Source organism: Benincasa hispida, chromosome 5, assembly GCF_027475165.1.
Source record: "Benincasa hispida cultivar pf3 chromosome 5, pf3_genome.v1.1, whole genome shotgun sequence".
Taxonomy (NCBI): domain Eukaryota; kingdom Viridiplantae; phylum Streptophyta; class Magnoliopsida; order Cucurbitales; family Cucurbitaceae; genus Benincasa; species Benincasa hispida.
This window is the reverse complement of record NC_143482.1, coordinates 27,186,559-27,258,647: the sequence shown is the minus strand read 5'-3', so window position 1 is coordinate 27,258,647 and position 72,089 is coordinate 27,186,559. Positions and strand designations below refer to the sequence as shown.

The following is a 72,089-nucleotide window of genomic DNA, read 5'->3' as shown; positions in this document are numbered from 1 at the left end:
TAACAAAATTTTTTGGTCTCCATCGCATAACAATTAATGGTCGGAGTAAGGTATTTACTGTCTGCTATATGGCCTTATCTTCTTTTCTACTAAACATGTCGGTTTTCACCTCTAGTCACTCCATCTTCTTTCTGTCTTTTTCTCATCAGGTACGCTTTGTGGTCATGGGAAACATGTTCTGCACAGAATTAAGAATTCACCGTCGTTATGATCTGAAGGGCTCAACCCTCGGGAGATATACTCATGGAGATAAATCTAAAGATGGTATAACATTAAAGGATCTCGATTTGTCATATGAATTCCATATGGACAAATTGTTGCGACAATCCCTTTTCAAGTAATTTCCTTCTCTTAGAAGTAAATCTCTATAGATAGCACTTCGGTCAATGAATATTGTCTTTAAGAACTCTAGATAACCTATTAAGTAACTGAATGAATTAAATAATCTCTAATTTTTAAGAAATTAAAACTATGATGAAGTTGAGAAACTTTAACCATACAAGTCCAAAAAGAATGACAAAAAATTAAAATTTGGAACTTCTCTTTTTTTGACTGTATGATTGCAGTTGGGAATCTTTTCTGTTTTCTTTCTTGTGGTGGGAGTTTTAAGTAGAATTATTTCTCTGGAATTTTGATCCTCTTTCATCATTTCCCTCACTTGTATCATTTGTTCTTGACGAGGAACCCCTCGGTGGCAGATTTGTTGCCCTTTTCCTAGACCTTTTCTTTGGTGTTTGGGTTTGGACGTTCTTTATTCCATAGGATAGTTCATTATAATGTGAATGAAATAAAATCATTTCAAACATAAAAGGCTCAATACATAAAAGGCAAGGATTATAATGAGAATAACATAAAATCATTGATGATTTTATTGCTAATTAACTTATTTACAACCAACACCTTTAGTGAAAACGGTCAGTTATGTGGATGGTTCGCTGGTTTGATTTGCCTTAGGATCTTGGGGAGAGGAACAATAGAGTTTTTAGAGGTGGAGTGGTTAAGAGAGGAATTATGGTCCTCTTGGCAAGTTTTGCTTGGTCGTGTGAATATGTAGATAGGGTTTTGAGAAAGATGCCTTCGTCAATGGGTCCTTTTTGTTGCATCCTTTGTCAAAAGGTGGAAGAAAACCTGGATCACCTTTGGGAGTGCAAGTTTTGGAGATCTGTTTGAAACAGTTTCTTGCAGGAGTTTAAAAACACCAAGGACAAAATTGTATTCTTCCAATGGTTGATTGTGAGACAAAAGTAAAACTTTGAAAACACCGAGGACAAAATGAAATATGGACAAAATGATATTTAGCTTATTTCTCTCCAGATGGACATAATATTCACAGAGAGTGGGTTGGATGTCAATGCAACATGCCCACATATACGAAACCATTATTTAATTCTTCTTTTCATTTCTTTTTCTTTGCCAGACAAATTTCCCTCGATTGCATGTTTTTGGAGTCTCTGCACATAATTGACTATAGTCTACTGCTAGGAGTGCATTTTCGAGCTCCTGAGAAACTGAAGGCTTTGTTGGAACCTCCTGCTACAGTTCAAAATTCTGAAAATTTACTCCATGATGATGGTAAGTTTCTTCTACCTTGACATAATACTTTATGAATTTGTTCAGTTTCTATTAATTTTTTCATCATTGACGTTAATGGACACTATTGTGATCTGAATGCCGTTTTGGTTATTGTGGAACTTATTTTTTTTCTTTTTTTGAAATGGAAACAACATTTTTCATTGATGGTTGTGCTTTAAAGTTATTTCCGTTGAGTGTTGGGGGATATTAAAGTATTGATATAACTAAATTTACTGTCACACCAAAAAAAAAAAAAAAAGAAGTTTCTAAATTGATGGGTGATTTAACACTTATTATTTCTAGTAAGTTTTCATCCTTTAATCTTGGCAATGGTTCTAGAATTTCTTTTTGGCATGACAGCTGGTTCAGGTTACTAGTATCATTCGTTCTAAATTTAGTTATATCATCTTGTTGTGTCAGGTTACTAGGTTTCCCTATACATAAAAAGAATATCCTAAGGTTGACTTGCGGTCAATAGGAGATTCAACCCAATCTGCATTGGTGTAAACTTCTAGAGAACAATTTGCAGTCTTCTTTTTTAATATAAGGCCCTTTCTAGATCATGCTTCAAATATCTCAATATCCTAAACACAACTTCCATATGTCCAGTTCTTTAGAGGGTCTGTTCAAGAATTGACTTATGTCCAGTTCTTTAGAGGGTCTGTTCAAGAATTGACTTACCATTGCTAACAGCAAGGGTGATGTCAGGTTGAGTGTAAGTCAAGTATATTAACTTTCCAACTAGTCGATGATACTGTTTCATCTTCGGAATTAACTCCAAGCTTTGAGTTTGCATCCATAAACATATCAACTGGTTTGCAACCACTCAACTCTGTTTCTTTTAAGAGATTTAAAGTGTATTTCCATTGAGTGATAGAAATCCCTTTACTAGATCTTACTCCTTCCATTCCGAGGAAGTATCTTAGATGTCTCAAGTCTTTGAATTCATATCTCTTTGAGAGAAGTTGTTTCAATCGACTTATTTTGTCAAGGATTTTTTGTTGAGGGGGTCAAAACACCTATACCCTTTTTTAATCAGAGAATAATTAGATCGAGAAAAACTAGGAATATGAACATAAACAGTTCATCAAAAACTTTTAAGCGATAATAAGAGTACGAGCAGACAGTAGGAAAAAATAGCGTAGAGTGTTCAGTAGGTGTTTTAAAATCCAGAATTTTGGAAGGCATCCGATATATGAGATAGGAAGCCATGAGGACTAGATCTTCCCACAAATATTCAGGAACATGTGAGGATCTTTAGAGATATTGAGAGTTCATGTGAGGAAGTTGGGTAAGGATCTAGGTTTAATGCATCTTTGTGGACATTTGTTCTTTTTTCTTTTTCTTTTTTTTTTAATACTATTCTTTGTTGACATTTATTATTCAGGATTTTTGTAATTATTAGCTTGGTTATATTCTTTTGATTGGAAACTATTTTTGTAGTTACAGTTGTCTACTTTTGTGGGCATTTTTTTATGCCCTTGTACTTTCTTTCATTGCTCAAGGAAACCTCAGTTACCAAAAAAAATTGTTTATTCATAAATTAACGAAGGAAAATTTGTCCCCAATAGAGAATAAATTAAAAATACCTATGGCGCTATAGGAATTCTCCTTAGTCACACTGAAATAAAGGTACATAGCAGTATAGCACTATGAGGATCTTGTCTTCCATTACAGTATGTTTCAGGGATCTTTTGACTTTCTTCCTTTTAGTTACCATTTGTTCTTTTGACTTTCTTCCTTTTAGTTACCGTTTGTTTTCTTTCCTCTCGAGAAAGATGTTTTATTTTTCCTCTTCTTCTGCTATTGCTATGTTGAGGGTGGACTTTTGGTGTTAGGCAGAGTTGGATGGGGGAGTTTATTTACTTATTTTGTGTGTTTGTGTGTGTAGGGAGCTAGATATATTTCCTTTCTTTAAACGAGTTGCTCCATGTTTACATGGTTTTCGGTATTGATTCATGACTCCTGACGTTGCCTCTACTTTTGTAGTTCAAAGCTGAGAAAACTGATGCCTACCACGTTCCTTTTGGTAGTATATGGAAATGTCTTTTACAATATAGTTTAACCATTCGATACGTTTTTCCTCATGACCTCCTTCCAGCAGGTGAATCTTCAGAAAGTGAGCCAACGATTCCTCCAAAGGGCCTAATACTTGTAACACATGAACCTAGCTCTGTAACCACTGCTCCAGGTCCTCACATCAGAGGAAGACCATTGAAGACAGACACATTCGGTGACAGAGAAGTTGATGTATTACTGCCTGGCACAGCGAGGTCTGTTTTCACTTTTCACTTGGTTCTGTCCGAAAACAATTTTCTCCTTGGCTTTCTGTTTTCAAAAATCAAACATGTTCCTATATATATATGTTAGTTTCTTTAAATAGCTTCACTTTCTTTGTACTTCTCAAATTTTGCTTTTGATTTTTACCATGATTTTAAATATAGATTAGAAAATAAGAAAATATTGTACTATTAAGAGTACTATTTAAAAATAGAAAAAAGATACAAAACATTATCAAATGAGGTCTACATTTTGCCTATCTTTAGTCAAACATTACTTTTAGGTATTGGTCTTATAACACACCAGCTCAGGATTCAAAATTTGGATTCAAAATCTAATGGCCCTGACATTTCCTTGCATCCTCACGACTTGATAAAGTCATCCTTGTCTTGAACATCTTTTAAAGGTGAAGACTATTCCCATAAATCAATACAAATTTTTTTAGCATGGTTTGTCCTCACTCACAAGTTTTCTAGGAAAAATCTCGAGATATCACCTAGCATAGAATTGCTCCAAGCTAAGCATGCTTAACTTTGAAGTTCCTATAGTTGAGTTATAAAAAAGGAAGGTGTATCTTGTTGCTACAAGTAATAGCTATCTATTTTTCTAAGCGTTTCTTAACCATACTTTTATATCCTCATATCACTCTCATTCAGATGAGATCTTAGTTTATTCATATACCTATTCTAAACTCGAGCATTAGATGCCTACCAGCTTCTACCTTGGTTCGTCTCCAAACCTCATCTTATTGGGAGAGGTTTCGCTCTAATACCATTTGTAACAACCCAAGCCCAAGATTAGACAAGGATTCATAATCCAAATTCTACACCCAGTGGCTCCGAGTCTAACTTGGTCATATTTACTAATCAAGATTGACTATGCCTATGTTGGGGAATGAAATCAATCTACATTGGGGAAAGCTTTCTCATATTTCAATCTACATTGGGTATTTGGGCAGGCAATCTTTAACATCTATCAATTATTGGCCAGGCCAATTTTATCTCCGAAGGTCCAACTACTATGGTCAAATGCCGTCAAAGCCTTAATTTTAGAAATTTGGTTTGAACCAAATCAACGAGTTTCCACAAGGCTACTGATTGGTCAAATCGATTTGGTTCAGCTCGCCTGTTAGCTTCTTCTTGGTGTTCTTAGACAAAGTTTTGTTTTTTTTTTTTTTTTTTGGTAGATTACTCTATCCAGGATATTTGTCTTAACTGGAACAATTTTATATCTTAGTGTAACTATGACAAATGCTATTTGGTTTCTAGTTTGAATAGCTGAATTTTGTAACACAATATGATGAGGGTGATATGGGCGTATCAACCTAGTTGAGATGTTCAGGTGCACCCATTGATCCCTAGTCTTCAAGATTTCTATGCTTACAACGTTTCATTATATTTTGATCTTTGTATCTTGAGACTTGGTCTCTTTTCATTATATCAATGAAAAGTTCGTTTCTGTTTCAAAAAAGAAAAAAAATATTAACTAGGTTTTATCAATGGCATCCTACCACCTCAACATTTTGAACAGTATATTAGAAATGTCATGTCTTGAAAATGCCTACCACCTCCTCAACATATTGAACAATATAATAGTGTCTTGAAAATGCTTAAAAACAAATTGAGAAACCATTCATTATCAAGACTGCCTTTGATATACTTATGGCAAGAAACCAATGTAAAAAGCAAATGAAGAGATAATAGTACTCGAAATAGAAATAGATAAATTGGCAGATTAATTAAAAATAAAATTCACCAAAAGTATTCAAATTTAGTTCTGTTTATTATTATTATTTTTTTTAGAAAAAGGGTCTAATATAGATTAAGGCAACGTAAACAGTTTTGCAGGATGGGAATTTTGTTTTACTAGTTACAGCGTAGCATATAATTAACTTCGAGTTTCTTGTTATATATGCATGCAGATTTCGTGTGCAGTTGGGAGTAAATATGCCTGCTCAAGCTAGTCACAAACTTCGTGAGGCTCAGTCAGGGTCTGCTGAAGTAGAACTTTTTGAGGTTTACGACGTAGTTCTTTACATGGGGATTATAGATATACTGCAGGAGTACAATGTGAAGAAGAAGCTAGAGCATGCGTACAAGTCCTTAAGATTCGACCCTCTTTCGATATCGGTTGTAGAACCTCATTTGTATGGCACAAGATTCAAAAATTTCTTGGAGAAGGTCTTTCATGACTTACCATGAAAATGTAAGTAAACAGCTTGTATTTGTAGTTTGTTTTCAGTTGTGCTGTCTCTTTCATTTGTTTTCGTTGTGCTTATTGTTTTCTGGGTTAGATGATACACTTCAGTTAGATTTTAAATAAAGGGTACAAAGATCATTCCAGTCATTCATTGTAAAGTTACATAAATGTTTATTCAATAAATTGGATATAATTTTATGTTACTGAGAAAATACAGTATATTTTGTTTGTATGTAAGATCGTCTCATTCTTAACGTGTGTATTTGAAGTGAATCAATTTTTCAAAAAGCCTAGAGAACATCAACTACGATGTAGATCGTTGGTTGGGAGTATTGGAACAATGGCAAAAGTGCTTTTTATGATTGTTAAAGGTAGTTTTTACAGGAAAAGTTTTTGTTTGGATACAATTTAGAGGCTCTACTTAAAAGCGGCGCTCAAACCCATAGGATTTACTTGTCGAGCAGAAAATTTTTTAAAGGTCCGTTTGGATGGGTACGAATATTGAATATTTGGGATTTGTCATGTTTGTATTTATATATATATTTAATTTACCAATTTAGTATATAGAAATCAAAGTTAAATAATCACTTCCTTAAATGCAAGAGACTTATTGATGTAGTCATCAACTAAATTTAGCATGATTTAATTTATTGTTATAATAATTAATTATTTAATCAACTAAAATAAAAATAAATGAATACTTTTATATTAAATATTTGTGAATTCACATGGACACTAAACATAAATAATTACAAGATAGACAATGTAAAAGGTGACACATGGTTTTGAGACACTAAGCAATGGATATCTATTTATTATTATAATATTCATAATATTTTTTCTTAGATGTCCATGATATATACATGGAATATACCTTAGGAAAAACTCAAGTCTAAATATTATATTTATATTTAAGTTAAAATTAATAGTAATGCATAGTTGATTTTGATTTATTAATTAATTAAGTTACATTTTTACACTTCATCTAGGCATAAAAATCCTTCCATTATATAGGTATTAAAAAATCCAGGTCTATTCGATTTTAAAGTTTCCTGGACAAAAATATCATGGATTCTAAAAACTGAAATTATGTGAAACAAATAGATATATTATATGTTTGTTTGAAATCTCGTGGGAAAACCTCTTTGCCAAATTTGTATTGTTTTTTTTTTTTTTTATCTTTGATTATATTTGTAAATAAATTCCTATCTTTTGCTATATAATACAAATTTCTCAGTTATTATTTTTATACTGAATCTTATTGGATAAGCATGTAATTTACTTTATTCTAATCTCAATACAAATTTATAAGGATAAACTAAAATTTTAAACTATTTAAAATTTGAATCAAATTTATCTTTATGTAAGTAAGATCCTAATTCTATTAGGTGAGCATGTAATCTTACTTAATTTTTTAATTAATCATCTAGATTAACGAAAAATCACTACATCATGCATCTAATTTAGGAATTATTCTAATAATTTAAATATAACAGTTATATTTAAAAAATGTGCATGATATATTTAACCTATGGTGGGATTTTAATCTAAATGACATACTTTATGTAACATTCAAGTTTTAATTTAAATCATACATCACATGCCTAACTAAATTTAAAGAATAGCAAAATTGATAGACTTTTGGCATTCCTAGAAATTAAAAAAAAAATTACAATAATTTTTAAGTATCTTAAAATCTACGTCTTGATATCTTAAAGCTTGAATCTTCTTGAACTCAAAACCTAATTTTCACCATTCCTTGCCCATCAGTGTTGGAATGTTATGGTGTTGTCGAAATTTCCAGCATCTCTAGGTTCGAAGCGTCGCAGTGCTGATCACATAACACTCCCGAACTTCTATTCGATTCACTATTTCTCCTCTAATTTTTTTTTGTCCTTCACAGCAATTTTTTGCCATGAACGATACCAACTTATAGGCTCGATTTATAGTATAATGACGCCAAAAAACAATTGGTTGTACATTGATCTTATCAATAAAAACTGTAAATCTAAATGTCAAAAACCTAAATAGCCAACTTGCAATCAACAATTAAAATCTCATACATCACCTGTATTGACATTAAAAGCTACCCACCATACTTTTAAAAAAAAAAAAAATTCAAATCAAGAATAAAAAATTGACTCTGATACCAATTGAAGAGATTGAACACTTTGATCTCGCAGCGAAAGCGATAGAATTGTGTTCTTTGATTTCTTGATAGAATTAAAAACATACTAAAATAGTAAATTGTGTTAAGCGTAAGAGAAAACATATCTTTGTAGACACATAGCTATAGTAAAATGTTCTCCAAATAATAATCTTCTCCTCCACGAGATCTTCCTTACTATGACTCAGGCAAGGATAAGAAAGGAGAGTTTTAGAGAACTTTTTCTCCTAGTATTTGAGAGAGTTTATTCTGAGAATTTTCTGCAAAATAATTGTAGGGATCTGTTGTCCATGAGGACTTCCTAAGACCCTTTATATAGGACTTAAGTAGGTTAAACCTAATCTCTTTAGGATCAACCTATTTAACTATAATTATCTATTTCAATATTGAATCCCCTTGCAAAAGCGTTATATCACTTTTGTTTCGATTTTGGAGAAATGAAAAAATAAAAATAAATAAATAAATAAGAAGATATACAAACATCACATGTTGTATAGGCTAAGCATGAATTATAAAAGGGAAAGTTGAATTATCTTTGAACAAACTTCTTCAATAATTCTTCTCTTTTGAAACGAATTCCTCTTCTTTGTGGAGAACTGATAATGTGTAGAATACAAGTTATTTGTGCCTCTTTCTTAGAACATGCGATAACGAGAAGGAAGAAAATGAACCATTCATGAGTGAATTTATATGTAAAAAGAAAAATTGCGTGAAGATACTTAAAACGCACATGCTGACCGCATTTCATAGGCAAAGTATGCCAAAGCTTGAATTTTGCAGGAAAACTCAGGATTATCACGTGCACTGATCCTTTAAGAAGTATGCAGAGGACGCATGCCTCGGGATTTCTGAAGCCAAATCAACTGATACTTTGACAATTTCCTAATCATTGACCATGATGCAGCGCTGGCGTTCTCACCTACTTTAACAAATGATAACAACCAATGAGTGTGGGGATCCTAACGTAAAGCAGAGAAAGGTTCTATAAATAGAGGCTCAATGGTAGAAAAAAAAAGAAATCGACAAACCGAGAGTTGCAAAGAAGATTCCACCATTATTTCCATCCCATCTCATCAACGAAGGAGAAATATTTCGAGAGGGTCTCACCCGCTTCATCCACTACGTCAAAGCTAGCAGACTAATTATCGGGATATTGATATTAATCACGAATCCATTTCATTCTTCTGTTTTTAACGTGTTGTAATACTCACTTGACTAAGATATTAGGTAGTTTGTATTCAAACTCTTTTATTAACTTAATATCATCATCATGTTCATCTTTATCTCATCTCATAATTGTTCAACTGTCATTACCTTCCCAATGCATCACTAAAATCTCATACGGCAAGGTCGAAAGGAACTTTTACGATTTAAATCAAGTTTAAAGGTTCTATCATATTTGCTTAACATATTTTGAGGTTATATTTTTCTGTGAAAATAGAGCCAAGTGACATAGCTATCGTCTCAAGAGAGAAATGGTAGCAGAACCTATTAAGTAAAGCAAGAAGCATTTCTAGAGATAGAAACAACCGTGCATTCTTTGTACTCCCTTTATGCATCATAAAAATATGACCAGTCGAGGCAATCACCAAGAGGTGTATGCCAATTAGGGGTGTGAACCATGATAGCATCTCAAATAAGATTTATTGAGTTAAGTAGCCACTTTCCTTCAAGCCCTTTCACATCCATAAACTCTTCTCGTTGAGTCTGTGGCACTACATTTTTACTCAGTTACAACTCTTACCCGGTTTGGTTGTTTAGAATTCCTTTATCTCATTCATTTAAGCTTTCTCATAAACTCATCGTATCTTTAATCCCCATGCATGAATCACTGTTTAGCGCAATCGTTTCAAATCCCTGTGTTCGACCTTAGGTTACCCTAAGCAACTCGTGATTAGGTTACACTTGGCCAATGAACGAGAAAACTTATGACTGGTGTATGTTTATTTAAGTTGATCGCATAGACTCATTATCACATAACAATTTTAAGCTATGAAATCATCCCATATTTTATTCACAACAAGTTTTTGCCATCGTTACCAAGGATTTGAAAAAAAAAACGATTGAGTGTTGAATTTGTTTTTGTGAATTCGTGCAGGCACTTTCTCTTGGGAGTACTATAGGTTCGGCAACAAACTGTAGGCAGTACATAAATACAGAAACAGACTCGGAGCCCAATATCGACCCCGAGATAGAAAGAACTTTTCATCGCAGAGCAAGACAGAATCACAATAAGCGTAGAATAAATATGACCAATAACAACAACGATCAAAACAACCAGGCAAGAATTAATGGAGGATTTGGTCAAGAACAACAGGATCTTGTTTTCCTTGCTACAGATCGCAATATTCCAATGAGGAATTATGCAGCACCAAATCTTTATATCTTCTCTCCTGGAATTGCAAGGCCAAATGTTGATGAAAACGCAAGGTTTGAAATCAAGTCAGTAATGTTGTAGATGATCCAAAATGCTGCCCAGTTTGGAGGACTGCAGGGTGAGGACCCACATGCTCATTTCACGAGCTTTGTAGAGATGTGCAACACATTCTCAATCCCAAGAATAATGCCAGAAGGGATTCAACTATATTTATTTCCTTACACTCTCCAAGACGAGGCCAAGAAGTGGGCTCATTCTCTGGAACCCAATGAGATAGTGTCGTGGGACCAGTTGGTTGAGAGGTTCATGAAGAAATTCTTTCCCCCTATTGTTAACGCAAGACGGTGGAAAGCATTGAACTTTGAGCAAGCTGATAATGAAACCCTGAGTACTGCGTGGGTGAGATTTCGATTCTTGGTCAAGGACATAATGGTATCCTCAACTGTGTCCTTATGGAGACATTCTATAATGGACTAAATAGAGCAACTCATGCAGTTGCAAACGCATTTGCAGCAGGATGCTTCATGGTCAAAACTTATATCGAAGCAAAGGTGATACTAGACCGAATCTCAAGAAACACTGATGACTGAGTAAACAATGGCTATGGAGGCCAGAATGTCGAGAAGAGAAAGATGGAGGGTGTAATTATTCTAACAGATATCGTGAGTTTGTTAGCTATGCAGATGGCCGCAGTCACATCCCTCCTTCAAACCATGGTGATAAATCAAGGTGAATTAAATAGAAATGCCACACAAGTAAATACTTCGACGCAAGCTATTGTAGTCACTTGCATCCAATGCGGAGAACCCCATTCAGCGGACATCTACCAACAAAACCAGCAAGCTATATTTTAAATCCATAACAACCCATTCGGCAATACATATAACCCTGGTTGGAGAAATCACCCTAATTTTGGATGGGGTGGTAACACAGATCAGACAGGGATAAAGAACTCTCACCAAAATCAACAAGCACATGAAGGAAATCCTCCCAGATTCCATCTATGGCCGCAAGGCCACCAGTAACACCAAAACCGACATTTGTACAATCACAATCTAGCATCTAGTTCTAACAATTCATCATCACTAGAATCTCTCTTGAAAGAATATATCACAAAAAAATGATGCACTAATTCAGTCACAAGCTTCGTCTATCAGAAATCTAGAAGTCCAAGTCGGTCAGATGGCTAGCGACTTAAAGAGTAGGCAACTAGGATCCTTACCTAGCAACTCAGAGGCCCCTCGTAGGAATGGGAAAGAGCAATGTCAAGCGGTGACATCGTAGTGGAGGGTCAGTTGTCCCACAACCACATTGCCTACCATAACTATCAAATCAACCCACAAAAACCATAAAAACTACAGCTGGAACTACTGACACGACCAACGCTTTACCTACTCTTCTACTGATAACACCAGAACCATATTCGGAGAATGAATCGACGCATACGAAATCTACTTACCAGTTTGTATGTGCTAAGGTCGTTAGAAACAAATTCCCTTCATAACACAAAGATGTTTAAATCTGCTATAACTCAACATAAAAGACTTAAAATTTCTCCTAAGGAAAATGCCCAACTTTAGCACCTAAGACTAGGACACATCAATCTCAATAGTATTGAGAGGTTGGTAAAAAAAATGGACTTCTAGGCGAGTTAGAAGAAAATTCTTTACCTGTGTGTGAGTCATGCCTTGAAGGCAAGATGACTAAGAGACCTTTTACTGGAAAAGGTCACAGGGCCAAAGAACCTCTAGAGCTAATACATTCAGATTTTTGTGGATTAATGAATGTAAAAGCTAGGGGAGGTTATGAATACTTCATCAATTTTACTGATGATTATTCAAGATATGGGTACGTTTATTTAATGCAACATTAGTCTGAATCTTTTGAAAAGTTCAAAGAGTTCAAGGCTGAAGTTGAAAATGCATTAAATAGAACGATTAAAACATTTCGATCTAATCGAGGTGGATAATTTATGGATTTAACATTCCAGAACTATATGATAGATCATGGAATTGTATCCCAACTCTCAACATCTGGTACACGTCAGCAAAATGGTGTATCAAAAAGGAGAAATCGAACCTTGTTGGACATGGTTTGGTCTATGATGAGTTACGCTTCCTTACTTGACTCGTTTTGGGGTTATGTAGTAGAGATTGCAGCATATATCCTAAACTGTGTTCCTTCCAAGAGTTTTTCCAGAACACCTTTGGAGTTATGGAATGGTCGTAAAGTTAGTTTACATCATTTCAGAATCTGGGGTTGCCCAACATGTGTGCTTGAGGCTAATTCTAAGAAATTGGAATCCCGTTCAAGATTGTTCCTATTTGAGGCTACCCAATAGGAACAAGAGGTGGTTATTTCTTTGATCCTAAAGAAAACAAAGTATCAAAAAATGCTACTTTTCTTGAGGAAGACAACATAAGGGAGAATAAGCCCAGAAGTAAGATTGTGTTAAGTGAGATTTCCAAAGAAACTACTAAATTTTCAACAAGAGTTGTTGAAGAACGTAGTACCTCAACAAGAATTGTTGAAGTAGATTCATCTAGTAGGTCAAATCCACCTCAAGTATTGAGGGAACCTCGACATAGTGGGAGGGTTGCGAACCCACCTATTCACTATATGGATTTAACTAAAATCCTAGCTATGGTAGATGATGGCGAAGTTGAGGATCCATTGTCTCAAGAAAGCAATGGAGGATATTGACAGAGATGAATGGATCAAAGGCATGAATCTCGAAATGGAGTCTATGTACTTCAATTCCATATGGGATCTTGTTGATCAACTTAATGGAGTTAAACCTATAGGTTGTAAATGGATCTACAAGAAAAAATGAGGTACTGATGCGAAGGTGCAAACCTTCAAGGCTAGATTAGTGGCAAATGGTTATACTCAGATAAAGGGAGTTGACTATGAGGAGACTTTCTTGCTTGTTGCCATGCTTAAGTCTATCCGAATCCTCTTATCCATTACCTCATATTATGGCCATGAGATTTGGAAAATGGATGTCAAGATTGCTTTTCTGAATGGCAATCTTGAGGAAACCATTTATATGGTGTAGTCCGAGGGATTCATAATCCAAGGTCAAGAGCAAAAGGTTTGCAAGCTTAATTGGTCCATTTATGGACTGAAACGCTTCTCGATCTTGGAACATAAGATTTGATACTGCGATCAAATCTTATAGCTTTGATTAAAATGTTGACGAGCCTTGTGTATACAAGAAGATCATCAATAGTTAAGTAGTTTTTCTATTGTTGTATGTAGATGATATCCTACTCATTGGGAATAATGTAGGTCTACTAATTACTGTTAAGAACTGGCTAGCGGCGGAATTCCAAATGAAATATTTGGGAGAGGCTTAGTTTGTTCTGGGTATTCAGATCTTTAGAGATCGAAAGAAAAAAATGCTAGCACTGTCTTAGATATCGTATATTAACAAGATGCTTATCAGATATTCAATGCAAGACTCCAAGAAGGGCTTATTGCTTTTCAGGCATGAAGTTACATTGTCTAAGGAACAGTATCCTAAGACACCTCAAGAGGTTGAGAAGATGAGATGGATTCCTTATGCATCTGTTGTGGGCAGCTTGATGTATGTGATGTTATGTACTAGACCTAACATCTGCTATGCAGTGGGGATAGTCAGTAGATATCAATCTAATCTAGGATTAGATCACTAGACAACCGTTAAAAATATCCTCAAGTATCTACAGAGAACGAGGGACTACATGCTTGTGTATAGTTCTAAGGATATGATCCTTATAGAATATACAGACTCTGATTTTCAGACTAATAAGGATTCTAGAAAATTCACATCAGGATCAGTGTTCACTCTAATAGAGGGGCAGTAGTATGGCGAAGTACCAAGAAAAGGTGCATCGCTGACTCCACCATGGAGGCTGAGTATGTAGCGACTTATAAAGCTGCGAAGGAAGCCGTTTGGCTTAGGAAATTCCTGACAGATGTGGAAGTTGTTTCAAACATGTCAAAGCCCATCACACTTTATTGTGATAATAGTGGTGTTGTGGCAAATTCCCAAGAGCCTAGGAGTCATAAACGTGGCAAGCATATAGAGCGAAAGTATCATCTCATCCAAGAGATTGTGCATCGAGGGGGCACGATTGTCACGCAGATAGCTTTAGAGCACAACATTGCTGATTTGTTTACAAAGGCCCTCACAGCTACAATGTTTGAGGGTCACCTACAGAGTATGGGTCTATGGGACATGCCATGTCTGGACTAGGGCTAATGGGAGATATTGTATTGGGCGCATGTTATGCCTTAGTTTATTATTTATGTACTTTGTATTTTGATTATATTGTACACCCCACTAGCTTTAGGTCAAGTAGGAGATTGTTGGCATTGATGTCCTAAATTTCGTAGGGTCCTATAGTTTGTAAACATTGTTGAAAAAACTCATTATGTATTTAATAAGATATATGATATTTTATTCATTGTCTATAAAATATATGATATTTTAGTTGCATTAACCACAAACAATTAACTAACATCCAAGGTTATCTTTGTAACTCAAACATGTATGTAGAGACATACGGGTGGATCATGTTTAAGTGATAACCTAAATGATCTGTAATAAATGGATAAGGCTGGGTAACTTATCCTAGTGACATTACGAGTATGACCCACTTTGTAGGTATTACAATTGTTGTAAAGCGCTACAAATGATTTGATTCTGATCATTCATGTATAGATATACGAGTGGAGATATTCTATACAAAGAAGTTTGTATAAGACCGGATCACTAAATGTTTAGTCTCATTATATAACACCATTCATAATAGAGACTTATATTTCTCCAGGATGACCATAGGTAACATGACCGCATCTTGAGTGAGTTGTGAACTCCTGCCTATGAGGGCAGTCCTTTGATTTGTATGGATGAGTGTGGCCAGATCGCCAACTCAACAAGCCTACCATTTTAAGGATTCGTTTGGTTGGAGAGCTTGGAACACAGCTACATAAGATGGAATTCACTCCTTACTCAAGGCAAGGGTAAATAGATGAATTGCTCCCTTAAGGGTTGATTCCAGGTGTTGAATAATTTTGCGCCACACCCTCTCTTGGCCTAAGAGGGGTTTCATCATAGTTGGACTATGATCTATTGTTCATTAGAGGGATCAGTGGTACTTAAGAAGTTAGATGTAACTATAGTGGCAAAACGATAATTTAACCTAGCTGTACTTACAATCGATTTGTGAAAGGGTCATTGTACTGTGGTTGGTTATATCCAATGGACACAAAAACATATATGTAGTGCAAAAAGCGCAGCTACCAGTCTTTAGTAGAGTGTTCGACAGTTAAGGGATGGTGAATAATATAATTAAAGAGTTTAATTAATTATTCATGTACCGTTGGAGCTTCAAGCTACAGGTCCATGAGGTCCCCTTGGTAGCTCAATTTAGTTGAGAATCGGTTTTTGGATTAATTTGAATTGTTCAAATTAATAGAGGGATTTAATTATACATGATATAATTACGTTGTTTCAATTATATATGATATAATTGTCATAATGTATTTTATACATTATAGCTTAATGGGAGGAAATAAATATTTGAATGAGATTCAAATATATTTTCTATGAATTGGATTCATAGTTGTTAAATTTAATATCAATATGATTTATATTAAATGTCATATAAAAGAGAAAAGAAACTATAGTTTATATTGTATATGATACAATGTTAAAACTATAGGTTATATGTTATATATGATATAACATATAATTTAATATATATGTATATATCTATCTATCTATATATATAATATGATAAGTTAGTTATCATATTTATATTATTATTATTATTATTTTAATAATAAGGAAGGGAGTTACAATTCCCTTCCCATTCTTTTCTCTCCACTCACGTAAGTGGGTGGTGGTTAATTTTGGCAAGGAGAATAAAAGAAGAATGTTTTCTTCTTTTTCTACTAGGCTGTTGGTTGGATGATTGAGATAGTGTAGAAAAATACAAAAGAGTTATGTGGTTTGTCTTGAGTTGTGAAAGTTCTCAATCTTTCCTCCTACACATTAAGTTTTCCCTTTTAACCAAAATAGTCAGAGGCCACCACTCTTGGGTTCTCACCTTGAGAATACCAAGGTAACGTTTGTGGTTGTGTCTTTTTTTGTTCGAAGTTTATATTGAATAAGGTCTTCAAAGTTTTTGTGATCCGTTCGAAGGAAACGTGAAGAAAAGGTTTTCAAACTTGAGTTTTCTTGAAACCCTTATTAAAGCATACTGTAATTTAGAAACAAATGTATCTTGTTTACTATAAACTTTGTATTCAATGAAAATGGAATTTGGTCGATCCGCTTCCGCTCAAGGTTCTCTCCCTGTTAGATTTCTTTTAGAAAGCATGTAGTATATAGAGTATGCCCTAAGATACATTTCTCACTGGTTTATATTTCCCCGACTTTAGTGCAAGTGGAAGATTGTTGGGATGTATGCCCTAAAGCCTCGTAGTTATATGTTAGTTGAATCAATGGTCGATTAGTTTTATGAAACTTATGCAATAATCCATTATACTAAAATCTAGAGTTATCTTCTGTAACTTAAACATGTATGCATAGACATATAGTTGGATCATGTTTAAGTGATAACCTAAATAGTCTATAGTAGATGGATAAGACTGGGTATCGTATTCTAGTGACACTATGAATATGACCTACTTTATAGTTGTTACAATTGTTGTAAAGTAGTACAAATGATCTGATCTTGACCATTCATGTGGAGACATGTAAGCAGGGGTATTCTATACAAAGAGTTTGTATAAGATCAAACCACGAAACGAATAGTTTCTCTATATAACTCCGTTGATAAATGAGACTTACATTTCACCAGAATGCTGAGTGAGTTATGAACTCCTACTAATGAAGGCGATCCTTTAATTAGTATGAGTGAAAGTGGCCATTTTCGTCGACTTAATATGCCTACCATTCTCTATTGTTGAGTTGGGAACACAGTTACACGAGAAGGAATTCACTCATTCTCTATTGTTAGAGTATGTAAAGAAATTGCTCCCTTAAGAGCTAATTTCGGGGCTTGAACAATGAGATGCCATACTCTCTCCTGGCCCGGGAGGGGTTTGGTTATAGTTAGACTATAACTTATTGTTCATTATAGGGATCAGTGGTACTTAAGGAGTTAGATATAACTACAGGAGCAAAACGGTAATTCTGGTTTATCTGTACTTATGACCAATTTGTGAAGGGTTGATGCACTGTTGATTGGTTATATCCAATGGACACAGAAATATATTTGTAGTGCAAAGAGTACAACTATCGGTCTTTATTAGAGTGATCGATAGTTAATGAAAATTGATTAATTTAATCAAAGAGTTTGATTAGTTAATCAAGTAGCATTGAAGCTTCAAACTATAGGTCCATAAGATCCATTTGTTAGTTCATTTGGGATAAGTGAGAATCAAATTAATTTGGATTAATTAAAATTGTTCAAACTAATAAAGGGAATTGATTACATAAGATATAATTATGAGATATAATATAATGTATATAATACATTATAATATAAAAATTTATTTGAGAGAAAATTAATTATTTGAATATGATTCAAATATTAATATGAATTTGATCCGTATTAAATATTGTTGATTAAATGAGAGAATGTTTTTTGTTTATATATATACATATATATATATATATATATTATATTTGTTAATTTATGTATATTTATTAATTAAAGAAAATTAGTTTTTTGTTTAATTAAATGTTTTTAATTAGAGAATAGGTTTTAAGTAACCTTTTCTTTACATATTCTCTCATTAATTGGCATATGGAAGATGAATGGATTTGTTCTTTCATCTTCCTCTTGTCCACTTATAAATATACCTAAAGTGTGTAGATTTTGGATGTAGGTGTGATATTGCCTTGCTCTCAAATTATTTCCTTCAAATCCTTTCTCTAAATTAATCTTGAAGTCCATAACTCTCATCAATTCTCTACCCCGAGAATAACAAGATTTTCACATGGTAGTGTTCAATTGATTGCAACATTTTACGATCAAAATATTCGTTGTATTCGAGCTCCAGAGAAGAATGGAGAAGAGATTAGTCGAGTTCCGAGTAGGTGACTTTTGAACCTCTTTTTTCTATTTAATTTTTACATAAATATATGCTTAATAGATCTTCTATATCTTGTTTTTCATTTTTTATACTTTCTGTATGTTATGTAAAATTAGAATTAGGATGCGATCACTTCCGCAATGAGTACTTGCGTATCCTTTTAGTATGTCGATCATACCCTACTCAGTAGGAAAGATGTAGGCTTTCTTGTTGGAATATAAAAACAAGCAGCGAAAGAAAATAGGATCATTAAGAATTCTAATTCCTTAATTTTGACATTAAAATAAGCATGTTCATAAGGTAATAAGATGGTTTCAAGAAACACATACCTTTGAAGAATCCTTCTCCGGTCGAAGCTGCCATTCACAAATTCTCAGCTCCAAATCTTCAGTGAACCACAAAGAGATCTTCTCTACTATTTTGAATCTTGAATTTGAGTTATGGACCTCAAGATCAAAGTGAATTTGTGAAGGGAATAGAATGGGTTTTATGTGAAGAACATTTTCTCTGCTAAAAACTGATTTTTCAGCAACTCTCTCATCTTCATTAGCAATTTTTTAGAGTTTTATGTATCATCTTCATGCAAGCACTGAGGCATTGGTCAATGCTGTTGGGGATGATGCCCTAAACTCTTATTGGGTCCTATAGTTTGTAAACACAGTTTTGAACAAACGCTTGTGATGTATTAATATGATATTTTTCTTCACTTTTGTCTATGAACATTGGATGTTTTATTTTCTTTACCACAAACCAATAAACTAAGATCCCTAGTTGTCGTTTGTAACTTAAGCATGTATATGGAGATATACAGGTGGATCATGTCTTAAGTGATAACCAAAATGGTCTGTAGTATATGGATATAGGAGGGAAACCTTATCCTGGTAATGCTATGGATGCGGCCTGCTTTACAGAATAGTTACAAATGTTGTGACTGACTACAGATGGTCTGATCCTGATCATTCATGTGGAGACATGCGAGTGAGGGAAACCTATACAAAGGAGTTTGTATAAGACTGGACCACAAAGTGTCATAGTTTCATTATATAATGTCGTTCATGATAGAGACTTCACTTCACTAGGATGACCATAGGTAACATGACCTCAATCCTGAGTGAGTTGTGAGCTCCTGCCTTTGAGGGTGGTCCTTTGATTTGTATGGGTGCAAGTGGCCAAATTGTTGACTCAAACCTACCACTTTGAAGATTCGTCTGATTTGGGAGCTGGGAACTCAGCTACATAAAATGGAATTCACTCCTTCCCATAAGCAAAGGTAAATAGATAGATTGCTCCCTTAAGGGTTGATTTCAAGGCTTGAACGATGTGGCACCACACGCCTTCTTTGGCCCGAGAGGTGTCCACATATAGTAGGACTACATTGTATTGTTCATTAGAGGGATCAGTGGTACTTAAGGAGTTAGATGCAACTACAGGGGCAAAACGGTAAATTGGCCTAGTTGTACTTACGAGCATCTGTGAAGGGTTATTGTACTGTTGGTTGGTTATATCCGATGGACGCAGAAATATATCTGTGGTGAGAAGAGTGCAGCTGTCGGTCTTTAGTGGAATGCCTGGCAGTTAACGGATGGTAGATCTCATGGCTAAAGAGTTTAGTCAGCTATTCACGTACCGTTGAAGCTTTGAACCATAGGTCCATAAGGTCCCCTTGGTAGCTCAATGAATTCAAGTTGATAATCATATTAGGGAGCACAATCCATGTAGTAAGATCGTGTTACGTGAGCTTCTTAGCGAGAGCGAGAGGAGTAGTCCTTGGAATGGGCGTAAAGCTAGTTTACGTCACTTCTGCATATAGGGTTGCCCAGCACATGTGCTTGAGGCTAGTTCAAAGAAATTGGAACTACGGTCGAGGTTGTGCCTCTTTGTAGGCTACCAAAGGTACACGAAGGGGTTACTTTTATGATCCAACGGAAAACAGAGTGTTTGTGTCCCGAACGCTACATTCTTGGAGGAGGATTATATTAGAGAGCACAATCCACATAGTAAGATCATGTTACTTGAGCTTTCCAACAAAAGTACTGAAACTCCAACAAGAGTTGTTGAAGGGCCTGCTTCATCAGCAAGAGCTGTTGATGATAGTTCATCTGGTAGGTCGGTTCCACCTCAAGACTTGAGGGAACCTCGACGCAGTGGGAGACTTGTGAGTCCACTTGTTCCCTATCTGGGTTTCACGAAAATCCTGGCTATGGTAGCCGATGGTGACATTGAGGATCCGTTGTCTTATCAGAAGGCAATGGAGATGTTGATCGGGATGAATGGGTCAAAGCCATGGATCTCAAGTTGGAGTCGATGTACTTCAACTCAGTGTGGGATCTTGTAGATCAGCTTGATGGGGTCAGACCTATAGGTTGTAAATGGATCTACAAGAGGAAATGAGGAGTTGATGGGGAGGTGCAAACCTTCAAGGCTTGACTTGTGGCAAAGGGTTATACCCAGGTGGAGGGAATCGACTGTGAGGAGACTTTCTCGCCTATTGCCATATTGAAGTCGATCCATATCCTTCTGTTCATTTCCGCTTATTATGATTATGAGATCTGACAAATGGACGTCAAGACCACCTTTCTAAATGGCAATCTTAAAGAGACCATTTATATGGTGCAGCCCGAGGGATTCATTGCCCAAAGTCAAGAAAAAAAGTTTGCAAACTGAATCGGTCCATTTATGGGTTGAAACAGGCGTCTCAATCTTGGAACATTCGGTTTGATACTACGATCAAATCGTATGGCTTTGACCAAAATGTTGATGAGTCTTGTGTCTACAAGAAAATCATCAAGAGTTTAGTAGTTTTCCTAGTGTTGTATGTAGACGATATCCTACTCATTGGGAATGATGTAGGACTACTGACTACAGTTAAGAACAAGCTAGCGACCCAATTCCAAATGAAAGATTTGGTAGAGGCTCAGTTTGATCTTGGTATACAGATCTTAAGGGATTATACGAACAAAGTGCTAGCACTATCTTAGGCATCGTACATTAACAAGATGTTGCTCAAGTACTCGATGCAGAACTGCAAAAGGGGCCTACTGCCGTTCAAGCATGGAGTTACATTGTCTAAGGAAGTGTGTCCTAAGATGCCTCGAGAGGTTGAGGAGATGAGATGGGTCTCATACGCATCTGTCGTTGGTAGTTTGATATATGCGATGCTCTGTACTAGACCAGACATCTGCTATACTATGGGAATAGTCAGTAGGTATTAGTCTAACCCAGGCCAGGGGTCATTGGATCGCAGTTAAGAATATCCTCAAGTATCTTCGAAGAACGAGGGACTACATGCTCGTGTATGGAACTAGGGATTTGATCCTTACTGAATACATGAATTTTGACTTTCAAACTGATAAGGACTCTTGGAAGTCCACTTCAGGGCTAGTTTTTACAATTAACGGAGGAGCAATACTGTAGCGAAGCACTAAGTAGGGGCGCATAGCCTACTCCACGATGGAGGCCAAGTATGTAGCGGCTTGTGAAGCTGCTAAGGAGGCCGTTTGGCTCAAGAAGTTTCTGATAGATCTAGAAGTTGTTCTAGACATGTCTAGGCCCATCACCCTCTATTGTGACAATAGTGGTGCTGTGGCGAACTCCACGGAGCCCAAGAGACACAAGCGCGAAAAACATATAGAGCGGAAGTATCACCTCATCCGTGAGATAGTGCATCAAAGGGACGTGATAGTCATGAAGATTACTTTAGAGCATAATGTTGCTGACCCGTTTACGAAGGCTCTCACGACTATAGTTTTTTAGGGTCACCTTCAGAGCATGGGTCTATGGGACAGCCCGCGGTTGGACTAGGGCAAATGGGAGATATTTTTGTATTGGGCTTTAGTGCCCTAGTTTATTGTTTTGTACTAGTTTTTTGTACACCCCACTCGCTTTAGGACAAGTGGGAGATTGTTTAGGATGATGCCCTAAACTCTCGTTGGGTCCTGTAGTTTGTAAACACAATTTTGAACAAACGCCTGTGATGTATTAATATATGATATTTTTCTTCACTTTTGTCTATGAGCATTGGATGTTTTATTTGCTTTCCCACAAACTAATAACCTAAGATCCCTGGTTATCGTTTGTAACTTAAGAATGTACGTGGAGTTATACAGGTGGATCATATCTTAAGTGATAACCAAAATGGTCTATAGTATATGGATAAGGAGGGAAACCTTATCCTGGTAACGCTACGGATGCGGTCTGCTTTGTAGAATAGTTACAAGTGTTGTGACTTGCTATAGATAGTCTGATCCTAATCATTCATGTGGAGATATGCGAACAGGGGCGTCCTATACAAAGGAGTTTGTATAAGACCGGACCACAAAGTGTTATAGTCTCGTTTTATAACGTCGTTCATGACAGAGACTTTACTTCACTAGGATGACCATAGGCAACATGACTTCAATTCTGAGTGAGTTGAGAACTTCTGCTTTTGAGGGCGGTCTTTTGATTTACATGGGTGCGAGTGGCCAGATCGTCGACTTAAACCTACCACTTTAAGGATTCGTTTGATTTAGGAGCTGGGAACTCAGCTACACAAGATGGAATTCACTCCTTCCCTGAAGCAGGTGTAAGTAGATAGATTACTCCCTTAAGAGCTGATTTTGGGGCTTGAACGATGTGGTGCCACACACCTTCTCATGGCCCGAGAGGTGTCCACACATAATAGGACTATGTTGTATTGTTCATTAGAAGGATCAATGGTACTTAAGAAGTTAGATATAACTACGGGGGCAAAACAGTAAATTGGCCAAGCTGTACTTACGAGCATCTGTGAAGGGTTATCGTACTGTTGATTGGTTATATCCAATGGACACATAAATATATCTGTGGTGAGAAGAGTGCAACTGTTGATCTTTAGTGGAATGTCTAGCAGTTATCGGATGGTGGATCTCGTGGCTAAAGATTTTAGTCAGCTATTCACGTACCGTCTGAGCTTCGAGCCATAGGTCCATAAGGTCCACTTGGTAGCTCAATAGATTCAAGTTGAGAATTAAGTTTTTGAGTCAGTTTGAAGTGTTCATATTTACAAGCGACGGTTCGATTATATATGATATGATTGAATGAGTCAATTATATATGATATGACTGACATTATGTATGAGATACATTATGTGGAGGAAAATAAATATAAATATGGTTTATATCTAATGGAGAAGAAAAGATTATGGTTCATATGTTGCATTTGATGTGATATTAAACTATAGGTTATTGAATATAATATGATTATATTTATTATTTAATTTTGAAAATTATAGGATAATTGTTACCCGACTTTTTCTCCGTAACTGAATGATAGTGGAAGGTTGCATTTAGTTCTCGTAACTGAAGGATAAAATACAAATCATTTTCATTTTGCAAGAGGATCAGATATTCACTCATGAATGGTGTATACAGCCTATCACATAGCAAACCGAGAGCCTACACGATAGCTTAAAGTTTCTAAACAATCGTATACACGTGCGTGGTTTACTAAACGATCTCATAGGATTTTCTAAATGATCGTCTAGCTCTTTCTAAATCATCACACGCCCAAGCGTTTTACTAAACAATCGTCTATACGATCATGACCCATTTACTAAACGATCGTGTACCTCTACCTAAACAATCAAGCATCGTCTGTATGATAGGCACCTGCCTTCTCCCACTTGCTTGGTCGTGGTGTACGATTGTTCTCTTCTCCCTTCCCTCTACCGAATCTAACAGTGTCTACACCTCATGGATTCTCACACCGAGAATACCGAGGGTTCCAAGTGGTGGTGTCTTCCCTACTGTCGTGTTCTTGAGGAGGCCGTTTGTGGGTAAACGATTGGGTGGACGATAACTTGGACATTCTCAGCGAGAGCGAGAGGAGCAGTCCTTGGGCGAGAACGAGTTTTGAGGCGAATAAGTCTTCAACTGGTACGTATTTCATTCTCTTGTTGTTTAAAGTTTCAAAGCATGCCTGTAATTTGTTGTAAATGCATATTTTGTCTGTTTGATTGTGGATGCGATAATTCTGTCACAATGAGTTTGGAACAATCTTGCTTCCACTTAGAGGTACTTTTTGATAAGAGTTTCTTCAAATGCCACTTCAATTCTCACTTACAAGTTGTGGCTAGGTTTTTGTATAATGTGAAAACACATCCAATTTGGAAAAATTGGATTTTTCCACTATCAATATAATTTTCATTTTAAATTCTTGTTTTAATTAATACCAAATTAACTAAAATTATTTAACTAATTCAAAATTAATTAAATTCAAAATTTCAAAAAAAATCAATTTCTCAAAATGAATAAAAAATGAAAATTAATTTGATTTTAATTAATTAAACATATTTAATTAATTAAATAATAATTTAATATCAAATATTAAATTAGTCACACACCTAATATTTAAACATGAATCCTATTCATGTAATTAATATTTAAATATTATAAACTCTCCAACTTTGTTTAACGATAAATTAAACATTAATTAATTATATCGAATATAACTATACAAACTTTAATTTGAATTTTAACTATTCAAATTCAAACCCTAAATTCAATTTGAACACTTCAAATTGATATCATTCCAAATTCATTCAGCTTACTAGTTCAAGGTATTCATGTTTTACGAGATAGTAGAGGGACTTTATGAACCTACAGACCATGAGCTCTAACGATTTGAGATTAATTGGCTAAAACTCTTTAGACTGAATTAATCAATATTCGTTAACTACCGAGTCACACCACTATAGCTTGATAGTTGCATTCTCCTCATTGTAGATACATTTATGTCTACTTGATTTAACCATAATCAGTAAGTCGACCCTTCACAATTTGTTCGTAATAACGGTTGGGTCAAATGTTGTTTTACCCCCGAAATTATGTTTTGCTCCTTCAGTTCCACTGATCCTCTAATGAACAATTGGTTTGTGATCCAATCACTAAACCGGATCCTTCTCAAGCCAATGAAAACATATGTTCTCAAGCCAATTTGTTCAAGACCCGGATTCAGCACTTAAGAGAACAACCTTTCTCCTATCCCTCAGGTGGATAGGTGTGAATTCCGTCTTGCACCTTATGTCCTCAGCTATCTATCTGGTCTTACCTCTGAAATGGGAAGTTTATTAAGTCGGTGCTGTTGAGCCAACCCTCACCTATGCAGATCTAAGGATAATCCAGAATAAACAGGAGTTCATAGTTAACTCAGGATTAAGATCGAGTTACTTAGGTCATCTAAGCGAAATAGTCAGTCTTAAACAGTAAACAACGATATGAAGTAAGAGTGACTTATTTCTTGGTCCAATATTACACAAACTCATTGTATAGGACACCCCCACTCCTCATGTCAATACATGAACAAATCAGGATCACTTCGTTTGTAGCGCCTTACAACAAATTGTAACAACTACAAAGTGGGTCGCATCTGATAATGTTACCAGAATAAGGCACCCAACCTTATTCATACACTATAGATCATTTAGACTATTTACTCGAACCTGATCCACTATTATGTCTCCGTACAAAGTTCAAATACTCACGAAATAGTCATGGATCTTTTAGTTTATTGGATTTATTTCTAAAACAAAATAAGCAATTCATATATTCAATATAACTCTATTGAATCAAACTTCAATAACAATTTTATTGATTTATTGAATGAGTTTATTGTTTACAAACTACGAGTTTTAGAACATAAAACTCAACATTTCTGACAGATGTAAAGAAATGGCTAGCCACCCAGTTCCAAATAAAATAGTAAGGTGAGGTATAGTTTGCTCTAGGGATCCAGATCATGAGGGATCGAAAGAACAAAACGCTAGCCTTATCTCAAGCATCGTATATTGACAAGATGCTTGTCAGATATTTGATACACGATTCCAAGAAGGTTTATTACCTTTTAGGCATGGAATTGTTATGTCTAAGGAACAATGTCCTAAGACTCCTCAAGAGATTGAAGAAATGAGACGAGTTCCCTATGCATAAGCTGTTTACAGCCTTATGTATGCAATGTTATGTACTATACATAACATTTGCTATGCAGTAGGATTGTCGGTAGATACAATCCAATCCAAGATTAGATCATTGGATAACGGTTAAAACAATCCTCAAGTATCTATTGAGAACGAGAGACTATATACTTTTGTATAGCGTTAAGGATTTGATCCTTACAAGATACACAAACTCTAACTTTTAGATTGATCGATATTCAAGGAAATCCACATCAGGGCTAGTGTTTACTCTGAACGAGGAGCTATAGTCTGTCGAAGCATCAAGCAAGGATGCACCACTAACTCTACTATGGAAGCTGAATACATAGCTTCGTGTGAAGCAACTAAAGAGGTTGTTTGGCTAAAGAAGTTCCTTACTGATTTGGAAGTTGTTCGAAGTATGTCTTTGCCCATCACACTTTATTGTGATAATATTGGTGCTACAACAAATTCTAAGAAACCTAGGTGTCATAAAAGAGGCAAACACATTAAGCGAAAATATCATTTGACTCAAGAGATTGTGAAATGAGGTGACGTGATTGTCATGAAGATTGCTTCATAGCACAATGTTGATGATCCATTTACGAAGGCTCTCACGGGTAAAGTGTTCAAGGGTCATCTAGAAAATCTGGGTCTACAAGATATGTGACATATTGTCTAGAGCAAGTGGGAGATGTTGTACACTTGCTCTAGACAATATGTCCCACTTATATTGTACACTTCACTTCTTTAGCTTTAGGACAAGTGGGAGATTGTTGGGATTGATGTCCTAAATCTCTTATATTCTCGTAGTTTGTAAGCCTCTGTAACAAATTGTTATTAATAAAATAATTTTTATTTTATGTGCATTTACTATATCCAATAAACTAAGATCCTAGATTATTTTATGTAACTTAAACATGTTGTGGAGACATACAGGTGGATCATGTTTAAGTAATAACCTAAATAATCTGTAGTAGATGGATAAGGTTGAGTACCTTATCCCAGTGACACTACGAATACAATCCACTTCGTAGTTGTTACAAGTGTTGTAAAGTGCTACAAATGATCTGATCCTGATCATTCATGTGGAGATATGTGAGCGGAAGTATCCTATACAAAAAGTTTATATAAGACCAAACCATGAAATGAATAGTCTCTCTTTATAACACCATTGCTAGAATAGCTTACATTTCATCAGGATGACCATAAGTGACTTAACCTGAATCCTGAATGAGTTGTAAACTTCTGCCTATGAAGATGGTCATTTGATTTGCATGGGTGAGAGTGACCAGTTTTGCTGACTCAATATGCCTACCATTTTGGGGGATTCGTCTTATTGGGGAGTTGGAAAGCAGCTACAGAAAAAGGAATTTACGTCTTTCGTATTGTTAAGGTAAGTAGAGAAATTGCTCCCTTAAGACCTAATTCAGGGACTTCAATAATGTGGCACCACACCCTTTCCTGATTAGAAAGGGGTTCAATTATAGTTGGAGTATAGTAATTGTTCATTAGAGAGATCAGTGGTACTTGAGGAGTTAGGGGTAACTACAAGTGAGAGCGTAAGAAGACATTCTTTGAGAGTTCTTCATTCCTTCAACCCATTCCAAGTGACAATCAAAGCTTTGTCAAAGATAGATCTCGAGAGAGACTACTCCACCACCCATCCATGGCACCACCGACAGCCTTGACATACATCTGATGGAAGCAAGAGATTGCTTACATCTAGCCCTCCACCTCTCTTCTTATCTCTATATTGTATTACATTGTGGCTTAAGACATTAATACATTTTGTAATCAATGCATCTCTTTATTTCCTTCGACTCCATCTTCATTAACTTTTTCTTTATCATCCCTTCCTTTCAGTGCAACGAACTAAGTAAGATTGCAAGAGTGTCGCATACTTAACCATGTGGCATAGACATATAAAGCATGTAGCAAACTACCGAGAGGTATGCGTTGTGCGAGTATAGTGAGTTGATCTTCTTTGCTTAGTGTGAGGCTGTAGCAATGTTTGTCTATGAGTGGTCGCAATGCTTGTCTATGAGCTGATCAGCGGCGACTAACTGCCCGAGAGGGTAAGTAGTGGAACTCACCAAGCAAAGTAAGCAGTGTTCCTAGAAAGAGGAATAATCTTATGTTCAACGCAACCATGCTTTATGTGATCATCTTGTCTTATGTATGCATCATTCACCCTTTGGACGTACTCGAGAGAGTAGTCTAAAGATAGAATCTAGGATTGAGAGAGTCGGATTAGAATCTAGGCTTGAAATAGTCGGATTAGATTGCATAAGCAAAAATAGAAACTTAGACATAAGTTTTATTTGCTATTTACACGTCGCATGCGCCCTAGAAATAGGAATGGTGGTATTTGGTCATCTTGTCTTATGTGCGCGTAAGCAAGAATAGAAACTTAGAAATAAGTTCTCTCGATGGTTTTCGCATATGCATCGCATGCGTATATTTGTGTATAGCATGATCGCATAACTATTCTTTAATAGCTAAGGTTACCCTTGCGATTAAGCTTAATGATGCGGTGAATTTATCCCCTCCACCATTTTATCTATTTTTCCATATATCTTATTACGCATTAACAGTTGCCACGTCTCTACCAATTCTCATAGTCATACTTCCATTGCTTAATCTGTTTAGTTAGGAGTAGGAGTAGCGCATAGTTCTTTAACTTCATTATTCTTTTATTCATCGCCACAAACATATTACTTCACAAAAATTTAGTTACAAGTCCCTGAGTTCGACCTCGAATCACCCCGAGAAACTTGCGTTCTTGTTATACTTGGCGAGAAAGCAAGAAAACTTATGGCAAGAACGCATGGTCATCGCATATATTCGTAAATGCATCTTGCATATTTCTTAGTCCAACGCATGACCATTGACGCATGGAGATCAACACATATCATAAGATGCATGCATATTTACTCTCCATTTTCCACGCATTAGATAACAACTTCTTCCACCAGTCCCACTCAAGTACGTTGTAGAGAGAAAAAGGAGGAGGAGGGGGGGGGGGGGGGGGGGGGGGAATCACAACTCCCTCCCAAAATTAATGTAAAAATAAATCAAATTAATTAAAAAATAATACATTAATGCATATTTATATGATAACCACTTTATCATATAAATATATATTAAACTATATGTTATATCAAACATAACTATAACCTATAATTTAATATTGTATCCAATACAATATAACCTACAGTTTAAATTCTCTCACCAATGACATTTAATATAAGTCTTATTTATATTAAATTTAGTTATATGAAATTCATATAATTAATATTTGAATTATATTCGAATATTTATTTCCTCTCAAATAGTAATTATATCATATATAATTAGATTAAATTAATTATATCACATATAATTAATTCCCTCAATTAATTTGAATAATTCAAATTAATCCAAAAATTGATTCTTATTAATTCTCATTGAGCTACAAAGGGGACCTCATGGACCTGTAGCTTGAAGCTCCAACAATACGTGAATAATTAATTAAACTCCTTTAATTAAATTATTCACCATTCGTTAACTGTCGGACACTCCACTAAAGACCAACAGTTGCACTTTTCGCACTACATATATATTTTTGTGTCCATTGGATATAACCAGTAAATAATACGATGACCCTTCACAAATTGCTCATAAGTATAACTGGGCCAAAATTATTATTTTACCCATATAGTTACATCTAACTCCTTATGTACCATTGATCCAACTAATGAACAATAAATCATAGTCCAACTATGACCAAACCCTTCTTAGACCAAGAGAGGGTGCAGTGCCACATTGTCTAAGCCTTGAAATCAACCCTTAAGAGAGTAATTTATCTATTTACCCCAACATTATGGAAGGAGTGAATTCCTTCTTGTGTAGTTGTGTGTCCAGCTCCGAAATTAGACGAATTCCTAAAATGGTAGGCTTATTGAATCAACGATCTAGCCACTCTCACCATACAAATCAAAGGACTGCTTTCATGGGCAAGAGTTCACAACTCACTCAGGATTCAGGTCATGTTACCTATGGTCATTCTTGTAAAATGTAAGTCTCTATTATGAACGGCGTTATACAATGAGACTAGTCATTTCGTGGTTCAGTCTTGTACAAACTCCTTTGTATAGAATACCTCCGCTCACATATCTCCCCATAAATTATCAGGATCATATCATTTGTAGCAATTTACAACAATTGTAACATCTACAAAGCGGGTTATACTCGTAGTGTCACCAGGATAAGGTATCCAACCTTATCCATATACTACATATCATTTAGGTTATCACTTAAACATGACCCACCCGTATATCTCTACATACATGTTTAAGCTACAAGATAACTTTGGTGTTAGTTTATTAGTTTTTGGATTAATGCAACTAAATGTCAAATAAAACATCGTATATTTTACTAGATAAATAAGATGTTTGTACAATACAATTACAAACTATAGAAGCAGGAATAGAAGAACATTCCTCCATTAGGACAAAACAGAGGTCATCAATGATCAGTATAATGTTAATTATGTTTTTCCAGGATGTATAATTATTGCCCGTTAGTTTGTCGTTAGCAAGCAGATTTAAAGTCGCAGAAGTTATTATTAAATTGCTGAAATCATACAAATTATTTATATTAGTATATCTTACATTAACCCAATTTGAAAAATCAATCAATTTTAGTAAAATAATCTAATGCATCCTAAGTGACATCTATTTTGCAATGATGCTTCAGTGAGACAGAACAAAAGTCACCATATGGTGATCAAGTACCCCTTCACTGAAATGAGACTATCTCAATCAATAGACAAAACAACTCCTTGTTACTATAACTATCAGTCGCCATTATTCAGTCTATAAATAGTTAAACTCGCTTATCATTTCTTGTAATTGTAACCCCTCATTTTAGATTCTAGAGTTCCGCCCCAACGATCCAACCGTAGGGAAAAATCGATTGGGGCAAAAACTAAAGTAACCCTTATCCATTTTTGGAGTTTGAATAAAGCGTCATGCAAAATGTCATCTGTAGGGGGACACTCAAGGTGACTCGAGACCAAACATAAAACTTTACTTCAAAATAATGAGAGAGATTGAGGGATCAGCTGACACTTGTCCCACTCCCACTTAGTATAAATACTCTCTCCACTCACCTTGGTATTGATCTACACAAACACAATCCGTAGGAGGACACTCAAAGTGCCTCGAGGTCGAGTATAAATCTCACGGTGCGAATATTTATGGAGAAACGTGAAGAGGAAAAATGAAGTATCATATACCCCATTTTTCTCCCACTGAGTGTTTTACCTAGGGTTAATTAATTTAGGAAAATCTGGCTACTAATTTTAATTAAGTGTTTGTTTAATTTTCTCAAAAGTAACAATTACTTTGGATAGTTAAACTACTTTGATTAATGTTTATTAAACGTTTTAATAAACTTTAATCAAACATTGCATGCTTGTAACAAATCTATCTAATTTACCATTCTAGGTAAATTCCCAGGTAGGAGTGTTACATTTCCGTCAACTTAAATACCCCAGCCTAGACAGAATTAGCCTTTGACAAAAAGTCCCTTATAGATACATTTGTTACAATGTTAATGTTTTAATTAAAAAAATAATTTAATCCTATTAAACCGATTAAAAGATTAAACTAAATTTCTAATCTTATTAGAAATGTGATCTTAGATCTATATGATTCAAATTAGAAATTAAAATCGAAAAATTTCTAATCTTATTAGAAATGTGATCTTAGATCTATTTTAAAAAATGAATTTAACCTAAGGTTTGCATGCAATTCTAATTTGTCGATTTTAATTTCTAATTTCATTTTGTTATAACAACTATAAGCAAATGAAATAAATTAAGACCATACATTGTATCCATTGACATACTTAGTAAATTATAACAATTATAAATTACCTAAGGTAATGTCATGTTTTATGCAATTCAATTTCATTACTAACTATATATAACAATTATATAATAATGTAATGAAATAAATAACAACATTAATCAATACATACTTAAAACTATATATTATAATTTATAATATAAATTATGCATGACAATGTTATTAATGCATGCAAACATATAGTATAATACTTATATTGTATGATGCATGAGCATGTTATATTAATTAAATCATGCAACTATATATATTATAACACTTATAATATAAATGATGCATGAAATTAAATGCATAACCTATGGTGGGATTTTTACTATATGACATACAGTATGACATATAATAATAAATATAAATTATACATCAAATGCATAATTTTTTAAAAAATAATTATTGGATCGGGATTGGATACCTTAACAATTAAATAAATTAATATAACACTTATATTAATTTAATTAATTAAAAAAATCTAACTATTACAAAATAATAGTTAACTGGTTCGAAACAAGTGAACTGGGCCTTGAACCACACGAACCGAACCGCCCACCAATGATCTCTCAGCAGCTATCTCTTAGCAGCGATCTCTTAGCAACTATCTCTTAGCAAATACTGAGAGATCTCTTAGCAATTGCTACGCAATCTCTTAGCAAGTGTTATGCGATCTCTTAGCAAACACCACACGATCTCTTAGCAAATAATGGACGATATCTTCCTCATCATAGTGTTGCTTTTTTTTTTTCCCTACGAAAGACACCAAGAACAACAAGAGTAACTTAAAACTTTAAATTACAGACTTGATCGCAAACAATAATGCCCAATATATGGGCCCTCAAACAAATTTGTAAATTGAAAGCGATAAATCTATAAAAAAAAAAAAAAAAAAAAATCCAATCCCGAAAACATCCAATGATTGTAAACCATTGACATTTACAAGCATTCATCACATGAACATATACAAAATTCTACCCACCAATTCTGTAAAATTAAAATCTGGAACAATAAAAATCAGGGGTCAAAATGTGCCTTGATACCAATTGAAGGAACCTTTGAAGGTCATTGAGTGGAAGTGTGGAAACCGATCTAAAATTTATTTTCACAAAATAAAAAATTATATAATACAAGTGTTATGCATAATAAAAAATTTACACCATGCAAACATAAATGAAAAAGGAATTAGCGTGAGAGAAGACATACCCTTAAAGAAACCTTCTTCATGAACTTCCCTTCTCCGGATCTGTCATAAACAAACTCGAGTCAAATGGTCATTACCACAAAAAATGCCTCATGTATTGTTTAATGGGTTGAGAATTACTAAGGAGTTGTGGACTCTTAGAACTTTAGAAGAGAAGAAAAAAGATTGAGAGAGGAAGAGGGGAAGTACAAAGAACTTGAGAAGTTTTCTCAAAAATAATTTTATGTGTTATGTACTACCAAACTCAAGGGAAGAAAAAGATGGATAACAACTCCTTGCACTAGTCCCACTCTAGTACGTTGTAGAGAGAAAAATGGGAAGGAGTTACAACTCCCTCCAAAAATTAATTTAAAAATAAAACAAATTAGTTAAAAATAATTTTAATAAAACATTAATATATATATTTATATGATAACCACTTTATTATATAATATATATATTAAACTATATGTATATCAAATATAACATATAACCTATAGTTTAATATTGTATCAAATACAATATAACCTATAGTTTAAATTCTCTCACCAATGGAATTTAATATAAATCCCATTTATATTAAATTCAATTATATGAATCAAATTCATATAATTAATATTTGAATTATATTCAAATATTTATTTCCTCTCAAATAAACTTTAGATTATAATGTATCAGATAGATTATAGTAATTATATCATATATTATTAGATAAAATTAATCATATCACATATAATTAATTCCCTCAATTAGTTTGAACAATTCAAATTAATCCAAAAATTGATTATCATTAATTCTCGTTGAGCTACAAAGGGGATCTCATAGACTTGTAGCTTGAAGCTTTAACAGTATATGAATAATTAATTAAACCCCTTTAATTAAATTATTAAATTATTCATTATCTGTTAACTATCGGACACTCCATTAAAGACCGATAATTGCACTCTTCGCATTATAGATATATTTCTATGTCCATTGGATATAACCCGTCAACAGTAAAATGACCCTTCACAAATTGCTCGTAAGTATATCAGGGCTAAAATTACTGTTTTTTCCTGTAGTTACATCTAACTCTTTACATACCACTGATCCCTCTAATGAACAATAAATCATAGTCCAACTATGATCAAACCCCTCTCAAGTCAGGAGAAGGTGTGGTGTCTTATTGTTCAAGCCCCGGAATCAGCCTTTAAGGGAGAAATTTATCTACTTACCCTGACGTTGGGGAATGAGTGAATTCGTTCTTGTGTAGCTGTGTTCCCAGCTCCCTAATTAGACGAATCCTCAAAATAGTAGACTTATTGAATCGACGATCTGGTCACTCTCACCCATACAAATCAAATGACCACTTTCATAGACAGGAGTTCACAACACACTCAAGATTCAGGTCATGTTATGTAACACCCCGAATTTTTATTATTTATGTAATTTCAGTATTTTTTATTAATTGAGGGCTTTTTTTTTGGAATTTTTGGACTTAAGTGTAATTGCGGGAATTTAATTATTGACGTTCAAAATTATTGAATTTGGAAATTAATAGCCGGATTTAATTCCATTTTGGGAAGGAAAAGGATGTAATAAAATAAAGTGGAATAAGGAAAAGAATGTGTCGTTGTTGTTGTTATTATTATTATTATTATTATTTTATAAAACAAAAAGGACCTTTCTCCTTCGTGAAAACGTGACCGTACCCCTCCTCGTGAAAACCCTCGCCGCCCAGCCTCAGCCGCTCAGTGCCGCCCGCCGATTGCTCGCGTCTTCAGCCATGAAGCTCGCCGGTTCACTCGCACTAGATCTCGCCAGTCGGTCGACGTCGAGCCACTCCCGATCAACGCCTCAGACCCAGCCGTGCGTCCATCCGATGCAGTGCGCCGCCGCACCTCCCTGAGGTCGTCCGCGTTGGATCTGGAGGTTCGACCGCACCTCCAGCAGTCGCCCGACGTCGCCTAACCCTGTTTGGTTGAGGCTGAGCCACTTGTCCAAGACCTCCGCCACTGCTCCATCCGGCCAGCTGCCAGTTCGATCTTCGCCGTCATTCCGTGAGGTTTTTTTGCCAGAAACTTGGAATCTGGGGTAAGATCTAAAGTTTGTGTTTTCTTGAATGGGTTTGGTCACCCATTGAGTTTGGATTTAATTTAGTTATACTGATTATGTTGTGAAATTTGGATTGAAGTTTCAAGGTGTCAAAAACCACTATCCAACAAAGTTTGATGTCAAATTCCTAATTATAGGTTATAAATAGATTGGTATCTCTATGTTAAGCTTAGAACAAATTTCTGGATCAACACATATTTTGGGTAAGTTGTTTTGTGGAGTTTGAGGTATTTTCGTATTTGAAATTTAGTTCTAAATGTCGGATTTAATTTTGATTATTGATTCAGGTGTGATTCAAGAATTTTACTAAGTTAAAGGAGGATGTGGATTACTTTTTGTTAGACTTGCATTGCATTGAGGTAAGTAATCTTACTACTGGAACTGTAATAGCATGATAGAATGATAGTATAGTATAACCGATGTATGTTCTTGTATGAGGATTTGAAAGATTAATTGTGCACATAGGCACTTGAATTCTAGTATGAGATGATATTTGATTCCATGAAGTTGTATTTGATCTGAAGATGTTGAGAAGTATATGTATGTTGTAGAACTATGATGTTGAGATGTATATGTATGTCGTAGAACTATGATGTTGAGATGTATATGTATGTTATAGAACCATGTTGAGACTGTGATAGTGTCCTCACTGATTAGTTAGATGCCCACTAAATATTGTGTTTCCTTCGGGATTCACCAGAGGTGGTGTTATCCTTCGGGATTCACCAGAGGTTGTGTTTTCTTCAGGATTCACCAGAGGTTGTGTTTCTTTTGGGATTCACCAGAGGTCATGTTTCCTTTGGGATTCCTTAGAGGTGGTGGTTTCCTTCCGGATCTGCCAGAGGTTGTGTTTCCTTCGGGATTCACTAGAGGTGGTGTTTTTCTTCGGGATTCATCAGAAGTTGTGGGTTCTAAGGGACTTACTAGAGATAGTGGGTATACTTAACTACAGTAGGATAAAAATCAATTTTTCATGTATGTATGTGCCCTATGAGGACTAAAGAAGTTTATATGTTTCCACCAGAGGTAGGCATCTAGAAGACATAGATGCCTAGCCTGACTCCAGTAGTAGGGTTACTTACTGAGTATTTTATACTCATCCTTTCTCATGTTGTTTCAGGTAAAGGTAGAGATGTACCGGCGATTGACAAGCGGAATTCGTGATCGAGCCACTAAGACCAGTTTTATGCTTTCGTTCATGATATTTAGATTTCTTTTCATGTTTTTCAACTTTCGGTTTTGATATTTGAAACTTACTATTAAGATTTGTTTTCAGACCTATTTATTATCATTTATGATTTACAGTTACCCTATTGTCTGTTTTTAATAATTGAATTTAATGAATGTCTTTTGAATTTACCTTATTTATTTAGCATTTAATTCACTATAAAAGGGTGTCGTTTTAAGTTCCATGCATGCATGGTGTTATGATAGTAGTCATTTCGTGGTTCGATCTTATACAAACTCCTTTGTATAGAATACCCTCGCTCACAAGTCTCCACATGAATGACCAGGATCAGATCATTTGCAGAACTTTACAACAATTGTAACATCTACAAAGTGGGTCGTACTCGTAATGTCACCAGGATAAAGTATCCAACCTTATTCATATACTACAAACCATTTAGGTTATCACTTAAATATGATCCATGTCTCTATACACATGTTTAAGCTACAAGATAACCTTGGATTGATTAATACAATTAAATGTCAAATAAAACATCAAATATTTTATTAGATAAATAAGATGTTTGTACAATACAATTATAAACTATAGGACCCTACGAATTTAGGGCATCAACACCAATACTAAACTAGTAAATATTTTCAAGAAAATAGGAAAAGAAGCCAAATTTTCCATCAAAATCACTAGTTCTTGCAACCTAATTACAATTATGCTATAGAGCCATGTAATTTTGCATACAAAAATCAATTAAAATTGAGTTGTCAATTCATCTTTAAAAGATTTTATTGTGATTAACAGCAAGAACATTCAAAAACAACAAATTACAAGAGGAAAATTAAAGAAAAGTCTCAAGAATTGATTAATCTAACATAATCCACAAGAAAGAAAACTTGTCTACTCACGAAGTAGCAAAATCTTCAAGAAATCCATTGAATCTTACAAGAAAGTGATACAATAATGAAGAAATTACATAATTCTCTCTCAAAATCGTAAAAGATGGCTTTCCCCAATTTTCGAAAAAAGTTGTTTTTAATAGATGCAGGTCGCAGCGTTGTAACCCTTGAGTGACGCTTGCCTAACGCTCATTTGCGCAAAGGTGCACATGCGGATTTTTATTTTTCGTCAATGTTCGTAGCGTTGCAACGCTGCCCTATTTTTTAGACTGTTGCTTTCTGTTTGAGGTAGTGTTGGGCCTTTGTATTTTTCTAGCATTGGAACGCTGCTTCAGTGATGGTAAAATAGTAAATATCTTGACTTCTTCTAATTAGGTAGTTTTTGGCCCCTTTTTGCTCTTTTTAACTCTTAACTTTTTCTAATTTCTCGAAAGTGCTCTCGAGACTATTTTACCTATAAAATTGTCATATTAAGAAAATTAATAGTATAAAATTGAGGGAATTAGTATGTAAAATATAGTTCTTTTCAAGACCTATCAAATTACCTCCAACTTAGCTCTTGATCGTCTCGAGCAAGTAAAGGTAAAAACATCCATTCAATCAAGGCAACAATATGAATCACTAATTTGTTTGTTCATTCAAATTGTTTATATGCTCAGTTGACTTACACAAATGTTTAATTCTTAACTATTTTCTCAACAATCAAGGAAACATTGATATAAATAAGCATTTAGAAAGTTAGAATTTATTAACAATCAATTGAGACTTATTTTTTAAAAGAAAATTTTTTTTTCTAGCAAAATAATGAAAGAAACGGGTGCAAAGTTTTAGTTTATTTAAGATTCTAAGGCTAGTGAAAGATTCTATCTAACTCTCAATTCTTCTTCGCCCTACACTGGCTCAGTTATCGGTCTAATATATACCTAAACTTACAAAAAAAAGAGGAAATTCTAAGACAAAGGTGCCTTTTATAAACTCACACACACAAATCTTAATTGGCATTTATTTTATCTAGAGGGATAACTTTCACACTCACACCATCCCTATCACTCTTTTCTCGTGGGCCCTAACTAGACACAATGGAAGTAGCTCTTTTCACCTCTATCCATGCACACAAACGTTAGTGAAGTTATGTTATTTTGCAATCTTGCTTTATTTTTATTTTTTACATGCTAGCAACTTTTTCTTTCAGGCATGACCCTATTTTATCATTTTGTCTAGACTTGCTTCTAAAAAAAGTTGGTCGTTCTAAAGACCAAAAGTTTTCCTATCAAGATGATAAAGAAAATCAAATAGAAATGACATTTCTAAAAGTCTAGGATTCTAAATAAACATGAAAACAAAGCATTCAATTTTTTTATGAAATTAAAAAGAAAATAAATTTTCTTTTGAAAAATGGTTTCAAGATTTTGTTAGAAAAATTTAAAATGTCTAAAATTTTGTTTGTATCTTTGCTAAAAAAGTGTGTCATCAAACTTTCATTGATAAGAATGAAATGATTGTGTAGAAATCTAATGAGAACATAAAACAAAATGAATGTGATTATTTTATTTTGTATTTTCATGCATTCATTCAATCATGCATTTATTCATTTATAGAAAAATGAGTAAAGAGTCATTTTATACATGAAGAAGTCATGGAGTATTTAAAAAGAATATGAAAAATCATTCTTAACATGAAAAACATAATTCATCAAGAAGTAAAAAATTTTCAATTTCAAAATAATAAAGCCATCATCAAGATATTAGAGCCATAAACATATAGTCAAGATATCAAAGTATCAAATTGACAAAATCTAGTCTAACCCGAGCTCAAATGCTCAAGGGTTGTAGACATGCATTTATATATCATTATAGAGCAAAAAAAATAAGTAGGACTCATTTTTCTATGAAAAAAATAAAAATATAAAAAATATGCAAGCATTGTTTCTCACCCCCAACTTAAAAATCGAACATTGTCCTCAATGTTTAAAATATGCATATAAGTTCAAGAACAAAAAGTAAGGGATGTAGAGAGAAACTTCCCTGGTTTTTGTGGTTGCTTATTCTTTTGATTGTGAGAATTCCTTGCTTTTATTTGGGTTTTCCTTTTTCTTGAGTTTACCTACAAATAAAAAGAAAAACCAATTATTCTTTCATTCTTTTATTTATTAACAAAATATGCTAAGAAATGCAAAAGTAGCAAAGAAAAACAAAAACAAAAGAATTGAAAATAAAAAGAAAGAGAAAATTTATCTTTTTTTGTATATTTTTAGCACCGCTTGCTCGACGTTGGTGAAGAAGGAGATCATATGTATGAGAGATTAGTCAAATGTAAGTCTAATTGAACTTATTTACATGTCCTTCGTTGTAGAATTTAAGCATGTGTCGATTCCCCTTGAAAAATTTTCCTGTTTCAAAACTTTTAATCTCAACTACACCATAAGAGCAAACATTTGTAATTTCAAAAGGACCTAACCACTTAGACTTAAGTTTTCTAGGCATCAATTGTAATCTAAAATTAAAAAGAAATACTTTTTTTTTTTTTACCAATTTTGAAGTCCTTTCTTATCAAACCCATATCATGAATAAACTTGATTTTCTCTTTACAGATCTTGGAGTTTTCGTAAGCATTATGTCTTAATTCTTCTATTATTGTAATTCTAAAAGTCTTTCCTCTCCATCTTGGATTAAATTTAAATTACTTTGTTTTACCGTCCAATACGCTTGTGTTCAATCTCAACAGGAAGATCGAACATCCTGCCATATACAATTCTATATGGGGTTGTTCCAATAGGTGTCTTAAAAGTGGTTCTATAAGTCCAAAGTGCATCATTAAGATGGGAGCTCCAATCTTTTCTTTTTAGGTTGACCGTCTTTTTAAGAATGCTTTTCACTTCTCGATTGGAAATTTTAGATTGGCCATTTGTTTGAGGATGATATGGGGTTGCAACTCGGTGGTGTACTCTATATTTCCTCAATAATGCTCTATAGTTCTATTACAAAAATGTGTTCCTTGATCGCTTATAATAGCCCTAAAAATTCTAAATCTACAAAAGATATTATTTTTTAGAAATCCTGAAATAGTAGAAGCATCATTAGTCCTAATGGAGATTGCCTCAACCCACTTTGAAACATAATATATGGTAAGTAAAATGTACAAATATCCAAATGAAGAAGGGAATGAGCCCATAAAATCTAAGCCCCAAACATCAAATATTTCACATACAAGAATGGAGTTACGTGGCATGCCATTTCTTTTTTATAAAGACCTAGAGTTTTTACACTTATCACAAGATTTGTAAAATGCATAAGAGTCGGCAAATAAAGAATTTCAAAATAGTCCTAAGACTAAAATTTTTCTAATAGTTCTTTTTGGACTAAAATGACCTCTGCATGTGTGCTCATGACAAAAGGACAAAACAGACTCAAACTCTTCATTGGAGACACATCTCTTTATTATTTGATATCAACAAAATTTTCATAGATAAGAAGGATCCCATACAGAATATTTAGAGTCACTTTTAAGTTTAGACTTTCTAGATGAAGATATATAAAAGGGAAACTTACCAGTCACAAGATAATTAACCATGTTGGCATACCACAGTAGGAAAGTAGTTACCCTGAAAAGATGTTCATCAGGCAAGTCTTCTCTAATTGGAATTGACTCCTCTTCTTGCACAATTCGGCTTAGGTGGTCGGCTACTGAATTCTCTGATCCTTTCTTGTCTTTGATGGTTAAGTTAAATTCTTGCAAAAAAAAAAAAAATGATCCACCTTATGAGTTTGGGTTTGGATTTTTTCTTTGTCTTGAGGTACCTAAGAGCGGCATGGTCAATGTAAATAATGATTGGAAAACCAAGGATATAAGATTTAAACTTATCTAAAGCAAAAATAATGGAAAGAAACTCCATTTTGGTGGTGGAATAATTGATTTGAGTTGAGTTGAGAGTCCTTGATGCGAAACAAATAACAAGACACTTCTTATCTACTCTATGTCCCAATACTGCCCTAACTACCAGATTGCTAGCATCACACATGATCTCGAATGGCAAGTCCCATCGAGATGGTTGAAGGATTGGAGTTGAAGTCAACTTCTCTTTAAGTTTGTCAAAGGTTTCCTTGCATTCATTTTTGAAGTCAAATGTGGCATCTTTTTGAAGTAGACTAGACAAAGGGAGTGCAATTTTGGAAAAATCTTTAATGAACCTTCTATAGAATCCTACACTCCTCGCACTTTCCTAATATTTTAAGGATAAGGAAGGTTAGCAATGACATTTATTTTTTCGTTATCTACCTCTATTCCTTTAGATGACACAAAATGTCCTAATACAATATCATGTGAAGCCATGAAATGACATTTTTCATAATTGAGGACTAAATTGGTTTTTTATGCATCTTTTTAAAATCAAGCTCAAGTTGTGTAAACAATCGTCAAAGGAATTACCATACACTGTGAAATCATCCATGAAAATTTCTATGTACTTTTCTACATAGTCAAAGAAAATACTCATCATGCATCGTTGAAACGTACCTGGGACATTGCATAGCCCAAATGCCATCCTCCTAAAAGCATATGTATCGTAAGTGTATGTAAAAGTTGTCTTTTCTTGATCTTCCTATACTATTGGTATTTAGTAAAATCCTGAGAATCCATGAAGAAAGCAAAAATATGGTTTCTCGATAAGCCATTTAACCATTTGGTCAATGAAAGGAATAGAAAAGTGATCTTTTTTAGTTACCTCGTTTAGCTTTCTGAAATCTATGCACATTCTTCAACTGTTTTGTACTTTCATTGGGATCATTTCACCTTGATCATTTTTCACTATGGTCATGTCGATTTTCTTGGGCACCAAGTGTATCGTACTTACCCATTGACTATTTGGAACTGGCTATATTATTCCGGCTTCATGAAGTTTGATGATTTCCTTATGAACTATCTCCTTCATTGTAGGATTAAGTCTCCTTTGGGGTTGGACGGTAGCCTTGGCTCCATCTTCTAGAATAATCCTGTGCATACAAAGGGAAGGACTTATCCCTTTAATATCATCCAGAGTCCACCGATTACCTTTCGTAGAATTTCAATGTTTCCAATAAAGTGCATTCTTGAGAAGATGTGAGTTCTTTAGAAATAATAACTGGAAAAGCATTTTCATCTCCAAGGAAGACATACTTGAGGTGTGAAGGAAGAGCCTTAAGCTCAATCCCTTGTACCTGTGATTCAACATCCTTATTAGAAGAATTATTATTAAAATCAAAGTCATTAGAAGAAAGCAATGAGTTAGCCGAAGAGTCATCGTCGTCAAAATCAATAGAGGGGGCAACCAAACAATCAAAATTTTCATCAATAGACAACAACAATTCATCAATCACATCACATGTATCAATGACACAAACAGACAAATGCTCTTCTGAAAATTTCATAGCATCATAGATGTTGAATGATTTACTTCTCTATCAAATTCAACTGACAAAGACCATTTATCTACATCAATTCTAGTTTTTGTAGTTTTCATGAAGGGTCTAACTATTTTTGGGTTTATTACTTCTCTTTTTTTTTATATATTTTTTTAAGGAATTCAAAATTAAAATAAAGCCAATTGTACGGTTCTCCGGCAATGACGCCAATTTGTTCGAGCCAAAAATGATGTCGTTAATTCAACTTAACCCAAAACAAATAGAATTTGTAAAACACACACAACTACTAATACTACCACATAGTAACAATGGAAGCACGAGATCGATCCTCGGGGAACCTCTATTAATTGGCAAAATTGACTTTTGAAATCCAAATTGTGGGTTAGTTTGTTGATCTTTAAGAAACTAAGTAAAAGTAAAACAAGAATTAAAATGATTTTTTGATAATGAGACTAATGAGAGAGTATAAAAATTATGTAAGAAAATCAATGGAAAAAGGATCTTGGGGATTTTATGCAGATTAATCTAATTCTATCATAGACTTAATTGATTTTAGGCAATTCAATTGTTCCATAGTTTATAAGGCTAAGACCTAATGCCCTAATTAGCCAATTAACCTAAATTGGTCAATTAACCCTAATTTAGTTCATAAATGCTTCCTAAAGACATTCCACATTTAATTCCTAAATTGCATGTATTTCTTGGGTTTTTTTTAACTATGACCTTCTTGAAATTAAAAAGACTACAATCAAGCATGATTAATACGAATGTTCTAAACTAGTAAATCTTTTCAAGAAAATAGAAAAAGAAGTCCAAACTTTCCATTAAAATCACTAGTTCTTGCAACCTAATTACAATTATGCTATAGAGCCATGTAATTTTGCATACAAAAATAAATTAAAATTGAGTTGTAAATTCATCTTTAAAACATTTTATTGAGATTAACAACAAGAATATTCATGAACAACAAATTACAAGAGGAAAATTAAAGAAAAGTCTCAAGAATTGATTAATCTAACATAATTCCAAAGAAAGAAAACTTACCTATTCATGAAGTAGCAAAATCTTCGAGAAATCCATTGAATCTTGTAAAAAAAATGATACAAAAATGAAGAAGTTACAGAATTCTCTCTCAAAATGAAGAAATTAAAGAATTCTCTCTCAAAATCGTGAAAATTGATCTCAAAATCTTAAAAATGGGCTCTTGCCAATTTATGGAAAATTTGGTTTTTAATGGATGCACGTCATAGCCTTGCACCCTTTGAGTGACGCTGGCCCATCGCCCATTTGCACAAAGGCGCGCGTGAATTTTTATTTTTCTTGTCAATATTCGTAACATTGTAACACTACCCTATTTTACAGAATATTGTTGCTTTCTGACTTATAACGTTGAGGCAACGTTGGGCCTTTGTATTTTTCTAGCATTGCAATGCTGCTTCAGTGATGAAAAATGGTAAATATCTTCACTTCTTCTAATTATGTGATTCTTGGCTCGTTTTTGCTCCTTTTAGCTCCAAACTTCTTCTAATTGGTCGAAAGTGCTCCCGAGACTATTTTACCTATAAAATTGACATATTAAGAAACTTAATAATATAAAATTGAGGGAGTTAACATGTAAAATATAGTTCTTTTCAAGATCTATCAGTATGCTAGAATTTATAGTCTAATTTTGGATCTTAGGATGCATGCTTGATTGAGTTAGGGTTTTCCTATTAATTAATCGACACAATGGAATCCTAAAGCTTAATGAGTATGTGCATAGTCTTAATTGATTGCTATCGAACCCAATTAGGATTTAATGCATGTAGTTTACTAAGACGCTTTCTTGTTTCGGTCCTAGCTTGTTGTCCGCCAATCTTGTCAAGCGAGTGTTTGTATGCATAAATCGATTGTATGTCCAATTAATGGATTTTTATATTGAAATTACATAGGATCTCTCTCGTTCTCGAAATTAGATAATTCCTATCCCATGTTTACATTTATCCGCTTTTATTTTAATTTCTTGTACGTTTGTGCAACAACTTAACTTTATAGGACTTATACTAGGCCGTTACTACATACATGCATAAATCTCAAAATGGCTCTCTCATAAATTTTAATTAAATCAAACAAATTTTATTAAATAAATAACTTTTGTAAAATCTAAATAACTGAAAATCTTTGATCGCAATCCCCTTGAAATATAAGTTCACAATAAATTTTATGAAATTTTATAAATAAAAGTTTCAACAATGGAACTCTAAACCTATGTCCTCTATATGCCACTCTCTGGTGGGACGTGCATAAACCTATACATACATAGGATGGCTAACTAGTGGTTAATTGAACCCACTATATAGTAGATTAGGTGCACCCACAAATCTCTAGTGAATCCCGAAGGAGATACAAACCTCTGGTGAAGTCCCAAAGGAGATCACCACCTCTGGTGAATCTCAAAGAAAACATGTACCTCTAGTGAATCCCGAAGAAAATATAAACCTTTGGTGAAATCTCGAAGAAAACATGTACCTCTAGTGAATCCCGAAGAAAACATAAACCTTTGGTGAAATCTCGAAGGAGATCACCACCTCTAGTGAATCCCAAAAGAAACAAAAACCTCTAGTGAATCCTAAAGAAAATCACCACCTAGGGGTGTCCAAAAAATTGAAGACCTGAAAAAACCGAACAACCCAACCCAACCCACCTGATTTGGGTTGGTTCTAAAAAAAATTGGTTTGGTTTGAATTTTTCTTTTTTTAATAAATCCGAGTAGGTCGATTCCGTTCGTGAGTTCATAAGGTCGAAATTCGGGTCGACCGAACCAACCAAATTTTTAATAAACCCAAGGCCCAGCGCCCCAGCCCATTTTTTAAGGCTTTAATAGACCATCATGGTCGTCTCCCTCTCCATCAGACACGTTGCCATTGGGGATTCGTGACGAGAAGAATGAAACGTCTTCTCATCTCCTCTCCACTCGGCGCCACTCAGTCTTCTTCTCCAGCTCCGCTCCGTCACCGTCTTCTTCCACTGTCTCCGTCTTCGTCTTCCATCGGTAAGCCCACGTCTGTCTCCCAATTGTTTGCGTCATAGGTTGACTGCTTTTCCACTAGGCTTGTAACTTCTTGAGTGGTATTATTTAATCCCAACACATCTATCTTCTTCTGAAGTAGTATTGTTTGATTTTCCCAATTATTTTAAGTTACTTCTCTTCACTCACTGTTTGTGTTTCATATTCACAATTTTTTTTTTTATTTTTCTTTATTTGTTAATATTGTAGATGGAAAACAGTGAGTTGATCAATAATGAATCACCACCTATAAATATTCTCGATGCATGTTCTAAACCATCGAAAATGACAGTCATTGGTAAGAGAAAACCAGCTAACTTTATAAGGATGGAAAAATCTAACACCGAGGTATAAGATGCAAATGTAACTATTGTGCTAAAGACTATGCTTGTGACACTTCTTCATGTGGAACTAGTACCTAATGGAAGCATTTGCGAAAACAAGGAAAAAAAGATTCATTCATAGAGAAACCTAAATGGCAAACTATACTAAAGTTTCAATAAAATGAAACTGATGTTAAAGGTACTATGAATATGAATCTTTTATATGTGCCTTTAGTCAACAAAGAGTTAGAAATGCATGTGCTAAGATGCTAGTATTATCTGAGATACCATTTAGATTTGTAGAGACAAAGGAGTTTAAAGAATTTTATGATGTTGCAAGTCTTAAGTTTGATATTCCTTCAAGAATCACAATTGCTAGGATATTTATTAGTTGTATGTGGATGAAAACAAATTGTTGAAATCAACTTTAATCAAAAGTGGTCAAAGAGTGAGCCTCACAACAGATACTTGGACTTCCTTACAAAACATCAATTACATGGTTCTTACAGCACATTTTGTTGATTCTGAATGGAATACTGAAAAGAATATTGAATTTATGTCAAGTGCCTAATCATGAGGAAGAGACAATTGGTAAAGTAATTGAATGTTGTCTATTGGATTGAGGTATTGATAAAGTTTTTCAATTTTTGTTGATAATGCAACTTCAAATGATTCGATAATCTCATATATGAAGAGAAAACTAATGATTTAGAAGTCTCTTATTTTGGATGGTGAATTTTTGCATATGAGTTGTTGTGCTCATATTATGAACTTGATTGTCAATGACGGATTGAAAGAATTGCATGATTCGATAACTAGTGTGTGAAATGTTGTAAGATATGTTAGATCTTCTTCTAAGTGATTGAAATTTTTTTTAGAATGTGTTGGACATGAAAAGATTGAACCTAAAGCCTTTGTTTGTGTGGATGTGTCTACGAGATGGAATTCAACATATTTGATGCTTGACCATGCTTTAAAATTTGAAAAGGCTTTTCAATGCTTAGAAGAAGAGGATGAAGATTTTGTACATTACTTTACTGAAGATGAGAATGGAAAGAAAAGAAAGGGGCCACCGACCTTAGCCGATTGGAACCATGTTAGAACATTTATCAAATTTTTGAAGATGTTTTATGATCTTACATTGAAGGTTAGTGGTTCAACTTATGTCACTTCTAATACATTTTTTCATGAACTTTGTGGGATTCAACGACGTTTAATAGGTTGGAGCCAAATTATAAATAGTGTGATATATATTATGGCTTCTAATATGAAAATAAAATTTGATAAGTATTGGGGTTCTCTTGACAAGATGAACAAAGTGTTGTTTCTAGCTATTGAGCTTGATCCACGATATAAGTTGGATTATGTGTCCTTTTGTTTCATAAGTATCTATGAGGATGAAGTTGCTAGAACAATGACTGATGAGGTGAAAGTTAGTTTGATGTAATTGTATAAGTTTTATGAGACAAGTGATTCAAGTGGTCATGCTTTTGAACAACCATGTCACATAGTTGAAATAAGTGAGGATTGTGATGATATGGAAATGGAATTACGGTTGGAATACAAACGAAGAAGAGAAAATTTTGAATGAAATAAGAAATGGTGTGGAGAGATATTTGTCAAAACCTAATGAGGATCTGATCGAAAATTTTGATATTTTGAATTGGTGGAAATTAAATGCTCCCAAATACAAAGTTTTTATCATAAGTTGCTCGAGATGTCTTAGCCATACCAGTGTTAACGGTTGCTTCTGAATCAACATTTAGTACGGGAGGTAGAATACTGGACTCTTTTAGAAGTTCTTTAAGTCCTAAGATGGTGGAGGCTTTAATATGTACACAAAATTGGCTACGTGCGAAGCCAATGTTGTTAGATCTTACTCCACAAACTGAAGAATTGGAAACGTGTGATCAAGTTTTATCCGGTAATGTTATCTTTTATATATTTTCTCTATATTAATATATTGAAGTTATGATAATATTGTTATATAATTTATTTTTTAAATCTTGTTTAGGATTCAAGGAGCAAGTTCAATCAGGATCATAAATGGGTCGTTCAAGTCTATTGGTCGTTGTTCAAAAATTCAATGGATTGCTCTTTTTAGTGGATTTTGTGGATACTACAGTCGTATTTATAGATTTTTAAGACTTTTGTAGACATTATAGTCTTACTTTAAGGATTTTGTAGACATTTGAAAACACTGTTATCTTTATTTGTTATCTTTATTTTGAATTTTGTAGACATTATAGTCTTACTTTAAGGACTTATTTTGTTATCACAGATTTTGGATATTGTTATTGTGGAATCTTATGTGTTAGCATCTTTATTGGTGAATCCTATTTTAATTTGATTCTATGTATGTTTCTTTTATTTCAATGAATATTTTATAGTTAATTCAAATCTTTGAACATTATTAATTTATTAGGATATTTAACATTTTCCATATGAGATCATGAGTAAAGAACTAAGATCCTCTCCAGTTTTTACGGATTGGTTTGGTTTGGGTTCATAATTTAATAATGGTTAGTTTGGATTAGAAAAATACACAAACCGAAGCATAGGGTTGGACTTAAAAGATTTCCAAACTCAACCCAACTCACGAATACCCCTATCACCACCTTTGGTGGTATCTAATTACGAGTAAGGGTAACTATCACTATCATAAACATAACGTGCATCATAAAACATAGTCCCACAAATATGCAAATACATATCATCATGTTCAATGTTCATCTAGCAAATCATATAAACAAAATAATTTAGTTCATGCTTGCACTCATAACATGTTTCAAATATAATCAAGATCAGTCTATTTATCCCTCATGCATCTCGATGCAAACAATCTTGGAATCCTCAAAATTAATCTTAAATTTATCGGCTGGCACAAAGCCAATTCCAATAGTAAGATTACTTACTTCAAATATTGGTCACAAAAAATAGTCCATGATAATAATCTCCCTAAAACTTTTGTAAGACTTGAATCAATCCTTATAACACAATTTACAAATTTAATTTAGCACCCCTAACCCAAAATAATAAATCCAAAGTTTTAAAATTAACTTACCACTTACCCAAAACTTATCAATTTTTTTAAAAAAATTGTCCAAAATTGATTTCTTCCTCGATGAGCAAGGTCCCAAAAATCCCAAATCTTGAACCTGAAGTCCAAAAGATGTTAAAAAATTTTAATCCAAACCAAATGAGTAAATAAACCCCTCAAAGAAAAAATCCAAATATCTTACTCAAGGTTTTCAAGATTCCAGTGAGAAACAGCCCAAAACAGCGTAAACCAAGGCAGTGGCGGCCGGCTATTGGATATAGAAGAGGGGTGGCGAGTGGCTGAAACAGATGAACAAACATCGACGGGCAATGCAGATGTGACTGGGAACGAAATCAACCGGCGGGCGACAAAGCTTGAGCGGCTAAAAAAGGAGAACGACGCAGCTTGCTAGACAGAAACTGGTAGTGGCAGACTTGACTTCAGCGACGGCAGCTCCAGCAACGGAGTGAGGGCGGCGCGAAGATCGGCGAAGGAGGTGATTAGGGCTGGTGAACGACTGCGTGAATGAAAACGTACAAGGGGGTCGCACGTGCACAGTTCGAGAGGGAGAGAGAGAAAATATTGTTCTCTTTTTTTTTTTTCTTTTCATTTCTTTTCTAATTTCTCTTTTCTCTTTTCTTTTTCTTTTTCTTTTTCTCAAATAACTTATAAATCACCCTTAACACAAATCAACTATTTATAATAACTCAAACCTCTTTCTTTTTCTTTCTCTAAATTTCAAATATCAAAAATCCTTTTTGGATTTCAAATCCCAATTCCTTGCCGAAAAATAATTCCAAATCAATTATCTGTCTATTTAGTTTAATTATATTCTTCAAAAATCTTAAAAAAACCAAAATTCTCAATTTTAATTCAATATTTTAAATTAAATTAAAATTAAAATAATTTGACATAAATTTCAAACTTTCCCTTAATCAAATTTAAATTCAAAAATTCTTTTCTGAACAAATATTAAAATTGAATTATCCTTTCACAATAATCCAATTTAATCTTTAAAAATCCAAAATAACCCTCAAGTATTACAAAATAAATTAATTTAAATTACACAAACATTTAGGATATCACATAAACATTGCTAAAAATTAATAAATTAAAAAAAATTGAACATTTTTTCCGCGGAAAATTTCACGGGAACGGAAAATGAAATAGGGGGCGGAAATGGGAATTGGGAAGGCTTTCCGTCCATGGACATCTCTAGTTAACATTCAAATATTATTTATATTTTTTTTTTTAAAAAAAAACATAAAAGCACGAATAATAGATTTATAATTAATTGAAATAAGTGCTCTATATCCCATAAATGATTTAAATAATTATTTTCTCGTTTGAACTTTAAAAAATTGTTATACATAGAGAAGAAGAAACACACCCATCAAAACCCAACGGCACCTGACTTTCTTGAGAAAACTTAAATGTTTATGTAACTAAAGAAAAAGGAAAATAAAAAAGGTGAGAATATTGAGGAATAATGTTTTGGTGTATAAAACGACATTCACATAACTCATTCGCCACAAAATGCCAAGCAATTTAAAACCACTTTAATTAGCACCAAGAGACATGATTTTTTTAATATTTATTTATTTATAACTTCGAAACTTTATATACTTATTTTTTTTAAAAAAAATACATTTGAGCATATAATTGAAAAGCTTTAAAAGAATAACTCCAAAACAATTCTCTTCCAAGAACACCAACAAAAACCTCCCAATATATATATATAGGTTTCTCAGAAACCGTGTTGACAGATCCTAAAAAATAATAATTTTCAAATAGTATAGTTTTTGTTAAAATAATATTTTTATTCCTATAATTTAGAGTTTATTCAATTTTAATTTTCGTGTTTTTAAATATTTTATGTCAAAGCGAGCATAGCTTAATTGACATGCAAGTGTGTTTTAAGTCTACCTTTTATCATACTAAAAAAAATAGTTTTTATACTTTTAGTAATTAGTGTTGAATTTAGTTTCTGTTGCTAGTTTATTTTATTTTTTAAGAATTTTTTTTTATTTATTAATATTTTTCTACAATATTGAAAACATATACATATATTATATATTTTTTATTAAAAAATATTATTATTTAGCCTAACTTTTTAATGAAAGAATATGAATTAAAATTAGATGTTTAATAGAGAGAGGACTAAAATTGAATGAATTCTAATATATAGGGATAAAAAAAGCATTTTAACTTATTATCTCATAGTACTCAATTAAAGTCGAATGAACATAGTTCAAGTGGCCTAAAATAAATACCATCAATTTCGAAATTGACGTCAAAGATTATGTTATCATAATTTTAGCCTCAAATATGTAATTTAGTCAATTAAGGCTTAAAGTTAGTCTAAATCTTTCTACTCTAACTCTTGTGTATAAATTTCCTTGTAAATCTATTGGTAATGCATCGAGGTATTGATATTAACATGTTGGATTCCCCTCGTATCCTAATTTTTTTTAAAAAAAAGAAAAACAAAAAAAAAAAGTACTCATTTCATTTTTCTAAAATAATTGGTTTATGATTCTAAGAAGAATCATTTAGATCTATTTGGTAACTATTTTATTTTTTTTTTGTTTTATTTTTTAAAATTAAGCCTATTTCATCTATATTTCTTACCATGATTTACATCGATGTTAAGTAGAGTTATTAAATTCTAAGCCAAATTTCAAAAACAAAACCAACTTTTTGAAATTTACTTTCTTTTTTCCTCAAAATTTGCATAGTTTTTTAAACCATTGGTGAAAAGTAGATAACAAAAGAAAGAAATTTAGAGGTGAAAGTAATGTCTAAATGCTTAATTTTTTAAAAAATAAAAAATAAAAAAACAAAATGGTTACAAAACGGACCTTAAATTTATAATCTATTGTTTATATTTTCAAAGTTGGTTTTTTTTCTTGGGAGGAAATTCGAGAAATATTTTTAGATCAATATGTTATTTATCATATTGTAAATTACAAAAGTAGTTTAATTTAAAGTTGTTCCTTCTGAAAAAAAAAATCTTTTGTATAACAAATACTATTTCAAAACCTTTTTGTTACAATATTTGCCATCTCTTTTTTTCATTATTAAGTGTTCATTATTTTTTATTCAAACAAAATAGTTTACATCCCAAATACAAACCATTATAATTTAAACTAAAATAGACGGTAACCCAAACACAAATTATTATAATTTATAGACTATTATAATCAATGGACTATAATAACTACTAATTATAATGACCTTCTCCCACCTTAAATTATAATAATTTATGTTTGGAACATTTAAATGGGACCTTTAATATTAATATTATATTTTTCTTCTTTCCTTTTTATTTTGTGTCCACAGTTTAGATGGTTATAGTTTTTTTGTGAAAAAATGCATACCCACTTTATGCATTTAATTAATTTTCTTTTACCATTTTTTTTTCTTTGTTCTTTAAAAACATTAATTTGTGATAGTGGGAATGTTTATTTACCATGTGAGGTTTCTATCAAACGGAATAAAGCATATCCTAATAAATGAGAGAATATTGAAAAGATAATATAAAAGTAGTTTAACAACTCTTACCAACTAAAGAAAAATTTTAGTTCATCACCAACGACTGATTTATTTTCGTCACCGATTTCTCCTTCTTACTTCATCTTTACCGTCTTTCGTTATATCAAATTTTTTAGTCAATACTTTATCAAAGTCGCCACCACAACAATTATTTTAATATTCATATGCACTGTAAACAAAAGAAAAGACTTCTAATTTTAATCAAGATCTCATGATAGTTAACCTAATCAATATATTAAGATTGAAGGTACAAAAATTCTAAAAACAATTTTCACAACGATATTTATATTTCATGCCAATTAGGTTATGTTCATTTTGACAATCTATATTGTATGTGTACTTAAATTATGACCTTCACTTTGTTACATTATTTTATTTTATTCTTCTTTTATTCTATTTTATTTTTTCAAAATTAAAAGGTAATCTTTTAAAACATAAAAACACGGGAGCAAATTTTTATAAACTCTGAATTGGACAATAAATTATTTTCACTGATAAAACTTCCAATTTTTACCAATTAAACCCTAGGCTTAGACAACAACTTACAAATTTTTCCTTCTATTCATTTTCTACCAATTTACCAATTAGTATAATTAAACCAAAAAAAAAAAAAAAAAGCCAGGTAAAACTTTCCAAATTTATTACTTTTAATGAAAAACAAATTTCAACAATGAAAAAATAAGGTAACCAATTTCCTATCAAACATAATTAACACATTGGAATACTGTTAACGAAGATATTTTTAAAGTTTATTCAGAGTAACACATTGGAAATTCACATTAAACATGCATGAAAATACCTTTTTTAATGATTTAATTTAAGAATTTGTTCACAGATAAAAAAAATCAAACAAATATTCAAATTTAAGGCAGATTACAACACTTACCTAAGTTAGGGTAAAAATTGATAGTTTCCTAAAGTATATTAGAGAAAAAAGTAAATTTTATTCTTAAATTTGGTAAGTGCATCAATTTTCAAGTGAATATTCAATCTCATCAAATTAAATTATAGACTTTACACCATTGTTGTAAAACAATGTCTTCTTTCTAATTATATTGATATATAATTTAAGAAATATTTTGATTACAAAGTTCATCAAGCTTGGAATATATATTATAGCATAAGCACAAATTTTAAAAAGTATGTGAATCATTCCAAAATTTACTTCAATTTTTGCTAATTCTCACCAACTAATTATTTTCTTTTCAAGGGTAATATAATTAAAGTGTGTGGTGAGGGAATCGAACCTCAAGCCACGGGTTAATAATATGAACACTATGTCAGTTGAACTACGCTCTTGTTGACTCATTTACTAATTATTATAACCAGGGGAGGGTAAAAATCTCTCCAAAAACCATTAATTTTTTAGATTTCAAAGGATATCATACCAAAAGAATCAACCTATATTGTAGAAAATTACATCTAACAACGACCGACCATAGAATACATCAAAACTCAAAAAAAAAAAAAAAACCTATATTGTAAATTTTGATTATTTTTCCTATATATAAATTTAATAAGGGTTGCTTTCAAACATAGTAAAATAAATAGACATTTTATCTAAGTCTATCATCTATAAACTGTGACGTTTTGTTATATTTAAAAATATTTTCAAGAATTTTCCATTTAAAAAAAATTCCCTCATATTTTAAATGAAAATTTTCACATAGAGAAAAAATGTCAAACTATTTACAAAAATAGAAAAAAAGAAAAAAACACTCATTGTGGATAGAGGTTGGTTGAAGTCTAAAATGATTAAATTTTGGAAAAATTCTTACAAATAAAAATCCTAAAAGTATTTACACTTATTTTTTAAACTTTGGAGTAAATAGTTTTAAATATTTTTTTATATTTAAAAAGACTCCTAAATTTTATTATTTTAGATAAATAATTTCTTATTTTTCTATTTTTGAAAATCTTCCTATTTTAAATCTCTAATACTCAATTAATTTACTTTCTTTGTTTGGAGTTTGAAGTTTTAAATCTACATCTCACACTTTTCAACTACAAAATATAATATAAAAACGAAAGAAGTTGTTAGAATATAAATGAATAAATATGCCAATATGATAAAGACAAACGAATACTATAGTAATAATAATAATAAAACATGGTATACTTGCAAATTTTTCGGTATGCAATTATAGTCCCATTTTAAAAGTTTAAATAGGTAGCTTCCTAGAAAACCTCATCTTTAGAAACCATAAGCTAAATTAAAGAGTGAAAATTTAGCAAACCCTTCAAATTAAATTAAGAGAATGCACACAAATCCTCTAAATAAAACCTTAATAAAAAAATCAGCCTTAAGGTTCACATACTAACCTCAAATGTTTGTTGATAGAAAAAGAAAATTTAATAAACAAATCTAAATATATATAGCATGAAATTAAATTTTGGTTAGTTCATTTTCTTTGGTATTTGTGTCACTTTCCAAGTGTGGTTTGCTCAATGTTTGTTCATATACTTTCAATAATAAAGCTTAAAAATAGTCTTGAATCATGATTAATAGTTAGCTGAGTTGACAAAAAAAAGTGGAAAACAGGATAGAAATTTCAAGAGAAATGGAGAGCAACCTAAAATATCTCCAGCTATCTAAATTTCATACTTATAGATTTACAATAAGAATTGAACCTTGTAATCTTTTTTTACTACTTCAATAATATACAACTTCATTGAACTTCTACCCACCAAGTGAGAAAAGAATGTCAAACAACAATGCTTCCACATCTTTTTAACTCTTGACTATCAACAAAGAGCACAAACGCAGACGCCATGCCCAACAAAGGTGATCTTCTGGCCATCTATTTAAATATTTAAAAAATTAGAGCTAAAATTGGATAATTGAAAGTGGAGCAAAATGAAACTAACATCTACTCAAACCAAAATGGTGGTATTTAATCTAAAAGATTTAATTTTGAAATTGACTTATTGGACCAAGTAAATGGGTAAATAACATGTTGATAAAAAACTAGCCTCTCCATAGAATGGTTAACACAAACCCTAAAAGTCCTAAACATCATTGAAAAGTTAAAATCTAATTTTTTTTTTAAAAAAAATTGATAATCTCATATCCTTTGAGAGAGAGAGATTAGAAATATAGCAATGATTAAGCATATTATTAGGCTCTCAAAATCCCTTTTTAAAGTTTCAGGTTTTTCTTCATGATATCATCATTAACTCAAACAACCACAAGTGTCATCTTTTCAAAAGATGAGAAAAAAAAGTCTTTGATTCAATTCTGTTTGTTGGCTAAGAAAAGAGAAAAAGCAAATCGAGAGGAAATCACCGTCAGTCAGTTAGGTCAAACACAGAAAATCATGGAAAACCAAAACACACAAAACAAAAAGTCAAAATAAACACAAAACAACAAACAAAAGCATATATTTTCTAGTTCTACTAACAAAAAAATATGGGTTTGACCTTCCTTCTACTTTATTGACAAGTGTTTCCCCATGCACAAAAAAAAAAAAAAAAACATTTTCCCTCATAAAAACTAAAAGTGAAAAAGAAATTAACAAATTTACCTTTATGAAATTCAACCTAAAAATGAAGACTTTTATCAAGAGGTGTTTGGTTGACGGGAATGAAGCCTGGTCCGAGATTATATATTTAGGAATCATTAACCAAAATTTTTGGAATTTTTTAGCCAAAAATTTGATTTTTTATATATGAACCTCGAGCCAAACAACATTCCCATCAACCTCAATCTCTTTTTCTCACACGAGCTAATTTGGTTTTTGAATACGAATTTGAAGTACTGGTACAATATTATCTCAAGTCTGGATTTAGAAAAGTTTGTGTCGGGACGGAGTTTGTGAACATGATTTGTTACAAACTTCACTAGATCAAATATGAGTTCGGCATCATAGGTCAAATCAACCCGAACTCGACTATGAAGTTTGGAGGGAGAGATGAAAGAGAGAAAGAGAGGGATTTTAGGGTTTTCTTAACCCTTCTCTCAATGAAAAGGAAAGCGATAATAAAAGATTCTATAGGGTTTTAGAGAGAGAGAAAGAGAATTGGAATTGGAAAGAAGAGAGTTGACGTTGAGAAAACCCTAGGGCACATCACTTTATAGAGAGACTAAGAGAGACCCTTGTTTTTTTAATTCTTTATTTTATTTTAAAAAATAATTTTCATCTTTTTTTTTTCCTTTTTTTTTTTTTTAAAAAAAAGTCACTCTCTCAAATTTTGTGGAGGCGTGAAGTTTGACGGCAGTCGGTTAGGGTCCGGCTTTCATGTGAAACCTTTTTTTAAAAAAAAAGAAAAAAGAAAAAAATAATAAATTTAATTACGCGAAACACGTCGCGTACTTTGCACGCTTACATACAAAACAAATTTGACAGCTAAAGGTTTTACCTTAAAATATGATTTTTGGTTCTTTCCAATTATAAAATATTCCATTATTTTTTTATAGTCGTTATAATTTAGTCTTTTTTATAAGTTGTACATACATCAAATTTGGTAGTTTGAGTTTTAAGAGTTTTCATTTAGTTTGAATGGTTTGAGTTTTCTTATTATGGTCAAACTTCACGATTGGGATGAGAATTAGAATAAATTTACCTCTATGACCTTTAGAATGAATTATATTTGGGTTGACACTTAATTATTACTATATTAATTTTGTATGTAATTTTGATCTTTTCTCTTTGACTAATAGTATTAATTCTTGGTATTAGAGTTTAGGATTACGTGTGAATTTACCTTCTTATAATCGTAATCAAAAGAATGGAAATCAAAATTTGCGTGACTCACTTTATTACAATTGATGATCTTTTCTAAACTTTGTAATGAAAATCAATTATGGACCTACTATTTTTTATTCGGGGGTCATTGCACATATATCTGAATATGGGATATATTACAAATATAGTACACTTTAAAAATAAATTGTAGATATAATAAAACTATTTTGTAAAAACCCTAGAAATACTAAATTATCCCTTTGTGGTTTAGACCCTTTTGATTTCTCTTTTCACACATGATTGCCCTCTTAAAGTCGTTCATCTTCTTCAATATGATTCCCTTTTTTCTTCTCCCTTTCATCGCAATTTCTTCCTCTTCCTTTTTTTCTTCACAATTTTTAAGTCCTAATCACAAGTGATTCTTGTTGAATGAGAAATTTTGGATCAATCACAAATTGTCACGTTGTTTACCAAATTAATGACGAAATTACAAGCAATTGAATTTTGGGACTAATTAAAAGTTGACATATGTTCCAAGTTGAAATTGAAGTCATAAATGGGTGAATCGTGGTGATGTCACGTGTTTTCGTCTTGACCATTAGATCAAATTCATTATTTTGGTTGAATTAAATATTGAAATTTGGGCTAAAGTTAAATTGAACCCAAGGATATGCTTAATTTGACCCAAATGTCAAAGAAGGCTCAAATCCAATTAACTGGGCCCAAAGGCCACCAAGCTCAAGCCTACAAAGTCCACCTGAGAACTTATAAATAGAGGAGTTCTCTTCATTTAGAGGGGAGGGGGAAGGCAAAAAATTTTACACTCCAGAGGGCTTAGAGAGAATTCTTTCAACAATTAGAAGATTCCCTAACTCCTAAAGTTGACCACACCTGAAAACTAAAGTGCTTTAGAGATACAAGCATTCTTCCAAGACTTTAACTCTAGGAATATCACGTGCTCCGCTTCCTTAAATCAAACGTACACATTCAACTGAGAAAGAATCAGAGGATCAAGTTCTAGAGATCGAACCACATTCGCAAATTAACATTAACACAAGTTCAACTCCATGAAACTCGTTTCTCTGGAAACCTCGTGTGAACAAATTGGCATGCTCAATGGTACATCTCTACCTCTCATATAATATATATGTATAATAACTAATTTATTATGCATATATACATGACTATATGTTATATCACATATAACATAAGGTTTTATGTTATATGTATCAAATACAATATAGTCTATAGTTTCAATTTTCTCTCAACAACGGCTTTTAATATAAATCACATTTACATTAAATTTAACTATATGAATCCAATTCATAAATTAATATTTGAATCATATTCAAATATTTATTTTCTCTCATAAATTATAATGTATCAAATATATTATAGGAATTATATCACATATAATTAAAAATTTAATTATTTTTATCATATATAATTAATCCCCTCAATTAATTTGAACAATTCAAATTAATCCAAAATTGATTCTCATTTAATCTTGTTGAGCTACCGAGGGGGCCTCATGGACCTATAGCTTGAAGCTCCAATAGTACGTGAATAATTAATTAAACTCTTTAATTAAATTATTCACCATTTGTTAACTCCTGGACACTCCACTAAAGACCAGCAGTTGGACCCTTCGTACTACAGATATATATTTGTGTCCATTTGATATAACCAATCAACAGTACGATGATCCTTCACAAATTACTCGTAAGTACAGTTGGGCCAAAATTATCATTTTGCCTCTATAGTTACATATAACTCATTAAGTACCACTGATCCCTCTAATGAACAATGAATCATAGTCCAACTATGATCAAACCCCTCTCAAGCCAAGAGAGGGTGTGGCCCCATATTGTTCAAGCCCTGAAATCAGCCCTTAAAGGAACACTTTATTTATTTGCCCCAACATTGAGGAAGGAGTGAATTCCTTCTTGTGTAGCTGTGTTCCCAGCTCCCAAATCAGACGAATCCCCAAAATGGTAGGCTTATTGAGTTAACGATTTACATTCTCACCCATACAAATCAAAGGACCGCCTTCATAGGATTTAGATCATGTTACCTATGGTCATCCTGAAGATATGTAAGTCTCTATTATTACGGCGTTATATAATGAAACTAAACATTTCATAGTCCGGTCTTATACAAACTTCTTTGAATAGAATATCTCTACTCACATGTCTCCACATGAATAATCAGGATCAGATCATTTGTAGCACTTTACAACTATTATAATACTTACAAAGCGGGTTATACTCGTGGTGTCACCAGGATAAGGTATCTAGCTTTATCCATCTACTGTAGACCATTTAGGTTATCATTTAAACATGATCCACCCGTATGTCTCTACATACATATTTAAGTTACAAGATAACCCTGGATGCTAGTTTATTGGTTTGTGGTTAATGCAACTAATTTTGAAATAAACATCACATATTTTATTACATAAATAAAAATATTTGTACATTACAATTATAAACTATAGAACCCTACGAGATTTAAGGCATCAACCCCAACAGCTCTATTATCGCAGAGAAAATCTGGGAACAACTGATGGAATTTCCTAAAGGCGGGATCATCATTAGAGAAAATCCCTTGTTCGACAACTCTACTCCTGCTTCTGATCGATCAGAGAAATAATCACACTTTGATATAGTGTCTACCATGATGGCTAAGTTGGCCATGGCAGAGATGTAGAGGAAAATAGATCTCTTAATGAAAGTTGTTGAAGAGCAAGACCATATTGATGCCTTAAGAGATCAAATGCAATCTTGAGAAACTGTTGAGACGAGTCAAGCTCCAGCTACCAAAACCACTAACAAAGGAAAGATTGTCTTATAGGAAAACCGGCCGTAACAATCTACCTTTGTCACCTCCCTGTCAGTTCAACAACTACATGATATGATTACAAACTCCATAAGGGTTTAGTATGGAGGACCGCACAATCTTCTTTTATGTACTCCAAGTTATACACCAAGAGAATCGACAACTTGAGAATGTCAGCTAGGCACCAGCCTCCAAAGTTCTAATAGTTCGATGGAAAGGGCATCTGAAACAACATGTTGCTCACTTTAGTGAAACCTACAAAAATGCAGAGATCAGAAGAGACTTACTAATCAAGCAATTCATCCAAACCTTGAAAGGAAATGCTTTTGACTGGTACACTTATTTGGAGCTAGAAGTGATTGTCAATTGGGAACAACTGGAAAGAGAATTTTTTAATCGTTTTAATAGCATCAGACGCATCATTAATATGATGGAGCTAATAAATGCCAAGCAGAAAAAATGAGAGTCATCAATTATATCAATCGATCGAGAGCTCTAAGTCTGGATTGCAAAGATAGACTCATTGAATTATCTCTGTGGAGATTCATACCCAAAGCATGCACTGGGAATTTCTAGACATTCTATAAGGGATAAAGCCTCGTACATTCGAAGAGCTGGCAACTTACGCCTATGACATGGAGTTGAGCATCGCTAATAGGAGAACTAAGGACTTTATGGTTTATGATGTGAGAAAAGACAAGAATGAAACCAAGGACACTAAAAAGATTGTGAATAGTGCCATCAAAGAATTTATGGTTGTTTATGCAACTCCAATGAAATTTTTCCCTAAAGGAAAAGAAACAAAATTTGAAAGAAAACACAATGAGGGTGAGAAGCGTCACCCAATTCTTAAAGAAAGGCAAGAAAAAGTTTAACCATTCCTAGATTCTGATATTGCAGACAAGTTAGAGAAATTGTTAGAGAAATAACTCATTCAACTGCTAGAGTGCAAGCGATCGGAGTAGTTAGGGAAAGTCAACGACCCCAACTACTGCAAGTATCACCGAATTGTCAGTCACCTAGTTGAAAAATGTTTTGTGCTGAAGAAGTTGATCTTAAAGTTAACTCGTGAAAAGAAGATTAAGCTAGAGTTGGATGAAGTGACTCAAACTAACTACACTGTAGTGGTGGTGACTTCAAGTGGTTCAACATCGTTTTATGATCAAAGAGAAAATTTGATCCAATTTGGGACCTTCGAGCCTATAGTTATTCCGTTCCAACAAGTTGTCTTTCCAATAGACTCTTAAAACAAAGATGATCCTATTGAAGATGACAGAGAAAGGTGGATCTTTATGACTCGATGAAATAAAGGAAAGTTATGTTCCATCCAAAAATAGTTGCGCTTCCATCAATTTTATAGAATAGGAAGCAAGACTCAGAAAAAGAAAAAGAAAAAAAAAGGCATGGAAGCCTAAGTTTGTTAAGGAAGAAGATGAGGCCTCCTCTTAACTTCAATGGCCAGTAATTCATTTCCTCGATGAAGTATTATAAGGTATTGTATGTCATGCTATCAACATAGAAGAAGTCGACAACAATCATATAAATGTTGAAAAGGTTGAGAACTCAAAAGAAATGGAACAAAGAAATTATGTCTTTAAGTGCTCGATCTTCAGTCTTCCAAATATTTTAAGTGCTCGATCTTCAGTCTTCCAAAGATTGAGTATGACCACGATAGAAAAAGAAAACTAATGTCCAACATCTACTTCCACTCAAACTTCAACCTTCAAAAGGCTAAGTATCTCCACAACAAATAAAAATCAACCTTTAACATCTGCATTTGATTGTCTCAAAATGACAAGCAATCAACATGAACAAAAGATGAAAACCTTGAAGAAATGATTTCATGAACAAAACAATAAAGAGAAGATTCACAGTCGTGTCCCTTCACGCATGAAGAGGAAGTTTTCTGTTGACAAAAATATATAAGGTTCCTTGATGGTGAAGTCAAACTCTTCATATTGATGAATCTTAAAAAAGAAGATGATGATCTAAGCCATGATGAAATAAGAGCTACTGAAGATTAAATGTAAAGAAACTCCTTACCGTAAGAGTATAAATTGCACGTTGCTTATGGCCCGCATGAGCTTAAAAGGTGAATGGCCCAAAAAAATATATTTTGAACTGCATTATGACGATCCCTATTCATTATAAAAGGTGTATAGGCAGCATGAAGGAAACTTTAAGTTCAGCCCAAATAAAAAAAAAAAAAAAACTTTTGAACTATGTTATGACTTGATCCCTTTCTTTAAGGGTACGTAGGAAACTTAAATAAATTGAAATGAAGTCCCTTTAATATTATCATAAAATCTAGGGCATCACAACCACATACATGTGGCTCTACAAAATTGATCATCCCCAGTGAATAATGAAATTGTAAATTAAAAACGTTCATCTCTATCGAGGGGAACACAACAAATTGAGGGTAGAGCAAAAAATTCAAAACATTCATCCCTATTAAGGAGGTAATATGGTAAATTGAAGACACACACTAATTTGCACGAGAATATACAAGTTGGTGCATACCAAAAAGATCTTCACCAAAAATTCAATATTCTCTTCGCCAGTAATGGAAGAGTAACTTGTTCATTTGGTGTCAGACCTATCTTCGAGTGGTCAACCCTGTTGTTTACTTGAATTGCCTCTCTCTTAAATAAAGAAGCTTCAAGTGTTAAGCGTTGCTTGCTTCATTTTCGAGGCATCAGACGCCTAAAGTTTGATGTTTCACCTTCAACTATAGAGATTCTATAAAATCATGTTCAAAGGCTTCTCTAATGCTTCTACAAAATCAAGTTTGGAGGCTTCATTGATGCTTTCTACAAAATCAAGTTCGGAGACTTCATTGATGCTTCCTCAAAATCAAGTTCGTAGGTTTCGTTGACGGTTCTACAAAATCAAATTCAAAGATTTCACTAATACTTCTTCAAAAGTTCGAAGGCTTCTTTGATGCTTCTACAAAATACAGTTGAAAGGTTCTGCCCATACTTTCATCAACACTTCTTCAAAATCAAGTTGAAAACTTCATCGATGCTTCTTCAAATTCAAGTTCGAAGGATTTGTCAATGCTACATTAAATTCAAGTTTGAAAGATTGGTTGATGCTTCATCGAATTCTAGGATTGGCCTCATATGCAAGATGAAGTCTAGTCTGCCTGGCTCCGCTTCATCTGCAAGATCAAGTCTGGACTGCTTGGTTCTACCTGATCTAAAAGATTAAGTTTGAATTTGTCTAAGACTGCCACATATGCAAGGTCAAGTTTGATCTGGCTGACTTCGTCACATATGAAAGAACCCTAAGATCCATAGCGGAAGCGGGGATCGTTCCAATTTCAATTTTATTTACATAATAAGAATTATGCAATTCAACAAAAAAAAAAAAAAAAATACCATAAGCAAGAAGAAAAGAATTAGGGTTAGAAAATGCTTACCCTTGAAGAACTGTTTTTCACGTATCCTTCTTCTTCATGAACATTCCTAAAAAAACATAGGACACTACCATAAGTGAGACCTCTGTATTCTCTGTAGGGAATGAGAATTCTCAAGAGGTGTGGACTCTAAGTTTTGGGAGAGGGAGAATGAAACATTGAGAGAGGAATTTTTCAGGAAGATAAAAAACTACACCAATTTACAGAGACCCTCTATGTGAAAAAGATGAAAAACCGAATCGATAGAATTAATTTCCCCATTCACCACGTAAAAACTGTGAGAGAATTAAGCGGAGGGAAGTTATTTCCCTCCCTTTAATTTTGAAAAAATAAAATAAAATAAATATAATTTATTTAGATAACAATCACATATATATAATAACTTATTATATGTATATATAACTATATGTTATATCATATATTGTAACTTATAGTTTTTATATTGTATCAAATACAATATAACCTATAGTTATTAATTCTCTCAATAATATATGGTATTTAATATAAATCTAATTCATACTAAATTTAATTATATGAATCTCATCCATATAATTTGTATATGAATCATATTCAAATATTTAATTCCTCTCAAATAAATTCTATATTATAATGTATCAAATACATTATATTAATTATATCACATATAATTAATTCCTCCAATTAATTTAAACAATTCAAATTAATCCAAAATTAATTCTCAATAATCCCTATTGAGCTATAGATAGGACTTTATGGACCTGTAGATTGAAATTTCAATGGTACTTGAATAATTAATTAAACTCTTTTAATTAAATTATTCAATATTCATTAACTGTCGGTCACTCCACTAAAGACCGACAGCTGCATTTTTTGCACTGCAGATATATTTCTGTGTCCATTGGATATAACCAGTCACAGTGTGATGATCCTTCATAAATTGCTCGTAAGTACGATTGGACCAAAATTACCATTTTGCCCCTATAGATACATCTAATTTCTTAAGTACCACTGATCCCTCTAATGAACAATAAGTCGTAGTCCAATGATAATGAGTAGAAATGCACGTTATTACAATGCTAAGCTATAAAACAATGCAGGATTGCGATGATAAAAATATACATTATTGCGTCCAAAAGCATTAAGTTCACAATATTACGGTCGCATGCGTCCATTGCATGAAAACAGTTAACTTATGTATTTTTGTGCAGAAAATGCGATGATGCAAGGCGAAAAATACGATCCAAAGAAATCAACGGCCAAGTGCATCAAGAGATTGCATTAATGCAAGGCTATGCGATCATTTGCACTCGCAATTATCTGCTCAAGAAGGTTGCCGCATAGAGGTGCATCATGGTGGGCGCATCTAGGTGAAAAGCATAATAAATCACAATGGGACAAAAAGCTAATGACGGTCGACTTAAGTTGACAAGCCGTTAACGAACTACTGTAGCAAGTACACTCAACTTTTCGATGACAAATATTCGGCACATTAGACAGAGAACTAATGTCATCCCATCATTGCAATCATAAGAAAGAAGAAGCCTTTCACCTCGAGCTATAAATACCAGAGGCCATCTTCAGTGAAGGAGTTCGCTCAGATAGATAATTTTTCCCTTAGATAGAAGTAGCCTTGTTCTTAGTTTTCTTTTACTTAGAAGGCGGAAGCGAGGGAAGTGAGATTGTACCGAGAGATCGTTCTGATGAACTTGGAAGAGTGCCAGAAGTGTCAAGATCAGAGAGAGGGCCAACTTCTATGGAAGTAGAAATATCTTTTGAGCAAAATAGAGTTATCAGTGTAAAAGCCTTGGGAAGCAAGGAATTACTACCAGGCTCTCTAACCTTATCTTCCATTGTCATTTTATACTCTGAACTTATCTATAGAAATGGAATTTACATCTTTATATCTGTTCACTCTCTGTACATTATGCTTGAGTAGCTAAATCTGTCGAATGGGTTGAAAAGCACTTAGCTAGCATAACTAGGGATCTTCACTCTATGCGATTATCTTGTATTATGTATGCATCATTCGTCCATTAGAGATACTTGGGAGGGTAGTCTAAGGATAGAATCTAGGCTTGGAAAAGTCAGGTTAAAATCTAGGCTCGGAAGAGTTAGATTAGAAACGTATAATCAAGAGATAGAAGCTTAGGAATAAGCGTTGTTTGCTATTAACGCATCACATGCATCCTAGAGATAGGTTATGATTGTATGCGGTCACTTTGTCCTTGTGTGCATCTTGCATCATCGCATAGGCAAGAAGTAGAGACTTAGGAATAAGCTCTATAGACATTATCGCATTCATCGCATGCATCCTAGAATTAGGACCTACCGCATTTGCACTAGGAAATGATTTGTTGTCGCATGAGTGTAGCATGATCGCACAGTTTGAACGCATCCTCAGGAAATGCTAGCTAAATACCTTCTCAACCCGTTCCTCCACATACTCAGTGTATCTGTCGCATAATCAATCTTTTCTCAAATCCACCGCACACTTTTTATACTTAAAACAATAAACCAACCAAACCATTAATTTATTTGTTACCGCAAAGTGATCTTAAGAATTACTACCGCATATTGTTTTCCTTAATCCCTGAGTTCGACCCTGGACTTACCAGGAAACTCAATAGGATTTATACTTGGATTCTGCTGAGAAAACTTGTTGCACAATGCATTTTCCATCACCGCAATTCCTTTCATTATTTCATCATATAAAATAACGCATCATCCAACTATGACTAAACCTCTATCGGGCCAAGAGGGTGTGGTGCCATATTGTAAGCTCCAGAATCAGCCTTTAAGGGAGCAATTTATCTACTTACTCCAACATTAGAGAAATGAGTGAATTTTATCTTATGTAGTTGTTGGAATTGGTGTCCTAAATCTTTTGTATTCTTGTAGTTTGTAAACATTATTGTATAAACAAATTGTTATTTTATGAGCATACACTCAATCCAACAAACTAAAATCCTAGGTTATTTTATGTAATTTAAACAAGTATGTAGAGACATACGGATGGATCTTATTTAAATAATAACCTAAATGGTCTGTAGTAGATGGATAAAGTTGGATACCTTATCCTGATGACACTATGGATACGTTGTAAAATGCTACAAATGATCTGATCCTGAACATTCATGTAGAAAGATGTGAGCAGAAGTATCCTATACAAAGAGTTTGTTTAAGACCGGCACGAAATGATTAGTCTTATTATATAACACCGTTAATAATGGAGACTTACATTTCACAAAAGATAACCATAGGTGACATGACCTGAATCCTGGGTGAGTTGTGAACTCCTACTTTTGAAGGCGATCCTTTGATTTGTATGGGTGAAAGTGGCCAGATTGCCCTTCCATTTTGGAAATTCGTCTAATTATGGAGCTGGGAACATAGCTACACAAGACGGAATGCACTCATTCCCTAATATCGAGGTAAGTAGATAAATTGCTCCTTTAAGGGCTAATTTCGTGGCTTGAACAATGTGTCCACACCCTCTTTTGGCCCGAGAGGGACTTGGTCATATTTGAACTATGACTTATTGTTCAATAGAGAAATCAGTGGTACTTAAGGAGTTAAATATAACTATAGGGGCAAAACGGTAATTTTTTGCCTAATTGTACTTACGAGCAATTTGTGAAGGGTCATCGCACTGTTGACTGGTATATCTAATGAACATAAAAAATATATCTGTAGTGCGAAGAGTGTAGCTATCAGTCTTTAGTGGAGTGACCACTAGTTATTGGATGTTAGGTAATTTAATTAAAGAATTTATTTAATTATCCAAATCCCATTGGAGCTTTAATCTACATGTCCATAAGGTCTTCTCTGTAGCTCAACAGGGATTAATTTGAAAATTAATTTTGGATTAACTTGAATTGTTCAAATTAATTGAGGAAATTAATTAATTAATTAATTGATTATATATATGTGTGCGTGTGTGTGATATTATTAATTAAATTAATTAATTATATGTGATATAATTAATATAATTTATTTAATACATTATAAAGTATTTTGAAATGATTTTAAATATGATTCAAATACTAATTATGTGAATGAGATTCATATAATTAAATTTAATATAACTATGATTTATGTTAAATACCATAAATAGTTGAGAGGAATTAAATATTTGAATATGATTCGAATATTAATTATATGGATGAGATTCATATAATTGAATTTAGTATAAATATGACTTATATTAAATGTTATACATTGTTGAGAGAAAATAAAACTATAGGTTATATTGTATTTGATACAATATAAAACTATAGGTTATGCGTTATATTTGATATAAGATATATGTATGTGTGTGAATTTTAATTAAATTAATTTTATTTATTTTTAATTTAATTAAAGGAAGGGAGTTATAACTCTTTCCCTTTAATTTCTCTGAAGAATACGTGCAGTGGGTTGAATTTTTTGAGTGTATCATCTTCTTCTTCTGGATTATAGAGAAGGAAAACTCTCCTTCTTCCTCTCATGCTCTTGCCTCTTCCAAAAGTTTGTGCAGAGCCAACCACTCCTGCATATTATTGTTCCCAAGAGAATACAGAGGGTTCTCAAGTGGTGGTACCCAATTGGGATTCCATATTTTGGAGATTGAGGAATTTTGTGAAGATCTTTTGGCTTCAAGGGTAAACGTGATTTTTCTTCCCTAATTCCTTTGTAAAAAACATGTATTTTTTTCTAAGTAATGCATAATCTTCTCTGTTTTGATTTTGTAAATTTATGAATTTTGTGAAAATAAAAATGGGAACGATCTTGCTTCCGCCATGAAACCTTCGCCGGGTTTCCTTCAATAGCGGTGTTCCCAGCTCCCCAATCAGGTGAATCCCTAAAATAGTAGACTTATTGAGTTGGCAATCTGGCCACTCTAACCCATACAAATCAAAGTACCACCTTCATATGCAGGAGTTCACAACTTGCTCAGGATTCATGTCATGTCACCTATGGTCATCTTGGTGAAATGTAAGTCTCTATTATTAATGGTGATATATAATAAGACTATCATTTTTTTTGTCTGGTCTTATACAAACTCTTTTGTATAGAACACCCCCGCTCACATGTCTCTTCATGAATGATCAGGATCAGATCATTTGTAGCACTTTACAACAATTGTAATATCTATAAAGCGGACCGTATTCGTAGTTTACCAAGATAAGGTACCCAACCTTACCCATCTACTACAGATTATTTAGGTTATGACTTAAACATGATCCACCTATAATCTCTACATACATGTTTAAGCTACAGAAGATAACTTTGGATGTTAGTTTATTGGTTTACGGGTTAATGCTATTAAATGTCAAATAAAATATCTCATATTTTATTAAATAAATAAAAATATTTGTACATTATAATTATAAATTACAAGACCCACGAGATTTAGGGCATCAACCTCAATAATCTCCCATTTTTCCTAAAGCTAATAGGGTGTATAATATAAAAGTTATACTAATATAAGAGTACAAACAAAACAATAAACTAGGGCATAATACGTGCACAGTACAAAATTTCCCACTTGCTCTAGACTAAATGTGGCCTATCCTATAGACCCATACTCTACAGGTGGTCCTCAAACATTTTAGTCGTGAGGGCCTTTGTAAATAGATCATTAATGTTGTGCTCTGAAGCTATCTGTGCGACAATCACGTCCCTTCGATGCACAATCTCCCGAATGAGATGATACTTCCGCTCTATGTATTTTTCGCACTTGTGACTCCTAGGCTCTCAGAAATTAGCCACAACACCACTATTATCATAATAAAGGGTGATGGGATTAGACATATCTAGTACCACTTCTAAACCAGTCAGGAACTTCCTAAGCCACATAGCTTCCTTCACAATTTTGCAAGTTGTTACGTACTCAGCCTCCATAATGGAGTCAGCAATGTACCCCTGCGTGGTGCCCCTCCAACCTCTGCCCCTCCATTAAGAGTAACATTGATCCTGATGTTGATTTCCTAGAATCCTTATCAATTTGGAAATCAGAGTTCGTGTATCATGTAAGGATCAAATCCTTAGAACCATACACAAGCATGTAGTCCCTCTTTCTCAGAAGATTCTTGAGGATATTCTTAACAGTGTTTCAGTGATCATATCCTGGGTTAGATTGATATCTATTGACTATCCCCACCACATAACAGATGTCAAGTCTAGTACATAATATCGCATACATTAAACTACCAACAGCCGATGCATAGGGGATCTGTCTCATTTCCTTAACCTCTTGAGGTGTCTTAGAACACTATTCCTTAGACAAAATAACTCCATGTCTAAAAAGGAGTAAACCCCTCTTGGAGTTTTACATCAAAAACTTCACAAACATCTTGTCAATGTACGATGTCTGAGACAGAGCTAGCGTTTTGTTCTTTCAATCTCTAAAGATCTGAATGCCCATAACAAACTGCGCCGCTCCCAAATTTTTCATTTGGAATTGGGTTGCTAGCCAATTCTTAATTTCAGTCAGCATGCCTACATCATTCCCAATGAGTAGGATATCGTCTACATACAGAACAAGAAAAGGTACTAAACTGTTGATGATTTTCTTGTAAACACAAGCCTCATCAACTTTCTAATCAAAGCCATAAGATTTGATCGCAGTATCAAATCTTATATTCCAAAATCGAGAAGCTTGCTTCAATCCATAAATGGACCGATTAAGCTTGTAAACCTTTTGCTCTTAACCTTGAGATATGAATTTCTAAGGCTGCTCCATATAAATGGTCTCCTCAAGATTGCCACTCGGAAAAGCAGTCTTGACGTCCATTTGCCAAATTTATAATCATAATATGAGGCAATAGACAAGAGTATCCAGATAAATTTCAACATGGCAACAGGTGCGAAAGTCTCCTCATTTTTTACTCCCTCAACTTAGGTATAACCTTTTGCCAAAGGTCTAGTCTTAAAGGTTTGCTTCTGCCCATTAGCACCCCATTTTCTCTTGTAGATCTACTTGCAACCTATAGGTTTTACCCCATCAGGTTGATCTACAAGATCCCAAACTGAATTGATGTACATAGACTCTATTTCGAGATCCATAGCTTTAATCCATTCATCTTTTCAACATCCTCCATTTCCTTCTTGTAAGTTAATGGATCCTCAATATTTCAATCAACTACGATAGCTAAGGTTTATGTTAAACCCATATAATGAATAGGCGGGTTTACAACCCTCCCACTACGTCGAGGCTCCCTCAACACTTGAGGTGGATGTGACCTACTAGATGAACTACTTCAACAACTCTTGTTGTGGTTGTCGAGGTTGATGCCCTAAATCTCGTAGGGTCTTGTAGTTTGTAAACACGTGTATGAACAAACGCTTTGTGATTTATAATACGAGATATTTATTCACTTCAATCTATGAAATATGAGATATTTTAGTTGCATTAACCATAAACCAATAAACTAAGATCCCTGGTTATCGTTGTAACTTAAGCATGTATGTGGGGACATACAAGTGAATCGTGCTTTAAGTGATAACCTAAATGGTCTGTAGTATATGAATAAAGGAGAAAAACCTTATCTTGGGGACACTACGAATGTACCCTGCTTTGTAGGTGTTACAAATGGTCTAATCCTGATCATTCGTGTATTAGACATGCGAGCAAGGATGCTCTATATAAAGAAGTTTGTATAAGACCAGTCCACGAAATGTTTAGTCCAATTATATAACGCCATTAATAATTGAGACTTTCATTTCACTATAATGACCATAGATAACAAGACCTTAATCCTGAGTGAGTTGTGAACTCTTGCCTATAAGGGCAGTTCTTTGATTTGCATGGGTGCGAGTGGCCAGATCGCCGACTCAAACCTACCACTTTGGAGATTCATCTGATTGGGGAGCTGGGAACTCAGCTAAACAAGACGGAATTCACTCCTTCCTCGAAGCAGAGGTAAGTAGATAAATTGCTCCCTTAAGGGCTG

General features: G+C 33.5%; 2 protein-coding genes and 5 long non-coding RNA genes across 37 annotated transcripts in view; 3 read left to right on the top strand and 4 right to left on the bottom strand.

Annotated features, from left to right (window-relative positions):
* LOC120077484 (phosphatidylinositol 4-phosphate 5-kinase 7-like) overlaps nucleotides 1-6,263 on the top strand; it is a 45,161-nt gene extending 38,898 nt beyond the window's left edge. For 16 of the 27 annotated variants that reach the window (XM_039031374.2, XM_090313931.1, XM_090313929.1 and 13 more), the window contains 5 exons: nucleotides 1-50; nucleotides 150-337; nucleotides 1,418-1,572; nucleotides 3,674-3,845; nucleotides 5,774-6,263. The exon at nucleotides 1-50 is cut by the window's left edge and continues 61 nt beyond it. In XM_039031374.2, the coding sequence (XP_038887302.1) occupies nucleotides 1-50; nucleotides 150-337; nucleotides 1,418-1,572; nucleotides 3,674-3,845; nucleotides 5,774-6,053 (845 nt within the window). In that variant the 3' untranslated portion in view covers nucleotides 6,054-6,263. Of the gene's footprint in view, nucleotides 51-149; nucleotides 338-1,417; nucleotides 1,573-3,561; nucleotides 3,846-5,773 lie in introns of those variants that run through there. The other 11 variants (XM_090313937.1, XM_090313936.1, XM_090313939.1 and 8 more) reach the window with 2 other exon arrangements.
* Nucleotides 6,264-32,909: 26,646 nt separating this feature from the next.
* LOC150036011 (uncharacterized) lies at nucleotides 32,910-35,496 on the bottom strand. The gene is made up of 3 exons (XR_016529638.1): nucleotides 35,362-35,496; nucleotides 33,723-33,762; nucleotides 32,910-33,269 (listed from the first exon to the last, which is right to left on the bottom strand). It is a non-coding gene; the product is annotated as an uncharacterized LOC150036011 (long non-coding RNA).
* Nucleotides 35,497-35,889: 393 nt separating this feature from the next.
* Nucleotides 35,890-37,152, top strand: LOC150036010 (uncharacterized). The gene is made up of 2 exons (XR_016529637.1): nucleotides 35,890-36,152; nucleotides 36,914-37,152. It is a non-coding gene; the product is annotated as an uncharacterized LOC150036010 (long non-coding RNA).
* A 3,324-nt stretch (nucleotides 37,153-40,476) lies between these two features.
* LOC120077461 (uncharacterized) lies at nucleotides 40,477-43,051 on the bottom strand. Its single transcript, XR_005481753.2, has 3 exons — nucleotides 42,593-43,051; nucleotides 42,385-42,495; nucleotides 40,477-41,600 (listed from the first exon to the last, which is right to left on the bottom strand). It is a non-coding gene; the product is annotated as an uncharacterized LOC120077461 (long non-coding RNA).
* A 3,056-nt stretch (nucleotides 43,052-46,107) lies between these two features.
* On the top strand, nucleotides 46,108-48,942 carry LOC120077532 (zinc finger BED domain-containing protein RICESLEEPER 4-like). 5 transcript variants are annotated; one of them, XR_016529532.1, is made up of 4 exons: nucleotides 46,108-46,299; nucleotides 47,516-47,784; nucleotides 48,404-48,561; nucleotides 48,652-48,942. XR_016529532.1 is itself a non-coding variant. In XM_039031443.2 (3 exons), exons 1-3 carry the CDS (start codon nucleotides 46,194-46,196, stop codon nucleotides 48,739-48,741), a joined length of 465 nt encoding a protein of 154 aa, XP_038887371.1. In that variant the 5' UTR covers nucleotides 46,111-46,193; the 3' UTR covers nucleotides 48,742-48,942. The 5 variants fall into 5 exon arrangements, 1 of the variants encoding a protein (XP_038887371.1); XR_005481772.2 differs by having other exon boundaries at nucleotides 46,156-46,299; nucleotides 47,626-47,784; XR_016529534.1 differs by having other exon boundaries at nucleotides 46,159-46,299; nucleotides 47,642-47,784.
* A 554-nt stretch (nucleotides 48,943-49,496) lies between these two features.
* On the bottom strand, nucleotides 49,497-50,347 carry LOC150036009 (uncharacterized). Its single transcript, XR_016529535.1, has 2 exons — nucleotides 49,880-50,347; nucleotides 49,497-49,795 (listed from the first exon to the last, which is right to left on the bottom strand). It is a non-coding gene; the product is annotated as an uncharacterized LOC150036009 (long non-coding RNA).
* Nucleotides 50,348-55,764: 5,417 nt separating this feature from the next.
* LOC150036008 (uncharacterized) lies at nucleotides 55,765-57,262 on the bottom strand. Its single transcript, XR_016529855.1, has 2 exons — nucleotides 56,757-57,262; nucleotides 55,765-56,033 (listed from the first exon to the last, which is right to left on the bottom strand). It is a non-coding gene; the product is annotated as an uncharacterized LOC150036008 (long non-coding RNA).
* Nucleotides 57,263-72,089: the final 14,827 nt, after the last annotated feature.

Excerpts from the sequence above, each read along its gene's own strand:
- LOC120077532 (XM_039031443.2), top strand. The coding sequence starts at position 46,194 with ATGAAACGTCTTCTCATCTCCTCTCCACTCGGCGCCACTCAGTCTTCT. Across the intron at positions 46,300-47,515 it reads TCCGTCTTCGTCTTCCATCG|AATGTGTTGGACATGAAAAG; the intron begins GTAAGCCCACGT and ends AATTTTTTTTAG. Across the intron at positions 47,785-48,651 it reads TTTATGATCTTACATTGAAG|GATTCAAGGAGCAAGTTCAA; the intron begins GTTAGTGGTTCA and ends AATCTTGTTTAG.